The following is a 66,672-nucleotide window of genomic DNA, read 5'->3' as shown; positions in this document are numbered from 1 at the left end:
GAAAGCTCTTTTTCAATCTCTTGGGAGGAGTTGTACAGATTTTAAAGGGGCTTGGACACAGATTGAAAGTTAAAAAATTTCTTAAATTTTCGGTATAATATGCCTTTATATGTTGCGCATTTCAGAGCGATATATTATAAAAGCATGTTTAGAAACTTCTTTTATTTGAAAATTATTAAAACTAAAAATTTCGGGACGCATTTGAATGACCCACATCCTTGCACTTTCACGAAGTAAAATTTATGCTTAGGATTTAAGAAAAGTGGAAATTTTGTTGTGTATTAATGAAAAATATTAAAACTATAATCCCAAAAATTCAGAGTAGAAATATGAAAATGCAAAACAACCACACTAGTGTTGTCAGTCTGTGGTCAGTGATGTGTGCAGAGTTAACAAACAACTGAACACACCCAAACATTCATTATGATAAGAAAAGAACTGCCCATGTTTACAAAGACAGTTTGATGTAATGTCATGAAGAATATCGTGGTCATTGAATTTAAGAACTTTTCATTTAGGTTTCACTAAAGCACTGAAGTATTTTTTATAAAATAAAAACATAAATTTGAAATTGAAAACAAAACGACAATGCAACTGTGTCCGAGACCAGGGTTTTTTTTAGGGGGGGGGGGGGGGGCAAATACATTCCCAATACTGAAATGCAGGTATTTTTCTCCCAATATTTGCTTTAAAATTTTCAATGAAAAATCGTTAAAGCAGGGTATCCTTATCGTTCATAAATCTCCTTCACAGCCCCAAAGATTAAAATTTTGCATCAAAAATGTTAAGTAAACCTATTTTTTTCAAGTTGAAAGCCAAAAGGAGTCCAATTATACTTGCATGCTTTATGCTCCGGTTTAGTCTTTTTCAGTATTTCTTTGTATGTTCAACGTTTTTTTTTTCCAAATTTCAAGCAAATGTCGCTATTTTTTCCCAATTGCAAAGGATCAAACCCTTGAATTCAAGACCCAAAAAACCCCGAAGCCCCTTTAATTGTGACAGCTGAAGACACAGCTAACCTTGAAATAGATTACTACTGCGTGGTAACGCTGAACACGACTCGTACATAGGTGTACGCCATATTAGTTTTCCTATCTCATCACTGTACACATTAAGTCTGATCCAAAGCAAACATATTTAAGGAATCACTGTCTAGTTAGTAGAGTATGCCAGGGCATTAACGATAGTTGGAAACGTGGGATAATTTGCATAACGGGCTTCGCCCGTTATGCATAAATTATCCCACGTTTCCAACTATCGTTGATGTCCCTGGCATACTCTACTAACTAGACAGTGATTCCTTTTCCATTTCAATTTAAAATAAAATTGTAAATTTAGATTTTAAAAATGTAGACTAATAGATTTAAATTACACGAGGCCTCACATGTCAATTTCAATAGTCCCCGCCCACTGACCTCAACCACAAAGACAGCCGCACGAGAATTACATGCATATTTGGCCTCCTTAGAGTCAGATACAAAGACAGCCGCACGAGAATTACATGCATATTATGCCTTCTTAGCTACTGACCTTTCGCTTGGCAAAATTTGCATTCCGTTAGAATGATCAAGAAATCAACTCTCCTAACTTTCAAAGAGTTATCACAGAGAAAACAAATAGAAATGGAAATATTATTATATAAGGAGACGGTATTCGTATATACACACTTACTATACACAGTAACTACTGAGAAAATCTACAGATATATTATTACTGACAAATTTGCTTAGCCAAAAAATAAATAAAGACCTAAAATCAACGTGAGAGAGACTACAAAATGGTCATTCATTAATATGCGTTAAAGTACTTACAGACATATCTGTATGTAGCTATCTACAATGAAATAATTAAAAATCAATACATTTAATACATAAATAACCAGAGAATTGAGTTAAGTATCCTGTCGATAAGTCATTTTGGAAAGTGCTTTTATATACTTGATCACATGTGTATTTATACTAAAAAACATGTTTTGTGTGCTATAATCCATTATTCCATTATGCAAAATTTATTCAAGAATGCAAACTGAATTGCAGTGATCCGAATAAAATACGATGGCCGATATCGGCCTATGTAAAATAAAATTACATGGCTTATACTTTTTTATACAAAAAAATGTAATAGAAATAAAAATGAAAAAATAAAAACAACAAAAAAAGTTACCCTTTCACAAAATAGAAAAAAATAATAAAATTTACATAAACATTTCTTCAGAATATTGTACATGTACACACAATAAAACCAATCCCAGTAAATAAAAGAGTTTGTCACTGTAATATATAATTAAGGAATGAGGCTTACTTTACATATGTTATACATGTGCGATATAACATAACTTGGGGCAGTTTACGCTTTATAAACCGCGAAGCCAATGAAATTGCTTGTTACTAATAAAATTAAATTATTTGTACCTGTACGAGGATTGTCCGATAAAATCGTGGACAAGTAGTCTAGAGCTAAAAGTTATCAACTGTTTTTTAACATTTTCCTTCTCTTTAATACACTTTTCAACAATATACATAGCAAATTTCAAAGAGTTATATGCTCAAATAAACAAAATATAGGATTTTATGTTATATGTGGTATCTCCTTACGGCGCACGGATGATAAAATCAAAATGTGATCATGTCTAAAGAAACGTCACGTTTCATCTTTGCTTAAAAAGGTTGGATAAACCCAACTTAAATTCCGGGAATTTTACTGACCCACACACTCGAGTTCCCCTTTATTCCTCCATAAACAGTCGAGGGACCAGTCTCGCACACATATGGAACCTTATGAAAACTTGTATTAGTAGGTTTTGGAAGGTACATGTACTCTCACTTTCACTGAACTAAATAGGCAGTCTTCCTTCTACGGTCTGCAATGATAGCGTCTTTCGTTATTGCAAATAGCTGATTGTTTGTATGTTTTGATCTACCGGGAGATTTGATCAAAAAAGTTTCCGCTTTAAAAAATGCCCATTCGACTTGTAATGTATTAGTGATATTTTTATATTTTGTCATCTTTTGTTATCATTTAAAGTCTCTTAAGGCGTCATTACTCAATCAACATATAGCTGAACTGCTATTCGGTGCGCCGTAACGTCATCAAACGTCGCCATTTTTCGTGGGATTTTCGTGTGTTGCGTTTAACACTTTCCCATTTCAAAGTCTTGGAAAACTGCTAAAAATTAAGCAATTTCCTTGAAATTTTCCGAACGACGATATAATAGATAGTGAATTAAAAATATGATAATTTCTACCCTCATCTTATCTATTTAATATTCCCTGATAACACCCTGATTTTTTGGTCGTGCGCCATAGGAGCATAGATTACCCTGTGCACATGCAAGTATAATTAAATCCTTATTTTTCCCTAAAATTTATTTAAAAAAAAAATAGTAAGATGTTTTTAAATATGATAAATAAACACTTGCTGAAAATTTCAGCTCAGTGCGTGCATTATTTTTCGATAAAAACGCGATGTCCACGATTTTACCGGACAATCCTCGTACAATTATTATTCTTTTCCCCTTTTTTCCAAACATAACTTAATTCAGTTTTTACTGTTGAAAATGTTCCTTTAAAAGCTGCCCTCCCCCGATCTTTTAATTGCAGTATAGTTGCATCATGGTAATGTATTAATAAAATTGGTTCTGAAAATTTTTGAACCTATCAAAGATTGATCAAATAATTATTAAACTGAACAGTTTCCGATATACGAGTAAAAAATGTCACAGTTGAAGTAATATGTTTATTGAATATATTATCAAAACCACAGACTTCGCCATTTTTAAGCTTTTTAACACAGTCCAGTATTTCTTCATCGCTAATAGAACAATTAAGGAGATCATACGAAAAATTGTTAGAAAAATTCGCTAATTCTGTTGATCATCTATATTACCTGGATCAACATAACAATTTTTACCTTCATTCACATCTTTTTAAATACATGTCAGTAATCTACAGCACATTTCTTTCTTTTTAACTGATGCATTCAGAATTTTCCAGTAATCTTTTGGGTTTGTAGATTTTTTTTTTTTTTTTTTTTTTTTTTTTTTTTTTTGCAATTTGCTCTTTGTTATTTTTAATATTATCCATTGTATATCTTATCCATTGTTTTCTTGTATTTCTTACCCATATCATTCAAATTACACTTATTTTCGGTCGAGTTATGTCGATTATACTTGTGCATATGTGTTTAGCGAGAGGAAAATTTTTTCTTGCATATTTACAGTTCTAATTAAAAGAGAATTTGTTACAATTACTATCAATCCCAACCATTCTATTCTTATGAAATCAAAATGTTTCTTTCGCCGAACTGGAAAAAAAACATCACAAATATTGCATGTTATGGTGATATTTTCAAGGATATTGTCACAAACCTGCTTTCAATGTCACACATCCTGTTTCGATATCATTTCAAGGAATCACTATCGTGTTATCAGAAAACAGGCATCAGACGACAGACGCGCTCTAGCGCGACTTATCCCCTTTACATCAATACGTAATTAAACCCGTGGCAATTTTTTTTAGCCTCCTCCCCCAGAAAACCAAAATCATGATAAATAAATTGTATACCCAAACTAAAAATTCTTATCATTTCGTGTGTGTATTGGGGGTGGGGGTTAGGATCTTTCTCTTAATTTTCGGGGGTTTTGGACTGGGTCAACCCCCGACCCAACACCCTTTTCCGTACTACGGGCCTGTAATTTATACATTTAGTTTCACGTAAAAGTATACGAAAACGTAAAGGGGACACATAGCGCGTCTCGCCCCTGTGATCAGTGTAACATAATTTTTATAGTCCGTCCAAGAATTTCTCATATTTGCAATTGTGTATCCACTATTTAACGTCTACGTACCTAGTACTTTAATGCTACATGTACACTAGTCCTCTTCCCTTCAAAACTAGCTCAGCCTACCTGATTAAAACAAAATACCTACCTGCATAAATTGATTCACGTGTTATTGATAGAGCAAATTGAAAAGTGAGATAATGTACACTACTTTTTGCCCTGCATGTCTTTATAATATTATGTAATACAGCTCAGATAACGACCGGATACACACAGCCACCGATTTTCTTAATGCAATTAAAATACAACTATTTATCTGTACTCTTCATCAAGATGCATGTGACCTGGCACCACAAACTCAACAAATAGTACATTCTATATCATGAACTTACCTAGACGGTATAACAGTAATTTTAATATCCTTCCTCTTTGTTTAAGTCATAAACTGTTGTCATGTCCACGTGATTTGTTAATAGGGCTTACTCCGATCTATGGAAGCCCATTGAAATGTCAAATGTCGAACCTGCTCGGATATTTCCGCAAATTTTTCTGGTTAGATTCGAGATACTATATTTAATTGTTTATACATGTTCTATAAGAATTACAGTATGTATAACTTTAACTATTGTAATCATTACAATCGATAGCATTAGAAAGTTCAGTCCAGGAAATTATATGTTGCCGTCATATTCATGCAGTCAATGAATGTTTAAAATTTACTTTCAGATAAATTAGTTGAATCTGATTCGTGGAGAAACATTGTTAACTTCTGTAAGATGACGCCCTCCAGCGAGATAGAACTTAGCAACAGTCAACATTACTTGTCGGCGGAGGAAATTACATGTTTATAAATACTGCATGTCACCACAAGAAAACCATTGCCGAGGCGCAGCCTGTGCAGAATTTATGCGCGCAGGGTTCCCTGTGACATGTTTACGTATTTGCATATAATCTCTCTCTCTCTCTCTCTCTCTCTCTCTCTGTAAGATGACGCCCTTCAGCGAGATTAAAATATTTATACAAGTTCATTTTCATGAGTAATGATGAAAGGTAAACTACCAATAACCAAGTGTTCAATTGGTGTGAAATAAGGCTGTTACCTATCACCTTCATTGTTTGCCATTTTTAGGTCACCTGAGTCACTCAGTTGACCTATTGTTATCCGTTTTCGTCCGTCGTCGTGCGTCGTCAGTCGTCCGTCGTGTGTTAACATTTGAATATTTTCAGCTTTTTCTCTGAAACCGCTGAACCAATTTCAGCCAATTTTAGCATATGGCATCTATGGGTGAAGGGGAACAAAATTTGTGAATTTCATGGTCCCTGCCCCCCTGGGGCCTGAGGGGTGGGGCAAAAACCATTTGAAAATCTTCTCCTCTGCTCCTGGGTATTTAGCAAATGAACTTAGTGCATAGTTATGATGAGGAAGAGTGCTTCTTCCAAAATTGTGAATTTCATGGCCCCTGGGTCAGGGGTTCTGGTGTTAGGGCGGGCTCTAATGATTATATTGTGAAAATGCATAAATTCTTTGAAAATCTTCTTCTCTGCTCCTGGGTATTTAGCAAATGAACTAAGTGCATAGTTATGATGAGGAAGAGTGCCTCTTTCAAAATTGTGAATTTCATGGCCCTTGGGTCATGGGTTCTGGTGTTAGGGTAGGGCTCCATTGATTATATAGTGAAAGTGGATTAATTCTTTGAAAATCTTCTACTCTGTTCCTGGGTATTAAGCAAATGAACTAAGTACATAGTTATGATGAGGAAGAGTGCCTCTTTCAAAATTGTGAATTTCATGGCCCTTGGGTCATGGGTTCTGGTGTTAGGGTAGGGCTCCATTGACTATATAGTGAAAGTGGATTAATTCTTTGAAAATCTTCTACTCTGTTCCTGGGTATTAAGCAAATGAACTAAGTATATAGTTATGATGAGGAAGAGTGCCTCTTCCAAAATTGTGAATTTCATAGCCCTTGGGTCAGAGGTTCGGGTAAGGGGGGGGGGGGCTTTTTTATTATATACTGAAAATAAACTAATGCTTTGAAAATCTTCTCCTCTGTCCCTTGGTATTAAGCAAACAAACTTCTGGCCCCTAGGTCAGGGTTCTGGTGCTAGGGCGGGGCTCTAATGATTATATAGTGAAAATGCATTAATTCTTCGAAAATCTTCTCCTCTGCTCCTGGGTATTTTGCAAATGAATTAAGTATATAGTTCTAATGAGAAAGGGTGCCTCTTCCAAAATTGTGAATTTCATGGCCCCAGGGTCTGGGGTTCTTGTGCTTGGATGGGAGTCTATTGATTAATTAGCAAAAATGCATTAATGCTTTGAAAATCTTCTCCTCTGCCCCTGAGTACTAAGCAAACAAACTAAATGCAATAATATCAATGTAAATGTATTAAATAAAATTATGAGTAAATGTGTCCTTTTCTTTACTCCTGGGTATCTAGGAGGCAAACAGAGTACACAGTTGTAATAAATGAAGCAAATGGGAGTTACTCCCCTTTGCTAGATGTTGTTAATCAAGAAATCCATGTATATAATTTAATTAACAGGTTATTTGATTGAATGAGAATACAAGAAAGAATGTTATATATTTAGAAACAAAATAAAAATGAATGTTTGGTTTAAATGAGCAAAGCATTCTCAAAGTCAGATTGCGGGTTCGAATCCCACTGTGGGACGTGGAGACCAGTCCTTCGGATGATACCGTATAAACCGAGGTCCCGTGTCGCAGTAGGTGCTGGCACGAAAAAAAATCCCTCATTGCTCAATGGCCCTAAGTGCCGAGTATAGGTCAAAATTTGCAGCTCTCCATCGGCAAGTTGTGTCGTCTCCATATGAGTGAAAAATTCTTGAGAGGGACGTTAAACAACAAACAAACAAAGTCAGATTCTTGCCTGGAAAGCAATATAAAAGATTGACATAAAGATTATTTATATATTTAGCAAAAGTTGTAATTGTACATAGTATGTTTACACTGTGGTGTTCTGTTTGACAGAAAATGCATTATTGTCAGTGGTAGAGTCATGGTTGACAAGAGGCTGGGCAAAGTTGTTTTATACTTTATCAAAGTGAATAAAACTTCACAGTCAGTGTGACTTATTGTAATTTGTGACAAGTGGCAAATTGTATATTCAAGTCTGTGTGTACTGAATTGTATCACTAGGCAAGTGACAAAAACATATCTGTATATATTGAATATCTTACACAATAGGCAAGTGTTCATTGTATTTGTATATTTTGCATTCATTATCATCTCTGTAAGACTTGGGAAAACCAAGTATGATCCTAAGGAGATCACCCGGGTCTAACACGTTACAATAAGCAAGGGTATTTTTAACAGATTTTTGAAATTCTTAGGCAACATTGCTTCATCTATTAGTTAATTTTGTTTTATACTTCTGTGTTGTATTATACTCAGGTGACCGTTAAGGCCCTTGGGCCTCTTGTTACAAATGACTTAGTGCATGAAATCAACAGTCAAGATCTCGGGGTAACCATAGGTTTAACCAATATTTCAATTTTTACTTTATGCAGATGACAGGGTTCTCGTTGCAGACAAAGAGGAAAACCTACAACATATGTAAGATACTCTTCAAGACCGGTGTAGGCGATAGAGATTCCTTATTAAGGAAGCTCAGTGCACCCACAGTTTATTTCATATTTCATTACAGCACCACTTCTTATATACCGGTAGATTTCAAATATCAAAATGATAATTACGCTTTGAGGGTTTATTTTAGTGATTTTTTTTTAAAATTATTATTATTCTGATTTTGGTTACCGGTATACAAAGAGTAAATGCTACTCTTAAATTTTTATATAGAAATGCATTTTGTCTTAATTAGTACACAGTCTATAAAGTCCCTATGTTCCGATTTTATACAATGTAACTTTGACTATACCTGTTCTCCTTGGGATTGTGGAATAAAAAAGCAACTTACCGTATATACTCGCCTATAAGTCGTTTTTTGGGAGTTAAATTTTGGTCCAAAACTCTAGGTCCGACTTATAGGTGAATCATAAAAAGATTAGTATTATCTGGACGTCGAAATGTAGTAAAGGTATATCATATCATTCATGCATTCTAAGATTATACATAAAGTACAAGTATTTACATATTTTAATAACTTTATTTTTATTTAAAGTGTGCATTATGTATTTTTCTTAATGATTTAAAATTAAATATCGGTGTCTTTTCTAAGAAAATTAACCGAAACCAGGTTAAAACATCAGAGCATTGGTTTGAAATTGTCATCGATTCTAACAAAAAGTTGTACCGACTTATAAGCGGGTCAATGGCAAATCCCTCTAAAATAACCTAAAAAAATACAACCGACTTATAGGCGGACCGACTTATAGGCGAGTATATACGGTAATTAAACATAGATTACAAGTCATAAGGAACAAATTAGTAAGGTTCATTTTAAACCTTGGTCCCAGAGAGAGTATTTCTTGTAACATTCTAGACTCTATGAATATGTTAAGAGTTGAAGATTAAACCATGTATTTAATATATATTATGTACAAGAAGTGCAATGCAATATAGAGATAACGAATAGGAATCAAACTTAAAAGTCTATTGAAACAAAATAAATCGAGAGCAGAGCAAATATGGACTTCTAAAAACATCAGAGGTGGGATCAGATGCCATGGAGGAGTAAGCATCCCCTGTCGACCTGTTACATCCGTCGTGTGCTTGTCGTCATGATCGGGCAAACGGAAAAATTCCGTAGACAATTTAGTGTGTTTAATTATGGCCTAATAATTAGTACGAAAAACGTCAGTGAGCATTCGACTTAATGATAGATTATATTTGCTGAGAAAGTCATTGTATCGACCATAGAACTTGAAAAATTATGAATTTAAACGAGACTGTTGATATTCTTGTTTCATCAACTTGTTTTTCAATAGCTTTCCTCGTTTTAGAAATTGTTCGTACATGGTGCATGCTCTTGCGTATCGAATCATCTGGGAGATATAAACTCCATATGCAGGTGATAAAGGTATATTGCTACATAAGTAAGGGAAGTTGATAGAAAACTTGAAGTTATCACGTTTATCATAAAGTTTTATTGTTAGGTTACTAATAACGTCTTTTTCTAGTAAAATATCCAAATATGAAATAGATGTGTCAGTCTTTTGGTATCTTTTATTTCAAGTTCACTGGGATATATCGAGTTGATATATGAATGGAAGTAACTATTGTTAATTGATATTACGTCGTCTATATATCTAAAAGTCGACTTAAAGGCCACAGCAAGTGTTTTCTTCTTCTCATGTGTAAGTTTTTGAATAAATTCTGCTTCATATGAATATAAAAATAGGTCTGCTAATAACGGGGCGGAATTGGTACCCATAGAAATTCCGATAGATTGTTGGAAGACCTGATCTCCAAAAACTACATGAATACTGTCAATCAAAAACTCATTTTGCATTTTGTTCCACTTCACTGATTTTATGCGGAATTACAGCCCTTTCAACTTTAAGCATTTTGTTTCTAAACCCATCAAATATTGAGCTGATTTTTGGTACGTGAGTTTACCTTGATGAGTTATAGATCAAATTAACATTTTGTTCTGCTTCAATGATTTTTTATGGAATTATCATTTTCAATTTTTATAGGAACTAGATTACACTTGCCGGTTGGTGACTAGTATTGCTAATGCAGTACTCTCAGAATGTTTGTTTCACTGTACTTTAAATCAACATGAAAATTAATATTATATTAACTATTGGGATCCAAAATATTTGATGGTGGATCAAAGTGTATTGTTTACTTTCATGAAAGAATTCAAGGTGAAATATAAAGATTAAATTAAGATCCGATCTTGAGAGAGGTGGATCATCAATCACATGGAATCAGAAATCATATGAAATATGGATACCAAAATGAACTATGATAAAACGAAGCATTCCCTTAATTACACACATCATAGATATCGAGGAGTATTACATTTTCAACAGTGAAAAACTGTAATTTATTTACTGAATAAAAGTGATATTCTGACACAGTGTGAAAGGATATCAAAATGGTATTCTCACAGTGTGAGAATATCAGAAGTGCGGCAAAAGTTACGATTTTTTACGAAAAGACAGAGGCAAAGGGAAAATCTGAGAAAATGTAATAAACAGAAAATTCAATGTTTTGTAGATGAATATGGAATTTATTTCACTCGTGGGATAGGATTTTTTTTATATTTTCACTCGTGCTTCGCACTCGTGAAAATTCCATATTCATCTACAAAACATTGAATATCCTCTATGTATTGAATATACAGTTTCATCGAGCGTGGAAATCGAGGTAGCGGAGCGTCCGATATTTCAACGCTCCATGAAAATACGAGAATTCTATGATGTAAGCAACTTGTCACATATCTGATGACGCTTGTGCCAGGAGTTAAAATTTAGTCATTTTAGAAGTTGCAGTCGGACAGATAGCACGTTATGGAATTAAATAAGGTCGAATTCTTAACACATTTCGATGATTTGGATGCTTTTTTATTTAACAAATCACTTGACTATGATGTAAGCACAACTGAGGACAGGTCTGTCAGGAGTTAGAATTTAGTCGTTGTAGAAATTGTAAGGAAATACGACAGACATCGATTGTTATGGAAATGGATTATATTACTTTGGAAATTTTAACATATCTATTTTCTTTACTTCAGTCCATTTTGTTTTGAAACATTGAATCACCTAGCATTAGAATTCATTCGTTTAAGAAAATTACTTCACTATGTAGGTTGACGTAATGTGATCATAATAAAAAATCCCACCAAAATCCAGGAAAACTTTTAAATTATGTCTAGGGTAGTTGAAAGTCCGGACTTTGTCGTGTCCGGACTTAAATGTCGCAGTGTTTCAAGCATTTTTTTAATATCTACTTCAGAGTACTTGTGTGTACAATCAGAATGTTTTTTTATCAGAATAATTTAGCAAATGACCAATGAGAAGGTAAGTAAATTTACGAGTTCCGTTTTTATTTTTAAAAAAGCAGCTGTCTATGATGTCAAAAGCCTGGACTTTAATTTTATCGTGGGGAATGGTGGTATAAAGTGTTGAAAAGTCTTACGTTTTGATATTATTAATTTTGGTAAAATCTTGTGATTTTAAATTTTCCAAAAGTTCCTTGGAGGTTTGAAGTATCCACATCTGATTAACACCAATTCTCGAATTTATTGTTGTACAGTACATGTACTTCTGAAGTTTCTCCTTTACTGTTGTAAATATTTTAGTGAGGGGTAAAGAAAGAGGCTTGGTAGATCATTTACTGAAACCTGCTATGTATCTTTGTAAGGATTTTCATGAAGTTTAGGAATCTAGTATAGGTATGGTAATTCAAATTCATTTTGATTGTCCAGAATATCAAATTATTATATTATGATTTTGAAGAATTTCCTCCTTATAAGGGGGGTTAAGGGTATAAGTTGGATTATTACTTGCAGAATTAGATCCCAGTTCCTCTAAATACTATTAAAATGATGAGTCTTACAAACAAACACAATGTTTTTATCTGCTATATTCAGCTGGGTCCAGAACATACTGAGCATGCAATCTATCTAATTCTTTTTTCACTTTTGAATTATTGAAGACAGAATATTGCCCCTCAGTCGCTCAATGCGAGATTTCAACATCCATCTGATATTTTTGATCTATTCTGATAAAGTGTCAAGGTCTTCTTTTTCATGTTTGGCCCATCGCCTGGTGTAATCATAATATTTATAAAATTATGACGCCAGTTGAAAGATCGGGGTTCCTTAAATTTTGGCCTTTTAAAATAAGTGATTTAAGGTCCTCATTATTAACCAGTAATGACGTGTCCAGCAGGACTATTAAAATAGTTTTGGGGTGAAGAACATGAACACGTTGGAGGATTATGTTTCAAATGTTCGATATTTGGGCACTGTAGAATTTTTTGTAATTTAAAAGTTTGGAAGCAATAGTCGATGTATATTTGTCAGGAATACAAGGTGTGAACTTGAAGTATGGTGGAATACAAGACTGGGCCCTTCTGTGATACTTTTATTGACTGCGTATTATGGTTGGCCGTTCTACTCACAATTAATTACTTTTACTCCACTAAAATTATTTTTACTGCAGTAAAAATAAAACACTGGCCATTGCTACTCACAATTAAATATTTTTACTCCAGTAAAATTATTTTTACTTCAGTAAAAATAGTTCACTCCTTTATTGGAGTAAAAATACAATGTGGCCATTTAACTCACAATTAATTAATTTTAATGTTCACACGTCAATTCCTTCAATGGGATATTATTGAAGTGTAAGAAATAAACGGGTTGTTTCAGCAATAATTTCTTCCGTAAAACATGGAGGTTTAATAAGCCTATGATTTGCAATATCCATAATCACAGATATGAGTCTGTATTCTGGTATCGAAGAATCCAAATTTGGACTTTCCTTGACTTTAAAAAAAAGACTATTTAAAACTTTCAAAGGGACAAAATTTGATGCGAATGTGATGAAGACCTAACTGTTTATTTACATAAGGAAGTAGTGAATCAAAGGAGACATCATGTGATGTCCATGACTACCCTACGTCTCTGTGTATTTTAAAAAGTCCCATTACATTCACATTGCTACACTGTAGTCTTGAAAGACTCCGAACACTATCGACATTGTCATTGCTACCATGAATGGAAAGGCCGAGCCTAGTTTTCTTCTCGTTGTCTACGGAAAGGTGTACCCAATGAAGGGCTATTAGTATGATAGTAAATCTTTTCTAGAATTCTAACTTTCACTGACAAAAAAAAAAGGAATGATCGGGTAAATTAAAGTTCTTGTGTAGAAGCTGCTGGGCCCCGCTGTGAATTTGAAATCTATGCCGCAATATTCTTTTATTACCGGTAAGTGAACCCTTGGTTTCACCAACATAAATAAGCCCACAAAGGGTACATTCTGTTCCGTAGACAACATTAGAAGATTTGCAGTACAGGGTTTCCCAAGCTTTGGTATAGAAGCTCTGTCCTGTAAGATTACTAGGAAAAGAAGAGTTTGTAATCAAAACATCACATGTTTTACTGGTTTATCCGAGGACACCGCTTGAACTCTTGGAGTCTGTGTCCCTTACAGACTCAAAGGAGTGACGCCTTTTTATATTGGGCGACGCATCTGCCACTATCGTTTCGATATATTGTGTACTTAGTCTAGTACTCATGAATTAAAAGGTACGAAACGACGTTTCCTCGGGGACAGACTGTCCACCAGCAGAGATACATGTTCGGTTAAAATGTAATATGGAGATAACGAACAGTAATCAAGCTCTAATAAGAATTTTCATATACCTAAGATAATAGGTAAAGAATCTTCGTGTTTTTTCTATAATGCTGTTAAAGACTGGAATACATTGCCATTAGAGATCAAGGAGATGAATACTAAACAAAAATTTAAGAAATAAATTTTTCAAAGCATTATGCTATATTCTTTAAAAGTACCCTGCCTAAATTCCATTATTTTTTTTTTTATGTTATTCTTTTGTTACTAACCTAATTGTGATTTAAGGACTCCATTAGAAATAAGCTTTTATTTAAAAAAAAAAGGAAAGAAAAATAAGCTTTGATGGATTATCCTTATACGTAATACTTATCATCTGTATGTCATGTTACTTATGCTCAAATATAGATCTTGATCAAGTAGCATCGTGCTGAGATAATATCTGTTTTTTTTTTATCTGTTATGTTTTATATGTGTAATCTTGGCATTCTGTGATATTTTACCTGAAAAAAAATGAAAATAAACGCATTTTCCACTAATATGCTTAAACTGTCAACTTTAAAAAAACAAATCATCAATCAATGAGTCATTCATTAAAATAAATGATTCAAATGTGTTGAAGATGACATTACTTGCAACATAAGAAGATGGGCGTGTTTGGCATGTGATCTGCAGGAATAAGGCATACGAAACATTAATAGTATAAATGTCTACGATTTGGTCGGCTGACCAGCTGGATATACTTTACGAAGTTACGCACATGAGAAAATGTTATCTTTAGTTTGAAATACTTTGTCAGATTTAATACATCAGTCCTCTTATCTTAATAATTACTACATGTATAACTTAGTAACGCTTCACATAAATAATAAACACCTACAGGGTCTAGTTAAATGCAATTACAAGTACATGTGTATATTAAAGTATCAGTAGGTTGGAAGAATTGCTTTCCCTTCCGGTGCATCAGAACCAGAATTTATCTATTTTAAAATAAATCATTACATGAAATTAAACTGACAAAAGAATTGAATGTTTGTACTAAAAAATGTATTAACGTTCCATGCGAGGATCGAACCAAAAATATTTCTTTTTCCTTGCACAGGACGGGTAACGCATACTACTGAGCTATCACCGTTACACACATTATATTGTATTTAAAACGACAATGAAGCACCGCATTTACACACTGGAATTTTTTTTTTTTTGGAAAAAGTTCATTTTTTATCATCTCTGGGTCTTCTTTCATGTCGTTTCTTTGAATTAAAATGCACACAAATAACGTTTCAAAATGATGGAGAGATGACCCAGAGATAGCAAATCTTTAGGAAAACGTGTTTTAAAATGTAACATTTTGTACCAAATGACTCTAGCCAATTTTCAAGTTCTTTTATAGCAAATCAAAATACAATATCGGAAAAATATTTCTCTTTCCTATTTCACAGGAACCCGATACATCAAAAGAATGCTAAAATTTCATGTGACAGATCAAAGAAATTTTCATTTTTCAAGTGCGCCCAGATTCCTGCCGAATGCCAATCAAAAGCGCCCTCGTTCTTTAGAAAAATGCAATTTTTCCGTGAACTTTGAAAATTGAAAAATATATTGTCTCGAGCGGGGGATTTTCCTCGCCTTGTACGCCCTCTTTCGTTCCTTCATATGTACATGCTGTCAATGGTAGATGTAGATGCGTTGATCGTTACTTGTGTAATGAAGATCTGGCTGTCCTTCTCTTAGACTCTGCTAATTATAAGAAACAATCCACCTTCTTTCATGATTCACGAGGAATCCGTTACTTTGTTTTCAACGTGTCTGTGATCGCATGTTGCATTTTAAAGATTTAGATCATTAGAGAGGTTTAGTTACAAGTGACGTAACAACGTGTACGCGTAACTTGAACGTGCACATAATATTTGACGTCGACGTAAATATTATGAGTTAGTTAAACTCACGTAAGTATGCAAATTTTCGTTAAAAGTGAGTACGGCAGATTCATGGTAAGGTATATTATATATAATTTCTATTGAAAATTCGAAGCTAATGGAAATTCATACCAAATACTAGTCATAGATAACGTACAATGAATAATAATTATCACATGTATTAACAGCTCTGGACCCTGTACAAGAAAACGAACGAAACAATGGAGGTTTTTGTGTGTAGTATGTCATCAAAAAGTGGTGTAATTAGATATTTTAAAGCTGAGCATGACTTGTAAATAGGCATACGCCATATCAGCTTTCCTATCTCCGATATCAGCACTGGAGTATATAAACCCTTCGCATTCGTTACACCCAATTGCTTTTTAGCTTGTGATACATATATACAAATGACTTTGGCCTTTTGTAACATTTTATTTCATTGAATACCGTTTTACCCCTATTCCGGCTCTCTATGGTGCAACCGGTTGGATCACCAGTAAATACCGACATTGAAACTGCATCCTACAAAAAAAGAACTGCCTTCTCCTTATGGATAATAACCGAGTTACTAAGAAATTGTTTAACTTTGATTATACCGTAAATAAAAACAGCTGGTCAGCAGAAATAAAGAAAAACAACTCCAACTTGGTACTTAATTATTTTACAAATGTTGTTCCTGTCTATGGTGCCATGTCTACATAACGGATAGGTGCCATGTGAAAATTAAGGAATTAAAATATCCTGAAAATTTCAGGTGGTTGACAAGTGCAGATTACGTGAAAATGAACCCTAACGAGTGAACTGCCAATAGAGAGACTAGCCGCTATATCAATTTAATGAAGAGTCACCCGCGCGGCGCAGTGTTTAGAGAGTCTGCTCTAGGGTCGCGGAGTAAGGAGCTGATCCTTACGTCGCGGGTTCGAATCCCACTGCGGGACGTGGAGACCGGTCCTTCGGATGAGACCGTATAAGCCGAGGTCCCGTGTCGCAGTAGGTGTTGGCACGAGAAAGATCTCTCACTGCTCAAAGGCCGTAAGTGCCGAGTACAGGTCTAAATGAGCAGCCCTGCACCGGCAAGTGGTGGCATCTCAATTTGAGTGAAAAATTCTCGAAGGGACGTTTAACAAACAAAAAAAAACCAATTTAATGAAAAACCTAGTGAAACATTATGTAACTTCTGTAACACTGGCTCTGTTTTTCTCCTAAAATGTTATGTTTATAACGTATTAGATCTCAGGTTTTCCAGGGATTCGATACAAAAGGAAAAATTCGATACGGAAGTAAAAGTAATTTTTCTCTGTATACGTCACAAGTCACGGGATGTGGAGGAACCCTTAAGTGTACTTATGCTACACATTCATCATAATAAACAAATTGATAGTACTTAATTACTTACTACATTTTGTGCAGTCCAAAATTTCCACAATATATTAGTCTTGTTATTTTTATTAACACTTCAAATCAGAAATGTGATTCCATAAGACACAGTCAAAAAGATATATCCTGAAAATGAACATCATGATTTTGGGACAACAATATCTCGAAAAAGTTAACAGTCAAACACTCTTCAACTCAGATAAAGTCGTATGAATATTGCCAAAATGATAAGGGCATCATCAAGGTCAAAGGAAAACGTCTAATTAATAACGGAACTGGTTTGTGAACAGGATCAACGTATAATAATAAATGTTAGTCGCAGGTGGCATCTTCGTCAAGGAAGGACGTCATTGCTGTTTCTCACAAATACACTACAATAGAAATAAAAGATTCCAAATATACTTTCAGTTTAAATCACACAAAATGCTGTTTCTGAAGATTAAATTCATTGATATGCTTTCTCCGTAAATTCTCATTTTTCTTTACGAGTCAACACTGATTCAAAACAAGAAACATCTTAAATATTCTAATTCACATCGTCTATAACTGTGAAGACAGACCTTATGACAATGGGGTAAGTGATCTAACAGCTTTAAGGACTTTAATCGAGCACTACTGAATCTATCTGTGTCGTCTCTAGATTTTTCTAATGGTATCTTTATGTAATCTCCTTAAGCAATATTCAAGTTACATCAATCCTCTGTTCACTAGTACCCAAATAAGAATTTGCTTTCACGCCAAAACAAATCTTTCATAATTAAAATGCACATTCAACATACCTTTCGGGGTAAAATTTCACAGAAACCGCCCTTTTACTTGATAATTTTATAAAGGAATATAGTTATTCCAGTGAGTTATCTCCCTTGTCACAGGGCTAATAAACCTTAATGGTTTTTTTTCTTTCATTCTTTGTTGCAGTGGAGCCTTTTCTCAAATATTAATCTACATTCTAACGTTTCTTTACAAATTGTAATTTTGAGAGTATTCAAAAAATAAAATACATGTACATAATTAACAAAAGGAAGATAATAACTTCCTGAACGTATAAAAAATCAATTTTACACGGTCATACTTGCATTGAATTAAATCAGTATACCTACCATACAACACCAAACAAATATCCAGAAGGGAAAGAAAAGGGTGATGAGGAGGTTTAATGCAATTTTGTCAGCAAATCTACAATTATAAAAGAAACAATACCTGCATTTAAGCTAGCGTTTTAAGTAACACCTTCCTGGTTTAATCGTATGAAGTTAAGAGAGTAATTCAAAAAATACGTAGACTATTGTCATTACTAGCGTATTTAACGTCATCTCAAGCACGTAGCATCAGGGGGGAGAGGAGGAGGAGTGGGGGTAGTGAAGGTTAATTATCCAACCTATTCGAATATGTGTCAGAAGTATGGGAGAACATTTCCGCAACTGACAGCGAAAGACTGGGGAAACTTTAATTAGAAGCTGCACGTATTGAGACTGGCCTTCCAATTTACGCTTCTCGTTATTTTCTGTATTTTGAAACAGGATGGGAAACACTTGCTTATAGACGAGAAAAGAGGAAATTATGTTTAATGTTTAAAAAGATGGTCTCGCGCCAGAATATTTATCAAATCTAAATTACCTCCTGAAATTTCACAAACTATCCATGATATTATTGTAATAATATTGTCATACCCCAATGTAGAACAAATTTACTAAAAAAATCATTCTTTCCATGAACAATATCATTATGAAATGCCTTGCCTACAGAGATCAGAAACCTTGTAGTGACAAGAAAATAAACTAAATTTTAACTAGAATGAGACAGGATGTAAGTCTCCTTAAGTCAGATCTGTTTAAATAAGCTTTCGGATAACACTCAGTGTTCTTGTGGATTTACCAATAAATTCTTCCTGTATTGTAGAACTATATACTGAAATAAGAATAGAATTGTTTCACACCATAAGAAACTAGTTATAATTGTAACGGGGACCGTTACAGATGTTCCCCAAACGCTCCCCAACTCCCTTTTGGTGTCTTATTCCCTGTAAGCTTCATTGAATAAGGCAATCAAGTATATTGTTTTTTTACGCATTACACGCGCGCGCACGTGCATGCATGTGCAGGATGGTCATGTCATTTCGTCTATACTATAAATGTATCTTAATTCTGAGTATTGAAATATTTCATCAAAAAATATAAAAGTTACGGCTATATCAAGTATATTGTTCATTTAAGCATTGCACGCGCGCGCACGTGCATGCATGTGCATGTTGACCAAACTATCTTGTCTACACCATTAATATTATAAATATTGAAGCATTTCGTCAAAAAGTATCAAAGTCACAGCTATATCAATTTTATAGGTCATTTTAGCATTGCATGAGCCCGCACGTGAATGCATGTGCATGTTGACCATATCATCTTTTCTACACCCTTAGTATCTCTCTATATTATAAGAATCAAAGCATTTCATCAAACAGTATAGAAGTAACGGCTATATCAAGTGTATTGGTCATTTTTCGCATTGCACGTGCGCGCACGCGCATGCATGGTCCTGCATTCAATTTTGATAGTAACATAATGTTGGAATCCATTATACCTATTTATATTCTAAATTTCATCCTGTTTTGTTGAGAACCGAGAAAGTTATAGTCATTTAAAGTTTAAGCCAATCAGATTGCAGCACACGTGCATGCGCGTGTTTTCATGATAATTCTTATATATTATATTGTACAACCTCCCAATGTATGACTATGTTCTAAATTTCAAAGTATTTTGTCAAAAAACAAAAAAGATACTGAGACTTTTGTTTCAGCCAATCAGAGCGAAGCGCACGTGCATGCGCGTGAGTTCATGCTGATTTCACCATGTCATCTTGTCCACTCTACTAATATATCCTTAAGTTATAAGTTTCAAAGCATTTCATCAAAAAATGTAAAAGTTACGGCTATATGAAGTATGACAGTCATTTCACTCATTGCACGCGCCCGCACGTGCATGCATGTGCGCGCAAAATGACATTCGACGAGCACATCTACACAACATGCCTATTAACCCTAAAAAGGTTTTAACTCAATTGGATGAGCAGTTTCCGAGAACACTCGCGGAACAAAAAGTACCGGAGAAGAAATAAGAATAAAAAAGAATAATAATAATAATAATAATAATAAGAAACAGAGTAAAAACAATATGTTCCCAAACTTCGTTTGGGGAACATAATAATAAGAAGCATCAGACCTTGATACAATTCTGTTTGGGGACACAAATTTACAAAATAACATCAACATTGTTAAAGCTGTACACGAATACATATATATTAAAAATCGTAAAGATTTTGATGCATAGCCAACATAACCATTCTATTACTTTCATTCATTTCCTTGCACTTCTTTTCCCTTCCATTCCCATTTCCTAGCACTTTTTGTATTGTACATTTGTTGGTTGTAAATCACGTTTATATAACTATATTTTCTCTGTGTTGGAGGGGACAATCTAAGTTGGTAAAAGTTGTGCCCAATCCTATTGATTATGTTTAAATAAGATATGATTAATTAAATCAAATCAAATCAACAATACCACCAGACCCACCTACATGTCTAACAAATGAGTCCACATACATGCATGTATACTTGTTAAATTACCAAAAGAAATAAATTTGAATTCAAATCTTTTTCAACTTCTCTTCTGTCGTCCTCTCTCTTTCTCTCTGTCTTGGGTCTTTTTTTAATTAGATTAAAACATCTTTTTTTCCCATAAGAAAAATTGATATTGGACAAACCTTTCTTTTTTCACTTGTTGAATGACCACAGGGGGTGTTGGATTGGCCATCACAACAGTAGTCGTTGTGTGATGTGTATTCATGGTTTTGCTGTAATTTTTTATTCCTGAAATTATGACGAAAAGTATGAGGAGTTTGCTTCGAATTCCTCAGAAAATTTTATTTGGAAAGAGTTTTTGTAAAGTTTTATATTCGTCGGAGTTTTCTCTGGTCTAGATATACTTGGTCAAGGATAAAAACTTTAATAGATTTTTTTCATTTTATTTACAACCATACAGTTATTTCTTGAATGAAATTATAAAAGAGTCGAATTCTGGTTAACATTATAAATGATTGGTAATAGTTCAGCACAATGTGAAGCGGTTGTTTTGTATTACTAAAAATCTCCATTGCATTGTCTTTTTTTTTTAAATCAATACCGAAAATATAGATTATTACCGAAAAATTTATTAGTTTATTTCTAAATCAATGTATAGCATTTCCTAAAATCTTACATTAATATGCCTCAATCTACAATCCTTCATCCCAAATATATTAAACTCTGCTTTTTATAATTTCTTAGATTTTTAAGTAAAAGGGACCCTAGGGGTGAACTTCTTGGACATCCTATAATGGCAGAAACGTAAGCTCTCCAGATTCTTTGATTCTTTTACTTTTGTAATTAATACGTTGCCCAATTTTTCCCCCTCATATAATTTGAACAGCAGATCTTGTCAATGTTAGTAGGGGCTGACCCAGTCACTATACAGGATATGTATTGGTGAGAACTTAAATAATTTTTGTTTTAATTTTAGTCATGCTTTTCCAGCTTGAATTTTTTTTTTTTGGGGGGGGGGGGGTTAAACAAGAACAAAAAGAACAATTTACGGAAGAAAAAAAGATAAAAAACAATGCTGTATAACCATCTTCAAATTCAAGCCCCATTAAACTTATAAATCAATGTATGTATCTTTGCTCATTATGTAAATTACGTTAACTGACTCACCAGAATATAGCATACTCACCGTTTTCACTATTATGGTAGTCTGTTTATGGACGGTACTATTGTTATTCACTGTCCAGCAGATCGGTTGATTTAATGACACTGAAAAGAATCACGTGGCTCCTAGTTTTGTTTAGATTTTACGATTGACAACTGAAATTATCTAAATTTTCTTACATTTTCCCGGATGTTCAAATAAATTTGCTTAATGTCTTACCTTTTCAGCTCACTAAACTACTCCTGTTGGCTTTGTTCAAGTTCTCTAAATAATGACATAAGAATCACGTGACTTCTGAGTTTTGTTCACCAGAGAGAAGGCAGTGGTGGATCCTATCGAGTATTTACATCAGAAGAGGTGTTAACTATGTTCTGCAGTTTTCAGTAAATTTAAATTGTTTCTCACCGTAATTTGGGCTCTTCGTCCGTAATTTATTGTTTTCAATACATTGGTTTTATTTTCTAATGAACTTTTGATAACTAATAAATGAATATGATTTTTTATTGTTACGCTAATATCTGCTTTGTCAGCATGTGTCATGCATAAATGTCATTCTGAATATCTATATATCGAGGTAATATGGTTTTAAGTATATTCCTATATATCATTGCTAAAGTATTAATACGACATAGAAAAAAAAAAATAAAAATTCGGAGCACAACCAGCACGGAAGCGTAATTTTTGGGGATCAATCCGTATACGTAATCTATATTTTAAAACAAAATGCGGAATAAATAAGGAATTTTCTCTGCATTAGTAGTTTCGTCTTCTCTTTCAGACGACATGCTACATGTACAGTTTTCATCGTTTCTCAGAACTTTGGATCATGTTGGATATGCTCCATCAATGCATAAGTTTGCTATTGCTTAAATAGATTAAATGTTCTATACTGACTATGATTGTTTGTTTAAAAATCTTCAAGAATGTTTTACAAATCTTTCAGCCTCTTCTTCTTCATGTTTAATTTCTAGTGTTCAGTTTGTTTGGATACTAAACTAAGGTTGCAGCATATATTTTCTACAGGTGATTTTTAAATTGATTTAAATCCTGTTATTTCTTTCACATAAATGAAAAGGTTTGGGAAACAGGCAGAGCCTTTAAATTCATCACATTGGCTTTATACAGTGTTTGTTAATTAATTTTGTTAATTCCTAAGACCTGTAGGGGCCTATAGTTCAAACTTTTTTCTTCCGGAGGTTTTGAATGTTTTATATTTTTCTAGCCAGGCAGCTTTGCTTTAAAAATTATGCATCCTTCCTGTCACGGTAAATGGGTAGTTAGGATAATCTAATTGTGTCTCACCGGGTCCACAGGACAGCGTGGCTCACACGATATCGGGATCGACATTCAAATAATTTTGATCAAAGATGTCTGCGCCCTTGAGAAGAATCACACGTACATGGAGTAGAATGTGTTTTATGCGAAAACGGATGCATCTGAATAGAATTGGAGTGGAATGGCTGCAGATATTTTCAAATAGATATAGACTTTTTCCTTTTACGAAATCATATTGCACACACCTGCAACCTGTTGGAAAAGAGAAGGTGTACATAACGACACCTATCTTTTATGTTAACGCTGGTATTTTTGTGTTTCTGTTTTGAAATATATGCCAAATATATATCAGATGATTCTATTTGAATCTATATACAATACAGCTTCAAACCCTGTGTATATGTAGTATACTGGATATGATTTTTTTTTACAGCGCCACATATTGGACACCTTTATACAGCTTTGCTGGCAGATGCAGTTGCCAGGTTTCACACACTCCATGGGAAGGAAGTTATATTTTCAACTGGAACTGATGAACATGGACTGAAGGTTTGAATGTTCAATTAAAGATATGCCATATTTAGAATTTTATTTATGGAGCGTTTATTAAGCAAAGGTTTTTTTTAAATGAATTTATTATAAATTTAGCACAACATATTATTATATGATTCCAGATTCAGACCTCTGCTGCTAAATACAATAAAAGTCCAAAGTTGTACTGTGATGAAATATCTGCCAAATTTAAGGTACAGAATTCACCAATCAACATCTGCAAGAATAATCATTATTTAATTGCATTTTATGAGAGTAACCCCATGGATGTTGGTGACAAAGAACTTTGGTAATAATTATGTTACATGTAGTGCTGTGATTCTAAGTGCGGAAGCTTAAAATGAAATAATGTAAGATTTGCCTTATTTATTCTTTAAAAAAATTTTAAAAAGTTATTGGACATTTAAAAAAAAAAAAGAATTCAAGTATGTGGACAAATTCAGTACATTAACATTACAAAATTTGTCCTCTGGTTTATGTTGATCTTCATATTTTTTACTTGTACTTTTGTCATATTGAAAAGCAAACTTCATGATAAGTAGATTTTAAGAATAACAGGAACTTTTTATGTTGTAATACTGTTATTTCAGACACTGTTTGACAGGTCAGGTGTATCATACAGCTATTTCATCAGAACAACAGATGAAACACACACAAAATCTGTTGAAAATTTATGGGTAAGTAAGATAAAAACACTCAAAAACAGTCTATGCGAAAGTCACTGGACCGTCGGTTTTTACCAGTAAAATTTGGTTCAGGTCGGTAAAAAATTCATAATACAGGACAGATTGTCCGATGAAAATTAAGTCCTAAAAATCTGAATTAATATGTACGAGGGGCATTTCAAAAGTTCTGGCAACTGGTATATAAAATTTTAACTACGTTACAGATTAAAATGACTCTGATACCACTGTAAAGCTTAGGCAAATATGCATTAGTAGTGACGTCATTTTACATTCAAAATGACGTATAGGTCTGCTAAAATGACGTCATAATTAGGTATACTCTGTATACTGGGCGTAAAAATGACTGATAAGGAGAACAATTTTTTTGTCGAGCAAAGAGCGTATTGCAAAATTTGCTCATTGCTTGACTTTACGGCAACAGAAATAATAGCCGATTTAGATGTAGTATATAGAGAGCATGCTCTTTCATATCGAGCAATAGCAAGATGGGTAGTTCAGTTTAAAGAGGGTAGAAAATCAATTGAAGATGACCCCCGTTCGGGGCGTCCAGTTTGTGCATATGGCGAAAAAGAAATCGTCGCTGTTCAAAATACGATAGCTGATGATGCTAGATATATTGAGGAAATAGCAGACTTAACTAACATTAATTCGTCAGCAGTTTTTCATATTTTAAAGGAAAACTTAAAGCTTAGGAAAGTCTGTGCTAGATGGGTGCCGCATCTTCTCTCGGAAGAGCAAAAGGCTTGCGCATCCGGGTAGAAATGGCTTCACAGTTACTAACAATTTATGAAGATTGTGACCAAAGGCGAATAAATGAGATTGTAACTGGTGATGAAACATGGATATATTTTTTTGAACCGGAAACTAAGCTCAATAATAAAGTTTGGATCGGTGAAAATGATACAAGGCCTCAAATTGCACGCAGAAACCGGTCTGTCCGGAGAGTAATGTACGCCTTATTTTTTGATTCTAAAGGCCCTGTTGCTCAAGTTCTGGTTCCAGAACACAGCAGTGTTACTGGTCAATTTTATGCAGATCATGTCTCGTCTCAGACCAACAACCAGTACTAGAGGAATAAAGCTCCTCTATGACAACGCACCTGCCCATAGATCAGAGGTAGTAACCAAATATTTAAAGGAAAATGGTATTGCCGTTTTACCACATCCACCCTACAGTCCTGACCTAGCTCCATGCGATTTTTGGTTGAATGCCCTTATCAAAGAAGCCCTCCGAGGATGGCGATTTGAAAGTCGTCATGCAGTCGGAAGTGCCGTATTCCAGTGTATGAAGCGTATACCGAAAGAGGACTATAGGGCAGCATTTTCCACATGGATTTCAAGACTGAAAAAGTGTGTCCAGGTCAACGGAGACTATTTTGAGGGATTGATATAATTTAATTTATGATAATGACGCTCATTAATTTACCACACACCAGTTGCCAGAACTTTTGAAATGCCCCTCGTACATATGGTTTTATTTTCCACACACATCCTTTATTCGATCCATTTATTTGATCAATTTAGCAGTAATTTTAATCTATAACAATCCTGTCATGATCGTTTATTTCCAATATTCAAATTTCCTCTGTCATGGAAATTAGATCTAGAGATAACTCATACATAGATTCGGTTGGGGGAAATTATTTTCATTATTAAACAAGAATAACCGTAATGAGATACTTCAGGAAAGAAATTTTAAAGTGCATTTTAAAGTGCATTTTACAGTTTAAAAAAAAAATCTTTGACAATGTGTAATTCGATTGTATGTGTCAATTAGCCAGAAAAAGAGAAAATTGTATGGAATTGTATGTTACCTTTTAAACAGGAAAATTATTAATAATAAGCTTGATCATTTCATAATCTCAAATCTTGATCTATTTGAGGTTCAATTTAACAGTGAGAATACCCCCCCCCCTTTTTTCAATCTCTGTATCATACTGATGTAGGATTGAATTTTAAAGAACAAGGTCGGTCTGGTAAGTAAATGCGTGGTCTGATAAAATATATATTTTTACCAGACCTTATGTCCTGTAAAAATTTTTGACTTTCACATAGACTGCAAAAAGCTTCATGAACTCATAGGTAAGTTTGAAACTGCTAGTCGCTGTCATTTTGAAGCCTCCTATGGTTAGAATTATGTCGTGTCAAATCATCATGTTGAAATAGCTGAGATGGCTAAAATTCATTGAAAGGAGAGAGAAAAGAAGATCAATAAAAAAATTAGATAAAGTTTTATTTGATTTATTTCACTGGTTTCATTCCATAAACAGACATGGAGATTTTTTTTAAATTTTGGCTGACTCTTATAAATGGAGATATATATATATATATATATATATATTATATATATATATATATATATATATATATATATATATATATATATATATATATATATATATATATATATATATATAAGAAGCACAAAGAAATTTACTTTTATAAATATACCCACTTCCACCCCAACCTGGGATTGAACTCTCAACTTACGGAATCTGTCTCCTAGCAGTACAGGAACAGCGCGCTAAACAGCTTGGCCATCTAGGCAAGTAAAAAAAACTAGCTTTCGATGCCGATGGAATACTCGAGGCATTGTCCTACACTACATAACTGCCCCAAATGAAGAAATATTAACATAGCACAAAGAAATTCACTTTTATAAGGATACCCACTTCCGCCCCAACCTGGGGTTAAAGGAAAACACCTGTAAAACATTAAAGCCCTAGCTCCAGAAGATCAAAAGTTATGGACAAGGTTAGTGTTTCTGCAGACAAACAGATAGAAGGATGGACAGAGCAAACGCTATATGCCCAAAAATCTTAGACTACAAGGGCACAATAATCACATTTGGATTAATAACAAGATACAAGCTTTGACCCATTTCAAAATACAATCAAAAGTTTTATAAACAGTATTTACAAAATAGGTTTTTTTTTATGCTTACCAAATACATTGTTAAAGAAGAAGAATAACTGATTTTGTAGACAACACTAGTAAAGAAAGGCTACATCTATAAGGGGAAGTATGAGGGCTGGTACTCAATATCAGACGAGGAATTTCTTAGTGAAGAGGAGGTCTGTGATCAAAAAAAGGAGTCGGGGGAAATCCAGAAGGTAAGAACAAGACTGGTGTACTTCTGTAAAATGATGAGAATACATAGTTAATGTTTATCATTGCACACCTTATCATATTATTACATTTTGCTGATGTTCAAAGTTTTCAGACTTACTAATTGACTCATTTTCCTGAAAGTTATTGCCCTTAGACTTTGAAATTTTTTAATTACATGTATTAACTGTTTTCTGGACTTATTTTTTTTGGCTGTGCTTGTAGATATTAAAAGAGAAGATTTTGATATTGATGACTTTCAGTTTCATTTTTACAAGAAAGTTATTCCCCTTGAACTAAAAAATATTCTAATTATTTACTGTTGTCATTACATTTTTTTTTTGCTGTGCTTGTAGGTAATCGATTGATTTTTACTATGCATTGTTATAATAATGACTTACAGATCAAGTTTTGAGTTTCATGCTGGACTCATTCTCGATCACCATAGTTCTGACCCTTACATTTTGAAAATTTTTAATTATTTATTGTTTTGTTTTGTTTTGTTTTGTTTTTTTTTAAAAACTTAGTTTTCTTTCCTTTTTTTTTTCTTGTAGATTATAAGTTGTGGTATCGACATCTGATTAAAAAAAAAGAAGCTGCAAAATGTTATTCAGTAATTCTATTTAATAATCCTCTTGTGCTTACATGTAAGTGGTTCTCAATGACAGGTGTCGGTCAGCAGTGGACAGCCAGTGGTGTGGATGTCTGAGGAAAACTACATGTTTAGACTGACCAACTTCAAGGCACAGCTGATTAAATGGCTCAACACTGGAGGTACCCACATTAATTCATAAAATTAGTAATGAACATAGCCTGGTAACTCTATGAATCATAATGGCTGGATATGTATATTATTAAATGATATACAGTTAAACTTTGATATCTCAAACAATGATACATGTATCTGAAATATCAAGAATATATCAAAGTGATTTGAAAGTCCCAATTACTTGTTTGGTTGCCTGAGTCACTCAGGTTTAGACCTCTTGTTGTTATGTATTTGATCATCAATATCTTCATTCCTCAGATATCTCAAAGTTTTTACATGGTCCAATTGAGTTGAGTTCAAGATAAGGTTTGACTGTATATAATTATTTGAGCAGAAGCATATATGATTGACTTCATTATTGTGTGCTATGTTTCTCCCCAGTGATATATCCAAAAACCTATATGATTGACGTCATTATTGTGTGCTATGTTTCTTCCCAGTGATATATCCAAAAACCTATACGATTGACATCATTATTGTGTGCTATGTTTCTCCCCAGTGATATATGATTGACGTCATTATTGTGTGCTATGTTTCTCCCCAGTGGTATATCCAGAGGAGAAGAGATCTCAGGTAGACTTAGCTCTGAGGAATTTACAGGACTTGTCCGTGTCTCGTAGCAGCTCCAGACTGTCCTGGGGAATTCCTGTTCCAGGGGATTCCTCACAAACAGTAAGTTTTTGAAAAAAGTGTGGAAATAGAGTTAACGTGATTGCATTCCCAATGGAGTTCTTTCAGACTGTGAGAAATAAAATCTGCCTTGGAATTTCCTCCTACTTTGGAATCTGATATTGAAATTGCTGACAAATTGACCCACATTTTGTGTCACATGCAGAGGAGAGCGACACTTAGGGATCACTTTGCCAAGCATCTGTTTGTCTCTCTGTCCTTCTTTCACACCTTATGTCTTGATAACTGTTAGAGTTAGGGGTTTGACATTTGGCTCATATATGCGAGGGTTACTGACCTTGTGACCTTTGAATATAACCTTTGACCTATTTTCAAAATACAGCGTAGTGCTGATACACACCTATTCTTTGACTTTTTAGAGGTAAGTTTGTGCTATTTGGCAAATGGACTGCTTGTCATAAGCCTTACAGTCTACCTGACCTTGACCTTTGGCCTTTTTTCAAGAATACTCTGAATTGTTGTTATGTCTTATGAATTTTGAGAAATATGGCTTTGTTAACTAGCATTTATAAACATATTTTTAACCTACTGACATTTTCTTTCAAATGTATTAATTTTTTTTACCACACAAACTAAAATTAAATGTATTCTGTTAGCAATCCTAAATCATTTGGCCTTTTGGATAAAATGCCAGTTTTTCTTGACTTGACAGAAAAGGTCAAGTGATGTTCTTGATGGGAAAAAATGTGATTTTATGATTGCTCCATTAGTTGTCTTTAAAGAATAAAATGGAATTGGTATTCTGACTTGAGATCATGAATCTTGGGAATTGGTGAATTTAACATGTATTAATCAAATTTTAAAAAAAAAAAATTCTCAACTTGGCAGAAAAGGCTGATGTTGTCTCGACTTGATGAAAAAGCCCATCCTTTGTGATGTTCCGATTATTCTGTTAGTTCAGGATCAGTATATACTGACTTGGGCTCGTAAATCTTTGGGATTGTTGTAAAAAACTTCTATGGTTGAATGTTTATTTTTAATAAATTCAATGAATTATTCAATTTAACTTGAATTTATATTGATTGTAACTTTTTTGATAAATATTATTTATCACTGTCTTGCTATCTGTGGATATTTTTTTTCTTTGCTCTAATGCTAATATAATGTTTAAAAAAATATATGATGACCTTTTCATTTTATTTATATCTTTAATGATGCTATAACAGGCAACACATGCATTCCTTGGAACACTCTAGTTGTATTTATTGTAGCTGGCAGATTTTTCTATCTTTGCTTATTTTCATTTGATGTTTTTTGCTCTTGATTAAATTTGAATTTGGTTATTCACTGCATGCATTCATGTAAGGAAATGTGAATTTTATTACATTTTTCATTTAAACAATAATGCTTGAATAGCAATTAGCAGAAAAGAACTGCTTGCATTGGAGAGTAAAGATTTCACGAGACATACCTGCACATGAATGTAGATATCTCTAAAAATGTGTTCTTACTGACAGTATATTTTCCTGTTGAGTGTTTCTTTTGGTTTTATTTTTAGATTTATGTGTGGCTAGATGCCTTGATTAACTACTTAACAGTAGCAGGATACCCTGGTCACCTACAGAACTGGCCACCAGATATCCAGATAGTAGGCCAGGATATACTCAAGTAGGAATTCCTGTATAGTATGATTTTATTATGGCTGGTGCACTTTAAAAAGTACATGTACTGAGATGTCCTTATCTGTTGTGATTTTGTGTTTTATTCTCAAAACACTTTATACTTCATAAGCTAACTTAAATATTTTAATCTTACTTTCTGAAACAATTTGTAGCTCACCTCAATGAAGAGGGGAGCTTATGTAATACCATTTGCATCAGAGTCCCAGGTTAAAGTTTTTGGAGCAAATTTCTTTCCACGTACTTCCATGTACTTTGTTAATTAGTGATGCATGGATGACACATCTTGTTTTCTTCGCAGCACAGTTAAGGCTACAAAAAGGGGGCGGAGCCTAATTTGTACGGGAAATGTTAACTATGACATCATACAAAACCAACAATTCTTAAAAATCCTACAAAATGAAATGATTTGCTATTTTAAACTATAGGAAACCATCAGACTACATCTAAACTTACTTTAACATGCTGTTTTGGCTTTAGTTAAATGCCACATAGCAAGGTATAAACAAGTTACTGATTGCGTTGCACTTGTCGATGTGACGTCATTTCGTAAAACCTGACGCAGTTTGTATGCAGTAAGTGGCGGATCAAGAAATATTTTCACAACAAAAAATGTATCCTATAATTAAATAAAATATTATTTAAAGATATTGAAGAGGCCATTGACTTGGATGCAATGTCTTCTTTATGATTTTATTCATATATATTTCGTAAATTTCCTATTTAATTGATACTGCCATATATTTGTATGCAAGTACATCATAGGGTAATGTAAGGGTCTTAATAAATCAATCTAGTGCAAGGGCATACACTCAATGGATCACAGGAAGCTTATACATATAAATTCTAGTCTGAAAAGTGCTGCAATCCTGGTGAAATCTTGAAAATGAATTAATTATATCTATATTTAATGCCGTTGACCAGCAAAAAATACAGAATGTGGTCATATAAATTTGATTTTAACAATGAAATAGCAGAATCTATAGAGGATCGCAGTACTTTTCAGAAACTACGATGCGTTTTGAAAATATTTATACTCTAAATTTAGAATTTTAAATTGATTATGCCCTTGCACTTGTGAAATTTATAGGTGACCTCAATACTGCAAGTATATGTGCTATATCACGTGACTGCCGCATCACGTGACAAGTCTAAATATAAAATCTTATCGTCCTCAGTATGTAGTTATTAACCATAATTACATTTGTCGGATATCAATAAAGTACTGAAAAGAATTGCCACCCTGATTAAGAATATATTTTCAATCACAAAAATTGCTGATATTTCCATTGCGCACCTTAACTGTACTGCGTTCACTGTACCTTGGGTTTTAGATGCTGCATTTTCAGCCAATATATTCCATATAAATGACCAGGTTTAAGTTTTTGGAGCAGATTAAAGTTTTTGTAGCTGCTCTCATTCCAAGTAACTATAAGTCCTAGGTTTTCCAAACTTGCATGGATGATACATCTAGGGATGCACAGTACCAGACTTGCATCAGATACTGGATACTTGCTTCAGGTGTTGGATCCATGTTGACCTTGTTAAAGTTTTTTGGAGCAGGTTCATCTTTAAGTAACTATAAGCCCTATGTTGACCAGACTTGCACCTCTGATGTTTGGAGGTCCTTGTTTGCTCTGCTCCTATTTTGTATTGTTTAATGGACTTTTGAGCTTGAATACTGTTCGTTATCTCCATATATTTCATATTGCATCTAGAGATGCACTCAACCTTACTGGCTCCAGATGCTGGGTTTGACCTATATTTTCTGGATGATTGAGTGACCAGGTTAAAGCTTTTGGAGCAGATTCATTCCAGTGTACTTTAAGCTCTACCTGGAGGAAACCTGCATGGATGATGCTTCTTGGGATTCAGACTACCAGACTTGCTTATGATGCTTTTCCAGATGAATAACCAGGTTAAAGTTTTTGGTCCAGGTTCATTCTAAAGTATCTATAAGCCCTACGTGGACCATATTTGCATGGAAGATAATCTAGAAATGCACACTACTAGACTTGTTTGGATGCTGGATCTGACCTACCTGATTGGATGAGTGACCAGGTGAAAGATTTTGGAGCACAACCATTCCCAAGTAACTATAACCCAAATTCCACAAACTTGAATGGATGATTAAACTAGGGGTGAAAACTACCAGGCTTGCCTTGATCCTGGATTTGACCTATTATTTTTGGGATGAGTGACCAGATTTAAGTTTTTTAAAGAGGCTCATTCCCAGGTTACTCTAACCTCTACCTCAAAACACTTGCATGGATGGTGCATTTAGATATGCACACTACCAGACTTAGTTTGGATGCTGAATTTTACTTGAATTTTCTGGATGATTGAATAGAGAAAGTTTTTTGAGTGAGTTCATTCCCAAGTAAATAAAAATTCTACCCAGGCCAAATTTGCATAAATATTGCATATACAGATGCACACTACCACATTTGTTTAGTGTAGCAAGGCCTTGCTTAAATACAACATTCGTTGGGGTAAGCTATGTAATCTCTAATTACCTATGTTGATGTTCAGGTTTATATAAAATGCCATACATATATTTTCTTGTACCTTCCAGGTTCCATGCTATTTATTGGCCAGCTTTCTTGTTAGGTGCAGATTTAGATTTACCAAAACAGATTGTTTGTCATGCTCACTGGACTGTTGATGGATACAAGGTGTAGATTCTTCTGTAGTAATTTGTAAAAATAAACAGTAAAATCTATCCATATTGGCATTAGCAGTGTGAGAATTTTATATAAGAAGGTTATGTAGATATTTTCAAGACAAAAAAAATGAAATCCGCTCACCCACCTCTATTTTTAAACAAATTAGGATGAGAATCTAAAATTTAAATTTATATGGCCTAAACAAAATCTTTTTATACCCCCCGCAAACGAAGTTTAGGGGGGTATATTGGAATCAGCTTGTCCGTCTGTCTGTCTGTCCGTCTGTCTGTAGACGAGATTTTGTCCAGACCATTTCTTGGAAACTGTTGCAAGGATTTGTCTGAAAATTTGTATACTTATTCTTTGCCATATGAAGGTGTGCACCTGGTATTTTCATCATGATTGGATAATTTTTTTGCATTTTACAGGTGTTTTTTTTCATTTTTATTATGTGGTTTTGTCCGGATCTGTTCCCAGAGACTATTGCATAGATTTGTATGAAAATTTGTACACTTATTATTTACCATATGAAGATGTCCTCCTGGTATTTTCAACATTATTTGATAATTTTTCTGCATTTTACAGGTGTTTTTTTTTTCATTTTTATTGACTTGGTCATTTCGGGTTCATGTCTAAGGTTTGAGACATAGAATCTAGAACATCTGTACAAAAATGTGAACTACAGCTTAAAACTACTCATTAGAACTAAAAAAAAAATCACAAGTATTAAAAACAGTCTTTACATTACACAGCAGATAGTGTAAATCCATTTGTCCCTTTGGAGTAATGAGTGGACATGCATCCAGTTAAAGATTAATTAATGAGTTCAGTGTGGGAAGCTGTTAGGGCATCTCTGATCAAGCAAGTCTTATTTATATCTCCTGGGAATTGGGCAGAAAGAAATAAAGATCTCTGTCGTCTAAGTCTCTTAATTGTAATTTATGTCTGTCAAAATACATAGTTACCGGAACCAGCCTTTTATTTTTCAAAATGAGTTTGATATAAAGGTATTAAGATCAATTTGATTTTGTATAATTAATTATGATATTTTTTTTTTTCAACAATCAATTTGCAGAGTGTCATGTCTCACAAAGATGACAGATAGTTGCAAACTATTTTTTCAATGTAATTAAAAAACACTGTAATTACTAGCATTGATGTTTTATTAGGCTGCACCTTAGTTTCATTCATTAAAAATAATATAATGAGTAATTAAATTTTCACTCTAAATGTTTAAGCAAATTGTGAACACCTCTCACATCTAGAAAACATTAGTGATTTGGTACCTTCTCTGAAAAAAACCCAGCGGGGGGTATTTGTCCCTTTTGGACAGTTCTAGTTTACATTGGCATTGAGATACAAATGTGTGAGTGAACTAAATGACATTAATAAATTAGCACAGAAAAGTTAAAAATGTTTGTTCAACATGATTTCTACTTTTGATAATACATGTACACTTTTGATAATACATGTACAGTATCAAATATTTTTTTTTCACATCATGCCATTAATTGCAATGCATTTATTTATTGAGTATGTAGTTAACGTCCTTGCTGTAATTATTTTGAAAAGACACTAGAAATGTACAATTATTATTGATGGTAGTCTAATTCAATATTTCTTGTTCAGATGTCAAAAAGCAGGGGCAATGTGGTGGATCCAGAGGAGCGTATGAATAGATTGACAGAGACAGGATTCCGATACTTTCTGCTTAGATCTGGGACAGTTTTCACTAATTGTAGTAAGTGTAATAAATGTAACATCTTCTTGTGTTAATGCCGTTACTGAAATTTCAAATTTTATATCACATTTGGATGTACGGTAGCAATTATGGAGATGGTTATACCAATATCAGTAGTAGCATTACTGTTACCGAATTTCTGTATCAACTCTGGTACAATAGCCACTAAGTATCTTACATGTAGATGCATATAGCTCTTTTGTTTTGAGGGAATTGAAATGCAAGATTTGGTGTCTTTAAGTGATATTGACTTTGTTGTAGCTTATGATAATATTGACTGTTGTAGACTATATAATAATATTTACTTTGTTGTAGACTATAATAATATTAACTTTGTTGTAGCATATAATAATATTGACTTTGTTGTAAACTTTAATGATATTGACTTTGTTGTACTCTATAATGATATTGACTTTGTTGTAGACTATAATATTATTGACTTTGTTGTAGACTATAACATTGACTTTGTTGTAGACTATAATAATATTAACTTTGTTGTAGACTAATAATATTGACTTTGTTGTAGACTATAATGATATTTACTTTGTTGTACACTATAATAATATTGACTTTGTTGTAGACTATAATGATGATGTTGCTAAAGACATTATAAATGCAGAGATTGTGAATACATACCTAAATCTCCTGTCCAGAACTTCATCAAAATCCATAAACAAACAGGCCATATTCCCCGCCTTTGATGGAGAGGCTTTCCAGTCATTTTTCACAGAGGAAGAAAGGGATATGTTTAATAGCCTATCAGATTTAATAGGTATTTTTAAAAACACTATTTTATGTATTCATTTGCACTTCATTTTCTTTCAATGTAAAAAACATATTTTATTTGAAGTATATACAGTGAATTATAAAGAGGGTCCAATTTGTAAAATTAAGGAATGGGCATTTTGAAAGTTACTGTTTCAAATAAATGGTCTCTTTTCTTGTATGTTCTTATATGTATGTTTTTTTATTCCTTTCAGAAATATGTAATAATCATTACAAAGGATTCTTGTGTCACAAAGTATCAGAAGCCATTTTTGAATACCTCAGATGGAGTAATAAACTGTTTAATGATCATGAACCATGGCAACTGTGTAAGGATCCAATCAATGAGAGTCATGTGCGTTGTTTACTACATCTGAACATGGAAACATTGCGAGTGTGCTCAATTCTGTTACAACCATTGATACCAGATATTGCTAACCAAGTGTTGGACAGACTTGGGATTCGTGAAGGGCACCGACTGATTAAGCATTGTGAAGAGAGGAGACAAAGTCACAGAGATAGAGATCACCTTCTTATTGTACAGAAAAACTATATTATGCAGAGAATTAAATAACAACTAGAGCACTGATTAAACACTCATAAGTCAAAATTTCATAATTTTTATCATTATCTTGCAAATGGAGTGTTGAAAAGAAAATGTCAGCTTACACAAAAGTTATAAAGATTGAATTGTAATTTACAAATTTGATATAAGAGGTTCTTAGCAAACTTTTCTCAAAAAAGCTGACATGCCTTAATATGCAGAGCATATCTTGAATTCTGGGGTCATGAATTTCACAGTTGTGGTAGAGACGAGAGATACCATTGCTCAAATGACCATTCAAAACATTTGATTACTAGACAATATTTTCAAAGCTACATCTAGCAGTTTTAGTATATAGTTAAACAGCTAACTTCATGGGGATCATAGGTATCTTATGTTAAGGTTTTTATTACACATTAACCAAATTTTTAAATATGCAAACCGTTTGACTTTATTTACAGGAGTAGAAAAAAGACTATTGAAGATGATATTTATTTGGTTTTGGCCCAACCCCTTACATTATATTAGGACAATGATCGTGAAATTCATTATTTTTGACTTCTGCCAATAAATGATGTCTACCAGTGATCCACCCTTCCAGACAGCTGAAAATGTTTGAATGTTCACGGCTGACAGACTTTGCTGCAAAACTCAACAACTCGACAATTGTCGAAACGTGTATCAGAAAAATCACCAGAGCAGATCAGTGTAGTGAGAACTAAACAGTCAAAAAGTAAATTCCAACCTCTCTGGTTTTGAATTCTCGTTTCAACAAGTCATGGGCGTGCCAGCATTTCAAGCTTGAATACAGATTTAATCCTTAGCTTGATCCTGAGTAAAACCAAAGTCGTGGGCAAGAATTGTATAAAGAAAAGTAAATTTGAATTTTAACGGAGTCAACAGCAGAGTGATTTGCCGATTTTTAGCCGTTGTTTTTTCAATGTAAATCTGTATAAAATTGTAAAATTGTGTTCTGGGATCAATAAATCCAGTTCCGAGTTCAACTCAGTTCAGAGGCATCGGAATCTCTTTACATTCAGCGTCAATATCAGACCAGTTTCTGTTGAATTAAAGGTTAATAGGGATTGAAGTTGATTATTACCATGATTGCTTAACAAAACACATTTTTATGTGAAACATAATTTTTTAAACTAACTATATATGCTGTATTTTGAAGACATTATCGAGCCACACAAGATCAGAAACATTTTAGAATGAAAACTTCTAACATTTAGTTGGCATTGATATGCAATGTTTAAAGAAGTTAATGTTATCTCATTATATTTTCCATTTTGGTTACAACTGGGTGCTGTAAATGAATCCCCATTGCTTGAATAGACACCGTTTGCAGAGTGGCATGTTGCATGTGTCCTTGGATAGTTTTGGAGTTGCTAGTTAGCTATTTAATTTTAATATGATTCCATTAGCATATAGATTTCTAAATAAACATGATGTGAAAAAAATTACAGCTGTACTAATTCAAAAAGAAGAACAATCTCAAACGATTCGAAATTAGTCCATTATATATCTTACCGTTTATCGAATGACTTTATATTTTTGCACTGGATTGAGAAGCAGTTATTTCAATAAAGCTTTCTTTATCATATCGCTTGAAATTTTTGTAACGTAACATAACTTAAAGAACAAATCAACAATCTTATCGCTCTTATCAACATAAAAAAAGACATCTATTCTCGATCAATTTTATTTTCAAACTTTCGTTTTTTTTTCCATTGTAATCTACCATATGCAATGTTCTTTAAAGAAGAGAAAACAGGATATCAATGGAATAGATATATTTTTATTTTAAGTCTCTTGACGAGACTATAGCGCTGCTGGTTTACTTATAACAAAGGAAGACAAAAGTAGCACTTGGATTGAAAGTATCCAACAGCAATAAAAAGAATAATGATCCTTGGTTTCTGTTTTGGCAATATTTATTGCTATCAAACTCAAACTGTAGGAGAAATAAGGTTTTGAATGTATTTTACAGAAATTTCTATTTTAAGTAACCATGGCAACATTGTTGGTCGAAATCCAAAACTGATAAAGAGAATTATGTATCTTAGTGTAGTCTACTTGTGATTCGTGTTATATTGAAATCAAACCAAAACAGAAGGAGGAGCATTTTGAAAAAAAAAACGTTTACAGTTAAACAGACGGACGACAGACACCTAACTGTCGCGTAAGCTCTTCTGGTCTCTGCTCAGATAGAGCTAAAAATGAACAAATTAGGAAAAACAAGTCCAGATCTAAATGACCAGCAATTTAAGCATACAAACTTTTAAAATTGCTAAACGAACTTGAGTCAAGTTTTAGGGACACAAATTCATTGAATATCAACACATTTTGTAGGAAAACCATTGAAAGAAAGATTATAGCGATGCAAAATAAAATACTAATTGTGTCACAAGATCCTAAGTATTAAATAGCAATTATATCCTTTTAAAGATTTCAGTCAAAATGGCTCATAAAATGATTGCTATCACTTGGTGTGAGATTTCATGCATGCAGCTATTTTATTTTTAATGACATAATATGTTTACCGAAATGTATTATAATGATTGTCATTAGATTATTTAATCTGTCGGTGCCAAATATATTGTTTAAAGGAGACGTTCATTATTGTTGCATGTTTATTATTGCCTTGTATTGTTACCACACCTGAAAGTTTAAACATGAAGAATGCGGAAGTACAGTGTAGTAGTTTTTAATTGTCATTGCATGCCTAATTCACAGAGACTGGAATTAATATAAACTGCAATGTATTTGTAGGAAAGCGTTTTGAGCTCATTACAAAAATGTATTATAACACAAAACTTTCGAGAACAAGCGTGTAACTCAGGCCCGTAGTCCCCCTTTTTTTCTGAGAATAGCCTTGTATTGTAGTTTTGATATGGATGTTTCTCCATCTACTCCACTTATTGTTAAATCCTCCATTTGAAAAAAAAAACGTTGCTTTGGGCCTGTGACTTTCGCCTTGTATGTAACGCCAATGCTGGTTTTGCCTTTAAATCCAATAAACACACAACTTTGCATAAGAGTGAATTAAAAAAATGACCACACGCATATTTAGCAACCTGCACTAAAAATACAGGCCATGGGAATAAATTTCTATGTCTCAGCTTATGTCTTTAGAGTGTCTAAATACCTGCCATATATATCATTGATATCTCAATTCACAAAAAAGTTATGCCCAAAAATGATGCTAAAAATGTCAGGAGTGCAACACCTTTTTGTGACATTTTGAAAATTCAATATTTTTTTTAAAGATCTGTGAAATAAATAATAATGGTTTATGTTGGAAATGTAGACTGTAGCAACTTTTGTTTGACCAAGTTGTGGTCATAGTTAATGTTAAAAAAATGTTATACCATGTCAGGAGTGCAACAGAAAAAAGTGTAGTGTTGCCAAAAAACATCGATTTTAAAAATCTTAAAGAAAATTAAGTCAAAAAAGAATTTTCAAAGTGGAAAACAATAACTGATACACAACTTAAAACTTAAAAATGTTATATAAATCACAAGCAGCATTAATGAGAGTCAAGTATCTGTGCATACCCAACAATGTCAGGAGTGCAACATTTGATGTTTTTCTTCCCAGCATGAAACAAACTTTTATCAGTATATAATTCTCTGGTTTTAATTTTGGAAAGTAAAGACACAAAGAACATTTTTACCAAATAGATTTATCAATTACAGGGTCTGTCTGTGTTTCAGATCTATATTACTATGGTCCGGAGTGCAACACTTTTTTTTTAAAGATTCAAGTTATATGATGAAAAAGCTTCTATCTATGCTAAGAAATATTCTTTAATAATGATCTATTTGAATAATTTAGTTTTAAATTATCGACAGTTTTACAATAAAGACCATTCTCTTTTTCAATTTTATCAATTCCAATGTGTTTTTATTTTTTCTTTCATTTTTTAATGAATGTAAAAAAATAAATAAATAAATAAATAAACACACTGAAAAATTGTTGAAATTCAAGTAATTCCACCTCAACTTCACTGAAACAACAGAACAAGTTCTGATGTAATTTTCGCTTCAAAATTCTACTTTAAAAACGCCCATGCTCTTGGTCAGGAGTGCAACAAATATGTTAGAATTATTGCTGATCAAATATGAAAAAATATAAAGAAAAAAAATAATGAGTAAAATGTTTTTGGTTGATCTCAGTTGCTCATAGTGTTTGTCCTGTAAAGGAAAATATATATACTATAAAATATATTTTATCTTCTTAATATATATATTTTAGCTATAGTTTTTTGACATAAATAGGGAATAATTCAAGATATAAAGCCAAGTTTAAATACTTTCATGTGTTTTAATTATGAAGTATTTGGCTATAAATATTGCACAACTTCGTTACCACTTGATGTTGCTAACACTTTATGATTTTTTGTGCAACAAAACTGTTTTATAATTATCAATGATCTTCATCTATCCTCTCTAAAAAACAAAATTGAAAAAAAATGTTTGATACTATTTGATGTTCAAAACATTATGTCTATCAACTAATTAAAGACGCTTTACAGTCAATTTAGAGAAACGTTTTCATCACTTAACACATATTTTTAAATGCAATGTACTAGTATATATATTTCGCATTGCAAATAATCATGTTTTGAAGTCTTGAAAATAGGAAAAACTTGTCTTAAATATAAAAACTATCATTTACAAACAAAGAATGGGTTATTGTGTGTTATAATTTTTAAAACTGTGTGAAATAAAATACACATCAAATGTCGGGAGTGCAACACAATAATGTAAAATAGGATCACTTCTAATTCTAGTATTTTTTGTAAGAAAACTTGTATATCAAAATTCTTTTTTGGCTTAGATTTAAAGAATTGACTTAAATGGACAAAAAGTGATTTTGTGGGAATTTTATTTCACATTAAAACTTTTCAAACCAGAATTGAAAAAATAATGTAAAATAACAATCAAAAAGCCATTCAAGAAACTTAATCAAGGTTTAGATCTAATCAATTATATCTCTGATACCATTTTGAAGCATTAAAAAAACTATCAATTCTTTTGATTATGTATTTTAGAAAGTCTTTTAGGTTGTAGTGGTATTTTCTTTTTTCAAATAAAGTTTTACTAATAAAAATTCTGAAACTTTTTTATCCAGTTGTCTATTCTATTGCAACTTCAGGAGTTTTGACTAAAATGTCATTTTAAGAAAATTAGTTATAAACAATTTGCCATATCATTGTAGGTAATCTTAAAAAAGACTAAAAAGATGAAATATTTCTGCTTGCATTAACAAGCCCCAAGGGAACCTTTTCAGATGATTCATTACAGCTAATTACGAGTATGATTTATATTAGCATAAGATTATGCTATTTACTGATGCGGTATTGATTGATTTAATCGTAAAAATAGGGCCGGGTAATATAATGTGAATGTTTTGCAATTTAAACGAAATTTTACGCTTATTTGCGAAAATTTTGAGTTAAAACGCTAAAGTTATGTTTTATAAAGCGAAGATGTGCGTTTATTCGCGAAAATTTCTCTTATATTCGAAATTTTTGGCCATAATATTTCTAACGGACCATTTTGAACGACAACGTCAGAATCTTTAAACATAACTTTCTTAAAGTTGAAATTCACCAAGAAATATACCATAAATGTTATAGTCTTGCTAGTAGAATTGGATGCATACAAACATTTACAGTTCCATGTGTTTAGATCTAGTCTATAAGGAATCCACGTTAGGTTTTGTCGTGGTGTATAATTATCACACGAAATCTTTAAGGTTTATGTTTAAACCAAATGACATATAATATACCCTTAGAACCTTGAACAATTAAGCATTTTAAATGCACACTGCGCACGCAGTTAAATAATTGTAGTACCATTGAATCAAACATATTTTTGTCGGTTTACACCTTGGAATTAATTACTTCCTTTCACTGTATATGGATACCCGTCTTTTTTATTGATTGATTACCTGTATTCTTTGAATGATTTTTGAACTTCTGAATGCAATGTCATGGAATCATTTTATACTCAAATATTCATATAAAAATGGATGATAAATACCCTCTAAGAGAACTTTTCGGGAGTCACTTCGTGGAGAATACTTTTCACGGAAGGAATAACTCGCCAGTGTACCTGCATGAGACTGAAAGGTCGGCTAGCAATAATGAAAGTCATCACTTCCGGAATTCAGATGGACAAGACAGGTCTGATATCCGGCCTACCTCCTTCCTGTCTAAGGTACTGGACGGAACGATAGCACTGGAAGCAAGACGATGGCTGGTATGATCTAAGAGTCTGTCTTACAGTAGTAGTTTGTCCTGGAATTTACAATTTCGTAACATCATGTCTAGGCCTACACTGTTTATTTCTACGTTCAGCTTTATCGTCTATATATGTATGCACGTGCATATACATGTAGCAGCAGATAGTTAATCAGATGGTATATGTATGAGAATAAAAACAATATATCAAGTTTTGAGCATATCGTAAAAAAAATCTCGGAATTTTAATTTTTATGGTATACTTCATACTTTGAAACACAGATCATAGGGCCAACCGACATACCCTAATTGCTCTTAAATATTAATCAGAGACATAAAAATGAAAAATTTCCATATATTGATGGTCGTAATTCCCAAAACGGATAAAATTGATTAATTTTCATTAAAGCAATTCAAAAGCTTGAGCAAAAACTTTTTCTTAAAAAAATAAATAAATGAAAACTTGTTTTTCAGTCATTTAAATCACCGATAACATCCCTTAAACAAAGCCATCATTCAGCTTTTGTTTCTTTTAGATATAATATGATCTTTAAGAAACAAAGGCTGAGAATTTTGCTTCTTGGTTGAATTAGGGAAATTAAGAATGAGGTGCTCATTTGATTTGGATTCGACAGGAATCTGCACCTGATAAATGAAAATTTAATTGATTCGACACACGACATGTTAGCATTCTATTGATATATTGGGCTCCTTTGATTAGGAGAGAACTATTTTAAACACTTTTTTTCTATAAATTTTTCATCTCTGTGTTATCTCTGCACGATTTTAAAAGGTTATTTTGCATTTTAACTCAAACGAGCAAACTTCGGTAAAAAAAAAAAGAAATGGAGAAAATACCCAGAGACCATGAGAAATGCAAAAAAGGAAAAAAAATCACATTATTTAAATGCGTTGCTTCATTGTTATTTTAATTAAAACCGTATTTAATTATTACTTTGCGACGATAGCAGAGTGGTTATATTGTCCTTTCCGACAGATTTAATTTTATCAAATAAACTCTGCAATATGACTATAAAAAGTCATATTGCAGAATTTATTTGATAAAATAAAATCTTTCAGAAAGGACAATATGTTAGCCTGTCCATGACGAAGAAGAATCACTAATTTCTGCTTCGATCTTCGCATGGAACTGTTTTTAAACAAACAAGTCGTTTGTCAGTTTGATTTTATTTATTGATTTATTGAAATTTAAAATAAAGTTAACATTTGATTGTGCTGCACCGAAAGCGAAAGTATTACTTCCTACCCACTGAAATTTTAATACATTTGCATTTAACTATACACTGTTATCTTATAGCTGCTAACTAATTATATGAAGTGGTACTGATATGTTTTAACTGTCAAGTTAAGCAGACTTTTTCTTTTTTGACAAGATATATCAATGTAATGGAACATTTTGTTAACCTATGTGCGTAACTTTGGTAAAGTCTGTCCAACTATTTTCCATCGACCAAGTTGTTTGTTGTTTTTATGTTGTTTAACATCTCTCTCGAGAATTTTTCACTCATATGGAGACGCCACCACTTGCTGGTGGAGAGCTGCGAATTTTGTCCTATGCTCGGCACTTACGGCCATTGAGCAGTGAGGGATCTTTTTCGTGCCAGCATCTACTACGACACGGGACCTCGGTTTATACATGTACGGTCTCATCCGAAGGACCGGTCTCCACGTCCCACAGTGGGATTCGAACCCGCGACGTAAGGATCAACTCCTTACTTCGCGACTCTAGAGCAGACGCTCTAATCACTGCGCCACGCGGGCGACCCATCGACCAAGTGCTTGACTGTATATCTAAATTATAAATGATTCGTTTACGAATCCTGTAGATTACACGACAGATACGCTCATCTCATTTGAAATACTAATTTGATGAAAATGCAATTACAATAGTTTCCCTTATAAACAGGCACATCAGCTCAGAGCAAACTATCCCGATGATACATCACCTCCCGCAGAACCCGATCCAGTACAAGACTACGACACAAGCCTGTTGAAAAGTAAAGATTGTCATACTATTCTATTTATCATCCTTGGAGTTATACTGGTTGCTGTCGCTGGCGGGGGTGTGATGGTCTATGTTGGTCTACTATCACCATTCACAGAAGGTAATGGAGTTAAGAAAACGTTTTTTATTGTCTAGTAACAATAGTTTAGCTCTCCTGAACCAAAGGCTCAAGTGAACTTTTCTGATCAAAATGTGTAAAGCATTCGTCGTTCTGTCCGTCTTAATTTCTGTTTGTCGTGTTGATCCTCGTGAGTAAGCTTCACATTTTCATATTCTCCAATACCACATCGACGCAAGCCACGGGTTTTGTGTCCATCCTATCAGTGGGAATAGAATGGACACAAAACATGTGGCTTGCGATGATGCCAGTACCTTTGAGTAAATTTTGTCCAAAGCCACAATGGTTAAAAGGAATTCAGATTTACACATTTGGAGGGCTACACCTTTTATTAAGATATATGGAAATTAATGTGGGGTCATCTAAAATCTCAGAAACCACTGTACCGGAAAAACAAAACATTTGCAAAAGCTTCTTTATTGAGTTCTTCAAATTATGGTCTAAGGGATTTTCCAAAGAATGTATGGGAATTAAGTAAAATCTTCTCAAGAACAAAAGGGCATGAAACAGTAAATTATATAAATCTAAAATCATATCCATGATTTCATTTGAATTCATGGCCCTCACATTATGGGTCTAGGGTGGAGCCACAATAAAAAATAATTTTAGCATATAGATAGGGGACATTTCTTTTGAAGAAGCACAACAGAACAACAATAAGTCATACTGATATGTTAACATCCACATGTAGTCGTCAAATTTGTTCAAATCATGGCAACCATGGCTTAAGTGGGACTGCAATAAGATGTCAAAGTTTGACATAGAAATAAATAGGGAAAATTTAGTGTAGTCATTTTTGAAGAACAACAGAACCACAGTTAATCAAAATACTATGCAAGCATCTACATTCAGTGTAGCATTAGGTTTGTTCAAATTGAATCTTCAGAGGGTAGAAGGAGGTCACAAAGGAGGGTCAGAGTTTTACATAAGGATTAAAAGAGGAAATTCATCAAAATTCATCTGAAAAACAACGGGGCCACATTAATTTTCTTAATGAAAAAATACCCCTCCAAACACACACATACCCTGACACCTATACACACACAAAACAACAACAGCAACAACAACCAATACCAAAACACTTGAAGATTTTTTTCTTATTGATATACATCATCTTCTTATAGCGTTGATTCAAGATTGGTAAGTTATAGTCCCCTAGACAAGAATTCAGTGGAGATAAAAGTTTGACTTGAAATTAAACAGGAAAAAATCTTTGAAGTCTTCTTAAGCAGGGACAACATGACTCGGGTGAGCCTTGTGGCCCATTGATCTCTTGATTGTAGATAATTGTGATCAGTCTCCTCCAAGGTTTGGAAATGACTGTGAATTTAGATGTCACTGCTCGAACCTAAGTGAGGTTTGTAATAAACTCACAGGAAGTTGTCAGAGTGGGTGCACTGATGGGTGGCGAGGAAATGGTTGCCAAATAAGTAAGTCATGTGACAAAATTGAACATGAACATGTGTGATGTACTAGATATAGTGCAAAAATTGAACATGTGTGGTGCTATGAAAACAATATAAATTTATATTTTTAAGTGGATACTTTCAGTTACCTCTACATTTGATAAGTCAACCATTCACGCAAATTTGTCCTCCCAAGAGTTAGTTCAATGCACCATTCATAAACTTTGGTACAACTGGAGCAGTATTTATCTCACTTTCTATAACGGAACTGAGACTACAACTCTAATAAAGGTGGCACAAAACGGCGATATATCGATATCAGACCTCAGACTTAATGCTACATTGAGCAGAGCACCTGGACTTGAGGCAGATAATGTAACCTTTATCTTCGACATAGGAGAGGATGACTGTGATTTGGCGGGAATTTATGAATGTCGATTTGATATGGTGGATGATTTCACTGCCTCCTACGCAAACTTGACCATGTCTGTACAAGGTATCATAATTTAAGATAATTTTTTTTATTCATTGAAATTATCGATGTGAAAAATTAATGAAAATGACTATTTTCTCCCCAAACTTAAAATTACCCCAATGAGCAGAAATGCACGTATACAGCTTTATAAAAGATTATATTTTTATCATACAGGTATCTCTTTCGGCCTTCAGATATCAACAAAAAATGAGTACTACAACGGTTCTACGGAATACATCAACTGCAGTTTACAATTATCGAGTCCTTCTTCAAACATTCTACTTACCTTCACTGATAAGGACAATACTACTCTGAATTCATCTTCAGTACAGGTTCATCAAGTAATCGGAAATCCTATGTCAAAATGCACTAACATGACAACTTTTGTTTTTGAAATAAACGCCACACATGAGATGAACCAATCAACAGCTAAATGTTCTTTGAGGGATTCAAGTGGAAAAATTCTAGAATCGAACGGATCCATAATTAATATTGTCTCAAGATTTGTTTCTGGTAAGTCCATATGAGAAGTTTTCGTTTTATACAATTATGTCTTTTATGAAGTCTGACTTTGGAAAATAAAGAGAGAGTTTCTTTGTAACTTTTCGTTTTTTCAGCTTATTCAAAAGAAGCGTCCAAAGTTTTAAACAAAAAAGTAATATTAATCCACTTAATTTAATTTTCAGCATATTCCACGATGATTTCCGCCTCTAATGTGGTAAGACCTCAATCAACTTTTGATGTCTTCTGTTACGTACATCTTGTTAACACTGACTGGGATGACATAACCTTAATACGCTATACAAATCAATCCGAAGAACTCGTTAAAATTTTCAAGAATGGTTCGATGATTTACAAGGACAACAGAATTAGTGCTGTTTACGAAGATGGAAGTACTCTTGTTAATGTGACGTATTCTTTTAACCTCACTAAAGATTCTGATCAGTGTTCATTAACTGCCGTTTACGGATGTGAATTTCAAACTTCTGAAAGAAATTTAGAATCAGTATCCTTCTCCAATACATCTGTCACTGTTGTAGGTAAGTAGCTGGGTATTAATAGAGACAGTGTTTCTCAAAAAGCAAATAAAGTCGTTTAAATTTAATAAAATTATACAGAGTATATTTTTAAGAAAAAACAAATATCACTAGACATTCTTCAAACACTAACTTTGATGCATTCCTTGAAATTGAAAAGCTTTAAATCAAAGTTTGTTTGATTCTTGCATATTCAAAGTACTTAAATCTCCTATATTTTAATTCTAAAAATTATTCTTAGAGAGCATCATCTGTAAAGATAAAAGAGCTAGTAATTGTCTATGTTGTCGACTGTTTTTGTTTAAAGGTTTGCCATCTGATGTTGAGATACACTTTGAACCATTGTATCAGTATGGAGATGAAGACTTCATAAATTGTTCAGCAAAAATGTCCACAATGTCATCCAAGCTATTGCTGGAGGTTTGCTTGGACGGTTCAGAGTTCGTTCCTTTTGAGAATCATACAAGACAAAGCCAGTCTCTTCTAGAAAGAACATATGTAAACGATAATTGTACCCAGGAAACGCATTTGATAACCACTACTGCTTTCAATGACAACATGAATGTATCTCTAAGATGCAGAGCCACTGACGCCTTGCTAAACATCACAGAGGCTACTAACTGTTCTAAACCCAACATCTCTACACCCACAGGTTAGTTTACATGACAAACCTCTTAAAATAGTTATATACACATGTATTTATTATACTAAAGATACTCGTATTGATAGACAAGTATTTTAAACACGCATTTTAACGGTTTAAAACTTCTTGAGCTCTTACTGTTTGTCATTCGTTCTCCTTCAGTTGGGGAATAAAGCTGGATTACCATATTCTCATATAATTAAATAAATACGAACCTTTGCAATATACAACCGTTAGCTCTTTTATACATACACTGTATATATATATGCATATGCGACGATGTTTTCCAATTGCACATTACCTGACATTTCAGTTGTATTTTGTAACTTTGATGTATATTTTTTAAACATTTTGTTATCAAATCTGTAACTTTTATAAATGTAGGTTTTTCAGTTTATTCATGCCTTTAGGCATTCTTTGTAGTTCAAGTTTTAATAGAACCAAGGAATCAAGTGGTGAAATTTGGAACAACAGTAGAAATATTTTGCTTTGCTAACGTAAGCAGCTTCGAATGGTCGGTCATTCATCTGAATTTTACAAATTCATCATTTTCACAAAGAATGGTTTCTACTTTTCCTAATGGAAAGACAACTCTATATGAGAAAATGATCAACACAACAACTCTTTTCCTTAGTTTTGGGAAAGTTAACATTACTTATCTCTTGAACATCGAGGAATGGATGGTCTGTTCCCTAGATGTAGAGTTCTCGTGCAGTATTGAATTACCAGACAGCAATATAAAAACTGTGAATGGAAACGGAACACTTAAAGTCATTGGTCAGTAAACAATTTTCATTGGTTTAGTATAATAACTTATGCCGTAATTGTTTTGCACCAAATGAATTTTCTTTCTCATTTAGGTGAACCTTCTATAATGGAATTCAAGCTTCAGGAACAGTATAAAAGCAGTTCAAACCACACTTTCAGCTGTGAAGCGAATTTTTATGACAATTCGACCACGAGTTTAGAAATACAGATTTGCGCAAACAATTCTTATGTAAACATCCTCAATGAGCCCGCTTTTCTTGTTAACAGCTCATTTGACAATTTCTTGCCAAGCGTTTGTATGCGACAAAAGGCCGTTTCATATTCTTTTGACTTCAGAAATGTCACAAACGGAACCCTGTTGAGATGCTATGCCGAAGATTTAGATTTAAAGATCAATACAACAACAGAATGTAAACCTCTGATACTGAAACCTGATGTTTCAGGTAGGATTATGACTATACAGAAAATTATTTTTTCACTGCTTTTAACTAAAATTTCATATAAAAAAGTTATTCTGTTTTAATATAAATATCTGTTAAATTAACCATTAGACTACAGAAGTACATGTATAATACTCGTGTGAATAGGTGAAATCAAAAGTAACAATTATCATAAATGCTTTTACACAGTGGTAGCAGAAATGACACCAACTCTGCTTTTTGCTAAATTGGATACCATGCCAGAAATGATTTGTTTCATACGTACCATGGGATATGCCTGGACAACTGTTGAAATTACGGGGCAAAACAACACTGCATCCAGTGTGGTTTTAATTGTTTACAATGACAGCAGAATAGAATCTATGGACTCAAGAGTGAATGGAACCGTTGTTATTGGAGATGATTATGTGAATGTCACGGTCATCTTAGATACCCACCAAGGATCAGATTTATGCGAGTGGAATAAATACTTTTCTTGCGACATAAAATCTATGGATCCAACAATTCAAACAACAGAGGCCAACAGTTCACTAATTATAGAAGGTAAATTCTGATTTCATTTTGAAATATTTACATTTGCTGTGTTTTTCTACTAAGCCAACTGTGAAATTGATTTGAAAGCCACTTTTGTGTATACTCACGCGTAGAAATATAAACGGAGAAACTCGCGCTAAAGTGACGTCACAATGAGGCTACAGAGACCTTACTAAAAATATGTCGATAGCGAGGAATTCAAACATTGAGTATATTTTTGGTGCATTTAAGCATGTAAAATGTAAATATAAGGAATGTTTTTAAGTTTAGTGTGAATTATTGGTGTGTAAATCACAAAGACTTGCACGTAGGCATATTTTTCATGAAGCGCAAGCGCGATTCATGAAATATGCCTTCGTGACAAGTCTGTGTAATTTACACGTACACCAATAACTCACACAAAACTTAAAAACATTCCTTAAATATAAATCTAACGAGAAGAAAACAATTATGCAAACATTAGTCTTCTTTATGTAGGTTCATTGTCCATAAGCTTCAATATAATAGTTTATGTATATGGTACATGTAATAAGTCAATTTCTTTTAAAATTTGGAACTTTAAAAGGATAGTTTTCTGTTAAGCTATAAATCTCAATGAATTTCTTTATGACCTTTTGCAAATGATAAAGAAAAAGTGTTATAAATTGCGAAATATTAATTTTATATCCACTGTGCAACCTGTCCGCATATTACAATAGTACATACCTTTAATGGTAATACTGGTGTAGATATTTTGTCAATGAATTTACGATGAATTAAAACCCTATAGAAGCAAATATTTTCCAGTAATAAATTATTATGACATAGCTTTAGCTATATATGCTCACACTATATTTTTCATATTTTGCTAGGTCCTTTGTCTTCTATTGACATATCTGTCGAAAATCTCTACGTTAGTGGGTCCAATTCTACCATCAATTGTACTGCTTACGTAGGGAATAATACGGAAACAGAAGTAACTCTAGAAGATTGTCGAGAAGGGGACAAATACATGCCAATCAGAGAAGTAGCCAGAGATATTCTGAAATTAGATTACGATAGAGGGGTAAATTGCACAAATAAAATGATATATCAATATCACATACCCTTTCTGGACATTGGAAATGGATTGTCTGTCCGTTGTCATGGCAGGGATAATCTTTACAGTGAAAATGTTTCAACATCTTGTGAATCTATAAATGTCACAATGGGTAAGTGCTAATAAATTTGCTTTAAATACAAAGATATTCCATTTTCTTAATAAAAAATATTTATCCTTGTACTCTACACATTTTTGTAAATAGCAAATCTTATTTTGGGACATCCTTAACAATGATCATATTTTCATATCTTAATTTTACAGCCCGTGCAACTTTGGATCCAAAAGTTCGCTATGGAAAATTCAACTCTACAGCTAGTTTTGAATGCAGAATTCCTCTGCTCGAGTCCTATTTTTCTGCATTCCAGTTTTTCAACGATTCGTCGTATCCACTTCTGTCAATTAATTCTGACAATAACTACACCATTCTACCACAGGATGATCGTATTTCTGCAGTATATACTAGCAATCAGTTTGATGAATACAGAACAGTGAATTTCACCTTTGATCTGAGACCTGGAGATGACATTTGCAACATAGGTGGTGTTTATCTCTGTAAAGTAAAGAGCTTTAACGAAAGTCTTCTTTTTCCTGAAGATGACGAAAGTCAATTGGTTATAGCAGGTAATTTTCATATCCAAATTATTCCGAATGTTAAATTAAACAACCATTAACCGAAGTTGACAAAGTTTACTTAAAAGGATATAGATATATTTTTTAGTTAGCTTCAATCTGTCAGTTCTTATGAAGGTAAACGTTTTGTACTGACACATGTATAATTATGAACCATTTTGTTTGATTGATCAACTTAAGTTGTATGATTAATCAATTATGATAATTATTATATTCAAAAGCTAATTTAAAATCCCCAAATGCTAGCGAATGGCGAATGGTGTTTCAGGCAATTCCCTTGAACTAAACACCGTGTAGTCAGTATTTCAAATGATAAATCACTTAATAATGAAATAAATGTCAGAGAATATGGATAACGAAATTTGATTGATTGAATGTATGCTGTTTTATGTCCAATTCGAAAATTGTTCACTCATATAGAGAAGTCACCATATACCGGTGAAGGGCTTCATATTTTGACCTTTACTTGGCACTCTGGGCCATTGAGCAATGAGGGATCTTTATCGTGCCAAAGTTAACGCCTTCCGTGACACAGGGCCTCGGTTTTTAAGTTTTCATTCGAAAGACCCGTAACTTTTAATTCAAAGTGCCGGGCGCTAGGCGAAGAAACAGTTGCTATCTATTTTTTTTTTTTATCGACTTAGGTCAGTCGAGGCCGGGGTTTGAACCCACGACCATTCCGATCACGGAGTGAGCGCTCTACCGACTGATCGAGCTACCGTTGCAGTTAACGAAAATTAAAGTTTAGAAAATGCTTAGATTTATCAACGTTCCAAGACGAGCAAGCTTTTTTTTAAATAATGAAAACTTTATGAATTATATGTCGAACAATCCTATACTAAATGAAAATTTCGAGAAAAAAAAATGAAATTGAAATTCCAAATGCAGAAGAATACCTTTCTTCGTCATTAACAGTAGTAATGAATACCCGGTAATTCTAACCCTTAATCTTGTAACATTTCAGCTCCTCCTTCAAATATAGTCATCGCAATTAAGGACAATTATTCTAAAGGTGCAATAAATGAGACCATCAACTGCACAGCGATTTTAAACCCTGATACAACAATATTAGCACTTGTGAAACTATCTGATGAAAGTTATGCGATGGTTCCAAAAAATATCACAAAAACTTCCATTGAACCTGCAAGGACTGAGGACTGTCGACATCTGGTTCGGGTGACGGTAACTACTACATTTGACCAATTTAATGCATCTACAGTGGCCTGCTTAGCAAAGGACAACGTATTTGGTGAATATTTTTCTGCCAATAAAACAATAACTATTGTTTAGAAGAATGATATGGGTATCATCTTGTGAGACTAAAGAAATCCATGTGATAATTAGTTTGATTTTTTTTTTGTTGCTCTAGATGCGTATGTATGCAATATGTAGTAGCATAATTGCCCAACACATTGTTTTCTTCATATCCACGAATGTTGATTTGGATTAAAAGGCAAATATACACGGGGAAAGTGAAAAAATTGTGCCGTTCTATAGGTTATTAATTGACATTCTTCAGTGAAGAATTTAGCTCCAGTCAGACACGGCAAATTTGCATTCATTTATTACATTGTTGAATGGAGGAAAAAATTAACATCGATATAAATTTATTGTTTTTGGATGAAACATATGGAGATAACGAACAGTATTCAAGCTCAAAAGTCCATTATACAATACAAAATAGGAGCAGAGCAAACACGGACCTCCAAACATCAGAGGTGGGATCAGGTGCCATGGAGGAGTGAGCATCCCCTGCCGACCGGTCACACCCGCCGTGTGCTCCTTGTCATGATCGGGAAATAACGGAAAAATCCGTCGACAATTCAGTGTGTAAATAATGGTCTAACAATTAGTATGAAAAACGTCAGTCAGCATTTGACTCAATGATAAATTGTATTTGCTGACAAGGTCATTGTATCGACCATAGAACTTACGAAATGATGACTTTAAACGAGACAGCTGATATTCTTGTTTCATCAACTTATTTGTCAATAATTTACCTCGTTTTAGAAATTGTACATACGTAGAGCATGCTCTTGCGTATCGAATCAACTGAGAGATATATACCCCGTATGCAGGTGATGAAGGTATATTGCTGCATAAGTAAGGGAAGTTGACGATTGAAAAGTTAAAGTCATCACGTTTATCATAAAGCTTGGTTGTTAGATTACTATTAACGTCTTTTTCAAGTAAAATATCCAAATGTAAAACAGATGTGTCAGACTCTGTGGTATCTTTTATCTCAAGTTCACAAGGATATATCGTATCGACGTAAGAATGAAAATAGCCATTGTTAATTGACAATACGTCGTCGATATATCTAAATGTCGAGTTGAACGCCACAGCGAGTGTTTTCTTCTTTTCACGTACAAGATTTTGGACAAATTCTGCTTCATATGAATACAAAAAAGGTCCGCTAATAACGGGGCGCAATTGGTACCCATAGAAATTCCAATAGATTGTTGGAAGACCTGGTCTCCAAAAACCACATAGATATTGTCAATCAGAAACTCAAGCATCTTTTTAATGTCAACTTCAGAGTACTTGTGTGTACAATCAGAATGTTTTTTAACAAAATAATTTTGCAAATGACCAATGACAAGGTAAGTATATTTACGAGTTCCATTTTTATTGAAAAAGCAGCTGTCAATGATATCAAAAAGCCTGGACTTTAATTTATCGTGGGGAATGGTTGTGTATAAAGTTGAAAAGTCGTAAGTTTTTAAGCTGTTGATTTTGGTAAAATCTTGTGATTTCAAATTTTCCAAAAGTTCCTTGGAATTTTTAAGTATCCACATCTGATTTACACCACTTCTCGATGTTATCTAATTTTGATTCTTTATTATTTAAAGCTAATACGTTATTCGACCTTCAGGAATATTATGAAGTCCAGGCTTCTTGACATCTTAGATAGCTGCCTATTCAATAAAAATGGAACTCGTAATTTAAATTATCTTGTTTGTAATTGGTCATTTGCAAAATTATTTTGTTAAAATCATTCTGATTGTACACTGAAGTACTCCGAAGTTTATATATTAAAACATGCTTGAGTTTCGGACTGACAACAATATCTATGTAGTTTTTGGAGATCAAGTCTTCCAACAATCTGTTGGAATTCCCAATCCAATTCAACCCCGCTTTTAGAAGACTATTTTTGTAGTCATATGAAGCAAACTTTATTCAAAAACATCTACATGAAAAGAAGAAGACTTATAACTCGGAGACATTAACTCTATATACAGGTGATAATGGTATATTGCTACATTAATAAGGGAAGTTGAGGTAGAAAAGTTGAAGTCGTCAAGATTGTCATAACATTTAGCTGTTAGGTTATCATCAACGTCTTTTTCCAACAAAATATCCATATATGAAACGGATGCGTCAAACTCAGTGGTATTTTTATTTCGAATTCAAAGAGATTTATCAAGTCAACGTTAGAATGAAAATGAATATTGTTAATTGATATTACGTCATCGATTTATCTAAATGTCGAGTTGAAGGCGACAGCAAGTGTCTTCTTCTTTTCATGTGAAGTTATAAATTCTGCATCATATGAGTACATAAGAATAGGTCTGCTAATAACGGCTCGCAATTGGTACGAATGGGAATTCTGACAGATTGTTAAGACCTGAAAATCTACATAGATATTGTCAATCAGAAACTCAAGTATGTTTTTATCATCTACTTCAGAGGACTTGTCTGAATGTTTTTAACAAATAATTTTGCAAATGACCAATAATTATTATCAATATATTACAATATGTTGTTAGCGGGTGGCAAACCCTGCATCTCTATTTAATTTCGTTCGTTATAATGCTTTTTTTTAGTGTTGTCAAATCGGACGATTTTGAGTAAACCGTTAGTCGCTTACTTTTCCGATCGAGTAACCGATGGATTTTCTTTAGCTGCAGAACTGTAGCGTTATAGTTTTATATTTTGGTCTTTGACCATACCGTTATGGTCAAAGACTAAAATATAAAACCATAACGCTACAGTTCTGCAGCTAGATTTTCTTCAGATCTAAAAAACACGGTATATATATACTTCAGTAGTAACTGTAATATACATTGCATGTAACGTCGTTACACTTTCTATATTTATCTCATCATCTGTATACCGGTACATGTATATACACAACACAAATGCACTGCATATGAATTTTATTTTTAATTATAAACACACGATATCTTCTCAAATAATTTTGTTCTCGAATACTCGTAATAAATGATTGTATTGCGGGATGTTCTTTTCATAACTGGTTTCAGAGTTAAATTCAGATTGAAATGGCTTAGCATATTTGTTCTCCCATCCTTATACGTTAATTCCATTGGAAAGATTTTTTACACCTAACGGACGTTATTGCGGTCATTTAAAAAAGAAAATATTCCCATGCTTTTGATGCACGTGGCGGCATCTTCTTTAATCTTGTAATGCACCAAGCATAAGTTTATGTGAGGTAATTATAATTAACTCAATTCCTCAAAACCTGTTTACCCTTGGCAATCAACACCATCAATTAGATAAACTGTGAAAGACTTATTAAATACTAATCAAAACATGTCAAATTTTACTATGTAAAATACTACATGTATATATCCGAGTAACCGAGTAGCAGTTTTACTAACCGGTACTCGCATCGTTTGACGGTTAACCTTGTACTCATTGACAGCACTACTTATTTTCGCTACATGTAAGTATAACTTTTTCATTTTGACTGAAATGCAACACAAAAGTATGAATTTATTTAATCAGATTATTTCACCGTGTTACAACACAACTAAATCCATCTACTGTCTATTTGGTCGGTCAATGTGTCATTCAACAAATTATGCGAGTCATTCAACCTCAATGACAATTACAGGCCTATAAAACGATAAAATATATGTGTTTACTTGCTTTAATTTAATTGTAAAATTATATCAATAATTTATTGGCTTTTAAGTTACTTTCAACTTGGAAAAAAACTAGTTTAAGACCTTTCTGATCTAAAAGTTGAAGATGATAAACATTTATCAGTCTCATATTAATTTATTGGAAAAATACAAATCTTAAACAGGTCAAAAACACGGACCCCAGGAAACACTAGAGATGGGATCAGGTGCTTGGGGGGAGAACCTCTGTGGGTCCAATGTATTGATCCGATAGATGGAGTAATCAGTAAACAATTTAGTTTATATTTCAAAAATACGACCCAATGATAGGTTGTATTTGCAAACAAGGTCCTTATAATGTCTGTGAATTGCAAAATTCCGATTAAGACGAGAATATTGAAATCTCTGTAACATCAACTTGCCTTTCAGTGCACTGCCTCATCTTAAAAATGGATCGTACTCGCAGCATACTCTTCTGTATCCAAACAATTGGTAGATTTAAAGACCATATGTAAATGACTGTGGAATGTTACTGCATAATACGATGGAAAACCTGGAAGTTGGCCATTATTGTCTATAGTCAGTAAAACATCCAAAATTTCAAATAGATATAGCATACTTTCTGGTGTCTTTTATTTTGAGTTCAATTGAATATATCGAATCGACATATGAATAAAAGTCACTGAAATTTTTTAATACTGACTCCATTGTTGTCAGTTTGGTTTTTAAAACATTTGGCGTGTTGCATTAGTAAACAGAGATTCTGACAGAACATGTCTGAACATTGATATTTGAGCACATTTTATGAATACGCAACACTAAGTATTACATTGTGCACAGGTAAGTACATTGAACAGTTTTAATGTACTTTCAAATGCCCGATAATGAAATTTTAAATCATAAAAAGGTTCAAAACTATTTGATTTAAATGAAAATGATTCTTCAAAAAAGTATTGTTGTACGAAGAGTAGAAGAAAAATAAAGCTGCGATCTAAAGAAATTATGCATTGTTAAGTTGAAAGGAAGCTCTGGAGAGAATTGTAGAATTGCAGTCCAATTTTAATGAAAGAGCAAGGTGTACTTAGGGCCCTTTTTGGCCCTGTGAATTTCTGAAAAATCAATACTGCTTAGTTAAAGTTGACAATACATTAAATTTCACTTGGGACCTGGGTGACTGCATATCTATTAAAATGACGTAATATTCTCTCTAGTCAGTGTATTATAACGTCATGCATTGCATCCTTATCCCCAAATCTTGAAAAATTCTTCAAAACGGCCAAAAGTTTAGGATATTTTTTCTCTCAATATTTTTGCAACCTCTGATCCAAATGTGCAGTTATATACTGAAAGAACCCTTTTTAAAGATTATGAGACAAATTTATTTCTTGGATTGGGTGGTGGGGTAACATTTTAATTTGATTTTAATTGCAATTTCACAAAGGAAGTTTCTTTTTAAAAAAATTGATCACTCAGAGGAAATTTTTTTTTTATAGGAAATGAAACCACCAACTCTCTTTTAATTGATGTTTGAAATAAGACATTCGGTCAGTTAAGTGGTATGTGGGCAGGCTCATTTTATGAATGAAGCGAACCTACCTCTTTGAAAATGATCTTATATCTGTGCAAACAGATGAAAGAGGTAAAGATAACGAACAGTGATCGATCTCAAAATTCTTTAAATTAATGCAAATTAGTAAACAGGGATTAAAACACCAAAATAATGATAAAATTCAATATATTGAGCTTTGAATTTAGTCTTCAGTAACTTGTGCTTGACCAAGTCATGGTCTGGGCTGATGCTGAAATATATGGTATACCATGTCAGGAAGGCAACAGAAAAACCATGCCAAAAACATTGACTTTAAAAATCTGTATGACAAACAAGTCAAAAAAAAAAGAAATTCCAAATGTAAAACAATAACTGATGTACCATTTAAATGTTTAAAATATACGGAAGCGTAAAGGTCTATACACTTATTGTTTTATAATCAACTGTTTCTTCGCCAAGCGCTCGGCACTTTGAAGTGAAAGTTGCGGGTCTTTCGGATGAGACCAGAGGCCCCGTGTCTCGGCAGGCGCTGGCACAATAAAGATCCCTCAGTGCTCAATGGCTGTTAGTGCAGGGTGAAGGTCTAATTTTGTGATGTAACATTTATATTGATCTAGATACAAAACGTTAAAATCGCAACTTATTACATTTTGCGTTGATATTACATTTTTGTTGTGCTTACTTGTTTGTCCAGGATATACGTAAGCGTATAAAAAATGAACAGGTAGGCATGTGTAAATAAACAGATTGAGTTACAGTGTTTAGAAATATCCATCTTTCAGATTTACACCATTCAGTTTTGAGCTTTAAATATTTATGTTGTGTTTCTATTATTTCCAATTTTAGGCGCATATGGAATTTGAATGGAATTTAAATTTCTTTTTGGAATGCTCTGTTGAGTTTGGATTTACAAACAAAAATTTTCACGTGTCATTAACCAGTTTTGGACTTTTTTTACTTCCGCTTTTAAAATATAGGGGCAAGCGTTTTTCTTATTGACTATTTACCCGATTTTTTTAAAGGATAACTAGGACAAACGTCTAATGTATGTAAGAGGCATACAACAAATCCTAAGCTGGTTACCTTGTGAAATGCAAGAAATGGTTTTTAGTCATTAATACAAACATGGGAGAGGACTACCGTTATATCCTACCATTTGAAAATCAATCTTCAGAGAATCATTTCCATTTAGGGACGGGTTCGCAGGGGTACTACCACGATAAGGAGGAAGCAACCGAGAGTTCTGAAAACTACTCGTTGCAGGACGTCAATCCAGAAGACAAGCCCGAGGAGACTATCCGACCTAACTCCTCTTTCCTGTTCAGGATATATAACGAACCAATAGGAGAGGAGTCTGACTGGTGGCTGGTATGTCCATTTGCACAATATATCGTAACACGATATGATTATTTTAATTGGAATTTGAAATCAATATTTTTTAATAAAAATTGACAAAGATTAAAGAATTAACGAAACAATTGCCAAGGGTCATTGTATAGCTATAACCTATTCCAAACCTATTTTCTTTACACAAATAAAGGAAGACCACGACATTTTTGTTAGGAGATGGTTTGCAATCATTGCTGATATATTAATTTATAAAGGGCAGATCCGGCATGTTTTGAAAGGAGAGGGATCCATGACTAAAGAATTCAGAAAGGTTAAGGCGTCAAGGAAGTTCTTTATAATTAACAAAAATCATATAATTATTTACATCAAAGGGTACTTAACACATCGAGCATACATTCATATTTTTTGGTATATACCTTCAGTATACTTAAAGAAAGTTTTTTCTGTGGGTGGTTTGTTTGTTGGGGGTGAATAGAGATGATAATTTCAGATTAATTTTCGTATAATTTTATCTATGTCAAATAAAAAAAAAAAAGCAAAGAGCAGGCCTGACAACGTTCTGCATCCTCATTCCAAGATATCATTTTTAGTGAAAGTCGTTTGAAAGTCGTGGACAGGGAAGATAAAATAATGTTATAGTTTACGATTTGCATAATAAAGAAGTGTCACAAAAAGACCCATTTGATTCTCAAGCACATGATGGGTTGACAGTTTTGTCGGCTCAGTGAATCTCATTAAGGTATATAGAGGATATTCAATGTTTTGTAGATAAATATCTCTCGTGAGACAGAATTTTTTTTATATTTTCACGCGTGCTTTGCACTCGTGAAAATATAAAAAAAAAATCCTGTCCCACTCGTGAAATAAATTCCATATTCATCTACAAAACGTAGAATTTTCTGTTTATTACATTTTCTTTGATTTTCCCTTTGACTGTCTTTTCGTAAGACGTTGTCATAGGCTGTAACTTCATAGTTGAGCGGTTGAGACGTCATAGCTAAGCGACTGCGAGATTGAAAAACGTTGTAAACATGGATTTTTAACAACATATTTGGAGAAACTTTGCTAGTTTTAGTCTCTGTCAGGAAGGCTCATTAACTCTATCTTATGATAGGTCGAGGATTTTTTTTAAAAAACACTCTTCGTGGGTTCATCCTAATATGGGTGACCCCATTCTAACCCCAAGAGCCTTGAATACATCTCCAACTGCTCTGTATTATGATGGCAGGATATTATATTTAATGTATATAATTAAAGATGCTGTTCTAGAGCAGAGGGCACCTTTGAAATTATTCTTCTATATTCTTACATTGTGCATAAACAAAATTAATCTTTTGCACCATAAACATGTATTCTGCCTTCTGTTATTGGTTCTTGAAAAATAAATTACTTCATTTAGTTTTTTTTTAATTCCATTTCATAGAAGCTGAATAATACTCTCATTTGAATACGATTTACGATCGAATTCACTTCAACAGAACATCTTTCGAGCTTAGTTTGGTTGAAATTACTATATTATTCAAGAAAAGGAAATCAGTAAAACAGCAAAATGAAAATTAAATCAAAGAAGAAGAAAAGAAACAAGAAAAATCTTTAGATAGAAACTTTGCTGGTGCAAGCAGTATCATAGGTACCTCGAAACGACCCAATGGTAAAATACTGGAGTTGAAAGCAGAATAAGCAAGTGCTATTTTAAAATTTAGCATATTTCAAATTTTCATGTTTGATCCATCTTTGTTTCCTTGACATCCATATAAGATATTTTAAATACGAAAACTCACTCATCAATATTTTCACTTTGAATGGGAAAAAATCAAGTCAAAAAGAATTTCCCCATTTTTTTGTTTCCATGGCAACAGTGAAAAATGTTTGTCCGAGCTCAATTTTTGGCAATAATCAATCTAACTTGATGCAAGGAATAATCTTTTAATGTATCGAAAGAATTGCTTGCAAATTTAAGATTAAGATGGCTAATTAAAGACTGAATATGTTTCCTCCTGTTGGGAACCTGACCCAGCCCCTTTTGTTTCTAGGGGCTGTGTTTGTTTCGTATTCTTTACTGAATTTATGAGATCAATCTCTGCCCGTTGTCTTCACCTTTAACATTATCTCTGCAGCACCATCAGAAAAGAGCTCACAGCGACAATGACACATTAACCGAAAAGCACATTCCCTTACCGGAGGAACCTGACGTATTTGCCATTGACCACCATCCTCACAGAGCCACCTTCCACGAAGACGATTTAGACCCCACCTCATTCCATATACCACCACAAATTGACGACGACGAAGAAGAGGAATTTGAACCAACCAAAGACTATGATGAAGACTGCTTGGATAGAAGAGAACGTCATACAATTGGTTTAATCTTTCTTGGACTTTTACTTGTAGCAGTCGCGGGTGGAGGCGTGATGGTGTATATTGCTTTTCTGTCACCATTAACGGAGGGTAAGAGTTTGGATAATCAAACAACTAAACAAATATGTTTAAAAATTGGTTTTAATTTGAAAGCAATTGAAATAGAAAATATTTTTAATAAAAATATATTATTTAATATTTTGTAAGCATTTTTTTATGGATTATATCAAAACAACCAGTTTCTTCTAAGATGTAAATGAAAAATAGATAAGACATAAAAATAATAGTTTATACCCCATTTAATGAAAGCATTTCACACACAAGATTTCACACATGCACATGCCTGGGTATTGATTTACAGATTTAAATCTACAATTTCCTTTATACTTCCTCATTATAATGTTTACTTTATTTTTCCTTTATAAATATCTTTTGTGTATGTATACATAAATTATATTTCATCAAGCTCGTATAACATGACCATGCTGGATTTGTTATATCTTTCTTTTTTGCCGTGAAAGCTGTAATAACATGCAGAGATAAAAAAAAAAATGTGGAACGGTATGAGGAAAGACGTGGTATCATCTTTTTTTTTTCTTACATGTTTTTTTTTATCTATATTTACCTTTTGTATTTCTGTGAACTTCTATTAAAAAAAAGCTTTGAATATTACATATGTAGTTTAGATAGACCATTTTTACAAATTCCATAGTATTTATTTGTCAGTGCTTTGACAAGAATAATATATCTGAAATAAGAGATTTTGTTTCAGTGGTGTTTAAAGTTCTTATATTGAGACTATTTCTTGAGTGAAAGTCAATTAATCGTATTTTTAGGACATTTTACATAATCCAAACTGAAGGGCATGCCCAAAAAATGAATGGAGGGAAGCAACCATTAAAAAAATTATAGATATAATCTATTGTAAAAATAAATACTTAGGGGTATTTCTGATGTTCATTTCTATAATGAGATAATTAATTTATCATTCTAATAAAATATGCAACAGCAAAAGCGAAATTTAATAAAAATAAAATTAAGAGTGGCATAAAATATAATTTTATCTATCAATTGCTAGTATAGAGTTATGGAATGGGTATAAGAGAAATTCTAAATTTATTGTTCTCCGAGGGAGGAAACTATTTCCCGAGACGGCGAACCTCTACTATTATTACAGTATTTGAAATGAATACCATTAAACTGTCTATTTCCCTGAGAAGGCACTACTTCCTCAAAATGATGAATCGGAACTATTCCCTGGAACTACTCCCTCATTAATATTCATTAATATTTTTTAACCAATCAAAATGCTCAGTTGTATTAGCAATGTAACTATAACGTCAAAACATTTCAACATGCCAAGTCATGATCACACTGGGATTATATATAGCAAAATGACGAGATCGATAATTCGTTGAAATATCTTTGAAATTATTCAATTTTTAGAGATGTTATTATTTTTCTCGGTATTGATGCATCAGACTGCATTGGGATGTAGTGCCTTCTCAGGGGAATAGACAGCTTTATGGTATTCATTTTATATAAAGTAATAACAGTAGAGGTTTTATAATAAAAAATATTACCCTTTCCAATGACTGTATGGTATTTATTAATTATCATTTTTAATAAATCAAAAATGTTTTCTGCTTATTGGTGTTGGATGATGCTTTAATTATTTTGTTCATGTGAAAGCAGACTATGCATAAAAGCATTCACCTGTGATTACTTAATTCTTTTCATTCACTAGAATAGAGGTACAATAATCAAACTTTTATTAAAAAAAATAACAAGGAGCTTAAAAGCCTAACATTTCCATTGGTGCACGTATGCTTTAATGAACTTTAAAAGGAAATGAATACTGTGAAATCACTTATATTCGTCGGATTTTAACTTTCGTTATTTTCGAGTTATGAAGAGAACCACGAATTCATGTCCACCACGAAATGTTAAGTGTCATATACATTACTACTCAACCATCCTTCATCCACGAAATCAAATCCCCACAAACCCAAGGTTTTTCCTCAAACCTCGAAAATTTGACCCCTACAAAAATATGTGATTTTCAGTAGCTGAATTCACATAAAGAATTTTTTTGTTACATCAGGAGTTTAAAGAGACAACGTGACGGAAAAATGGGAAAACTGACAAAAGTAGAATTTTTGGATGACACACGCAAATTTTGTTCAATTCTTGAAGATATTAGGTTTCAGAAAATTACAGGTTTCAGAACCTAAGAAATCTACTTTTTTGGAGAAAAATAAAATTAAAAATAATTTTTGTTTGCCCCAACACAAAAATATTGCTTCACTTCTTCCTCTTCATTGTACGCATGCACAGAAAAGATGAAGAATTTACCATGGTATCAATTCCATAGATATAAATATTGGATGACCGAGGATTTTGATACAATCTTCAATAAAGTTGATTAGAACTTATTCCTCACTTCCACTTGTTCCAATTCATTGTTGGTTACAAGTTTCACGCTAAAGATAAAAGTTGCGTGACCTTGACATTGTTGACATTGACGATAAGATACAACCTTTGTTTTTGCGACACTTACATTTTGCAGTTCGTTTCTTGCTTTACAGTGCAGTTGAGTTGTCAACACTTTGCTTTATTCATATTTCACATAAATCGTTTGTTTTATGATACAATTATCTTAAAAGAAGTACATGATTTTGACTCATTGTGTAACTTTAAGAGAGGGTTTTTCAATATTTAATTCTATTTTAAAAATATTCTGCATTTTTAATAAACAGAAATACTTAATTGTGATGTAATATTTGACATCCGACAACAATGCCTGTTATTTATTGCATGGTATACCTTGTAGCAATATCAATAAGTAATTTTTAATATGCTTATCGAACACAATTTAATTCATTTTAAGCATAATAATTTTTTTTCACAAAATAGTTTTATATAAACTTGCCACCATTGTTTTAACTCTTTCAGATAAAACCTCCAATTTTTGCGAACACTCTCCTCCAAAATTCGGTGAAAACTGCGAATTTAGATGTCATTGTTCAGATCGAAGTGAGGTCTGTGACAGATATACAGGAAATTGTTTTAGTGGATGTATAGATGGATGGGAAAGGAATAATTGCCATACAAGTAAGTAATTAGATAACCAAATGTATAAGTTGGTGTTAAGAAGGTAAATAAACCATTTACACGTAGATCTGAAAGTTTTTACACAAGGTAATACACACTAAGGGACGCCATGAGTACATTTCGTTGATGGTAAATGTCTATATGGTGTTTAAGTCAATGAAATATTTCTAAAACCTGAAATACGAATATAAAAAAAAGTTCTTGAATTGTTTTGGTTTATAGGGTTATATATGCATTGATGCATACAATTCATGTATAAACGACCTTGCCGTCAGTGTTTATATATTTTGTTTTAAGTATGAACATCTCTACATTGTAGTTAAGTCTATATTTGATAAGTCAGTTATCAATGCCAAAACCACCTCATCAGAGTCAGTTCAATGTTCCATTCAAAAACTTTGGTACAGCTGGAGCAGTGTCTACCTCACTTTTCACAATAACACTGGGATGTTCACTTTAATCAACGTGTCACAGAGTGGAAATATTATAATCTCAGATCATAGAATAAACGCTTCATTGAACAGAGCAACTGGAATTGAGGCAGACAATGTGACATTTTTATTCAATTTTGGAGAGGATGATTGTGATTTGACAGGAATGTATGAATGTAGCTTTGATATGGTGGACAACTTTACTGTTTCATATGCTAACTTATCTTTGACTGTACAAGGTATCATTTATATATGTTTTATCAACGTAATCAAAGTTAATACAACTAAATATATTAATGAAATCAGATTCTTTTTTGAAAAAAAAAAAGATTTGAGTTACAGTTTTGCATAATAAACACAATTTTTTTTTCAATGGAAAAGGCATGCCCACGAATCTTCATCTATCAACTAAAAAATCATACTTGAAGGATTCCACGGGTACCATTAACTGCAGCTTACAGCTGGCAGAACCTGATTCTGAGGTTTTTCTTATCTTTACTGATATCAACAACAATACCCTGAATTCAACAGAAGTTAAAGTTCTGAAGCAGCTACAGGAGCTCTCCAATGCAAAATGTACCAATCTGACAACGTTTGTGTACGAATTTAATATTACAAAAGAGTTGAACCAATCTACTGCTAAATGTTTGATGAGGAGCAAATCAAGTGAGATAGAATCCAACAGCGCAGTCATCAATGTCGTCTCTGTTCTTGTGTCCGGTAAGAAATTCATGCATAAAACAACAGGATTGATGAAATTATTTCATGTAATAAGAGATAAAGCATCCACAAAACAAAAAAAACCAAAAAAAAAAAAAACAAAAAACAAAAAAAAAAACAAAAAAAAAAAAACAAAAAACAAAACAAAACTAAACAAAAAACAAAAAAACAAAACAAAACAAAACCAAAAAAAAAAAAAAAAAAAAAAAAAAAAAAAAAAAAAAAAAACCACACATCTCAAATTTTACTTCAAAATCAAAGTTTCTGATTACCTGTGTGGATGAGGAAATATAATCAATTTCTGAAATTACTTTATCACTTGATTTTAAATCAATGTTTGAATCATTTAGAGTGATATGGTCCGTAATTTCCCAACATTTTCCACATTTTCTTGATATGAAGAAAGATCAAATT

General features: G+C 33.1%; 2 protein-coding genes and 1 long non-coding RNA gene across 4 annotated transcripts in view; 1 reads left to right on the top strand and 2 right to left on the bottom strand.

Moving 5' to 3' along the window:
* The window catches only part of LOC133179117 (annexin A7-like), an 8,864-nt gene extending 3,616 nt beyond the window's left edge, over nt 1-5,248 (bottom strand). Inside the window, exons 1-2 of one of the 2 annotated variants that reach the window (XM_061313864.1) lie at nt 5,173-5,248; nt 1,812-1,833 (exon numbers count right to left, since the gene is read on the bottom strand). In XM_061313864.1, the coding sequence (XP_061169848.1) occupies nt 1,812-1,817 (6 nt within the window). In that variant the 5' untranslated portion in view covers nt 1,818-1,833; nt 5,173-5,248. Of the gene's footprint in view, nt 1-1,811; nt 1,834-4,846; nt 4,894-5,172 lie in introns of those variants that run through there. The other variant, XM_061313871.1, reaches the window with a different exon arrangement.
* Nucleotides 5,249-17,357: 12,109 nt separating this feature from the next.
* LOC133179111 (uncharacterized) lies at nt 17,358-22,290 on the bottom strand. The gene is made up of 5 exons (XR_009720090.1): nt 22,260-22,290; nt 22,065-22,144; nt 21,061-21,166; nt 18,405-18,480; nt 17,358-17,675 (listed from the first exon to the last, which is right to left on the bottom strand). It is a non-coding gene; the product is annotated as an uncharacterized LOC133179111 (long non-coding RNA).
* A 1,180-nt stretch (nt 22,291-23,470) lies between these two features.
* Nucleotides 23,471-36,505, top strand: LOC133179102 (methionine--tRNA ligase, mitochondrial-like). Its single transcript, XM_061313844.1, has 12 exons — nt 23,471-23,621; nt 23,749-23,864; nt 23,990-24,061; nt 24,458-24,544; nt 27,537-27,665; nt 28,329-28,434; nt 28,974-29,101; nt 30,618-30,727; nt 33,314-33,413; nt 35,034-35,145; nt 35,726-35,917; nt 36,126-36,505. Exons 1-12 carry the CDS (start codon nt 23,471-23,473, stop codon nt 36,482-36,484), a joined length of 1,662 nt encoding a protein of 553 aa, XP_061169828.1. The 3' UTR covers nt 36,485-36,505.
* Nucleotides 36,506-66,672: the final 30,167 nt, after the last annotated feature.

Source organism: Saccostrea echinata, unplaced genomic scaffold (assembly GCF_033153115.1).
Source record: "Saccostrea echinata isolate AGI-Se365-2 ecotype Australia unplaced genomic scaffold, CSIRO_AGI_Sech_v1 ptg000001l, whole genome shotgun sequence".
NCBI lineage: Eukaryota > Metazoa > Mollusca > Bivalvia > Ostreida > Ostreidae > Saccostrea > Saccostrea echinata.
This window is presented reverse-complemented; position numbering and strand designations above follow the sequence as displayed.

Excerpts from the sequence above, each read along its gene's own strand:
- LOC133179102 (XM_061313844.1), top strand. The coding sequence starts at position 23,471 with ATGCATCTGAATAGAATTGGAGTGGAATGGCTGCAGATATTTTCAAAT. Across the intron at positions 23,622-23,748 it reads TATCTTTTATGTTAACGCTG|CGCCACATATTGGACACCTT; the intron begins GTATTTTTGTGT and ends TTTTTTTTACAG. Across the intron at positions 33,414-35,033 it reads GGACTGTTGATGGATACAAG|ATGTCAAAAAGCAGGGGCAA; the intron begins GTGTAGATTCTT and ends TTTCTTGTTCAG.